Source organism: Neovison vison, chromosome 6 (genome assembly GCF_020171115.1).
Source record: "Neovison vison isolate M4711 chromosome 6, ASM_NN_V1, whole genome shotgun sequence".
Taxonomy (NCBI): domain Eukaryota; kingdom Metazoa; phylum Chordata; class Mammalia; order Carnivora; family Mustelidae; genus Neogale; species Neogale vison.
The window spans coordinates 143,380,237-143,452,325 of record NC_058096.1 but is presented as its reverse complement, the minus strand read 5'-3'; positions in this window follow the sequence as shown (position 1 = coordinate 143,452,325).

Below are 72,089 nucleotides of genomic sequence, written 5' to 3'. Positions count from 1 at the left end.
GTAGGGTTAGGCTGTGTACTTAAGACCTGTCTTGTTTCTTGAGAAAGGCTTGTACCACGATATATTTTCATCTCAGGACTGCCTTTGCTGTGTCGCACAGATTTTGAACAGTTGTGTTTTCATTATCATTTATTTCCATGAATTTTTTAAATTCTTCTTTAATTTCCCGGTTGACCCATTCATTCTTTAAAAGGATGCTGTTTAGTCTCCATGTATTTGGGTTCTTTCCAAATTTCCTCTTGTGATTGAGTTCTAGCTTCAGAGCATTGTCGTCTGAAAATATGCAGGGAATGATCCCAATCTTTTGATTCTGGTTGAGACCTGATTTAAGACCGAGGATGTGATCTATTCTGGAGAATGTTCCATGTGCACTAGAGAAGAATTCTGTTGCTTTGGGATGAAATGTTCTGAATATATCTGTGATGTCCATCTGGTCCAGTGTGTCATTTAAGGCCTTTATTTCCTTGTTGATCTTTTGCTTGGATGATCTGTCCATTCCAGTGAGGGGAGTGTTAAGTCCCCTACTATTATTGTACGATTGTTTATGTGTTTCTTTGATTTTGTTATTAATTGGTTTATATAGTTGTCTGCTCCCATGTTAGGGACATAGATATTTAAAATTGTTAGATCTTCTTGTTGGGCAGATCCTTTGAGTATCCTTTGATCCTCATCTCTTATTATAGTCTTTGGCTTAAAATCTAATTGATCTGATATAAGGATTGCACCCCTGCTTTCTTCTGATATCCATTAGCATGGTAAATTCTTTTTCACCCTCTCACTTTAAATCTGGAGGTGTCTTCGGGTCTGAAGTGAGTTTCTTGTAGACAACATATAGATGGGTTTTGTTTTTTTATCCATTCTGATACCCTGTGTCTTTTGATTGGGGGCGTTTAGCCCATTCAAATTCAGGGTAACTATTGAGAGATGTGAATTTAGTGCCATTGTATTGCCTGTAAGGTGACTGTTTCTGTGTATTGGCTCTATTCTTTTCTGATCTACTACTTTTAGGCTCTCTCTTTGCTTAGAGGATCCCTTTCAATATTTCCTGTAGAGCTGGTTTGGTGTTTGCAAATTCTTTCAGTTTTTGTTTGTCCTGGATGCTTTTATTCTCTCCTTCTATTTTCAATGATAGCCTAGCTGGATATAGTATTCTTGGCTGCATATTTTTCTCGTTTAGTGCTCTGAATATATCATGCCAGTTTTTTCTGGCCTGCCAGGTCTCTGTGCATAAGTCTGCTGCCAATCTAATATTTTTACCATTGTATGTTACAGACTTCTTTTCCTGGGCTGCTTTCAGGATTTTCTCTTTGTCACTAAGACTTGTAAATTTTTTTATTAGGTGACGGGGTGTGGACCTATTCTTGTTGATTTTGAGGGGGGTTCTCTGTGCCTCCTGGATTTTGATGCTTGTTCCCTTTGCCATATTAGGGGAATTCTTTCCAATGATTCTCTCCAATATACCTTCTGCTCCCCTTTCTCTTTCTTCTTCTTCTGGAATCCCAATTATTCTAATGTTGTTTAGTCTTATGGTGTCACTTTTCTCTCGAATTCTCCCCTCGTGGTCCAGTAGCTGTTTGTCCCCCTTTTGCTCAGCTTCTTTATTCTCTGTCATTTGGTCTTCTATATCACTAATTCTTTCTTCTGCCTCATTTATCCAAGTGGTGAGAGCCTCCATTTTTGATTGCACCTCATTAATAGCTTTTTTAATTTCCATTTGGTTAGATTTTAGTTCTTTTATTTCTCCAGAAAGGGCTTTTATATCTCCTGAGAGGGTTTCTCTAATATCTTCCATGCCTTTTTCGAGCCCGGCTAGAACCTTGAGAATTGTCATTCTGAACTCTAGATCTGAGATATTACCAATGTCTGTATTGATTAGGTCCCTAGCCTTTGGTACTGTCTCTTGTTCTTTTCTTTTGTGGTGAATTTTTCTGCCTTGTCATTTTGTCCAGATAAGAATATATGAAGAGCAAGTAAAATACTAAAAGGGTGGTAAAGACCCCAGGAAAATACGCTTTAACCAAATCAGAAGAGACCCCAAATTGTGGGGGTGCCGGGGGGGAGAAAGGGCAAAAAAGAGGTTTAGAAAAAAAAAAGAAACAATTAAAGAAAGAAAATGAATAAAGAAAAAATTAAAAAAATATATATATATTAGATAAACTAGTTTGAAAACGTTAAAAAAGAAAAAGGTAAAAGTTAAAAAAAATTTAGCAGCAGAAGAAAAAAAAATTGAAAAAAAATTAAATTAACTGCAAGATAAATGAATCACGGGGAGAAAGCCACGAGTTCAGTGCTTTGCTTTCTCCTTCTCTGGAATTCTGCTGCTCTCTTGTTTCATTTGTATAGGCTATATTTTTAATGCTTTTTAAAATTAGTTTCAGAGGTAGAATTTAGTCATTCATTTATTGAATGTTAACACCTAGTACTCATTACATCAAGGGACCTCCTTAATGCCTGTCACCCAGGTATCCCTTCCACCATCCATCTCTCCTCCAGAAATCTTCAGTTTGTTTTTTAAAATTCAGTGTCAATTATGGTTTTCCTCCCTCTTAGTTTATATCCTATTTTATTTTTACTTCCCTTCCCCTGTGTTCATTTGTTTTGTTTCTTAAATTCCACATATGAATGAAATAAAATCATATAGAATTTGTCTTTCTCTGACTGACTTATTTTGCTTAGTATAGCACCCTCTAGTTTTACCTATGTCATTGCAATAATAAAATTTCATTCTTTTTGATGGCTAATATTCCATTGTGTATATATACCATTTCTTCTTTATCCATTCATTTGTTGATGGACATCTTACACAGTTTGGCTGTTGTGGTCATTGCTGCTATAAACATTTGGGTGCACATTCCCCTTTCATCACTATGTTTGTATTCTTTGGATGAATACCTAACAGTGCAATTGCTGGGTCATAGGTTGCTCTATTTTTAACTTTTTTGAGGAACCTCCATGCTGTTTTATAGAGTGGCTGCACCAGCTTGCATTCCTACCTACAGTGTAAGAGGATTCCCTTTTCTTTGCATCCTTGTCAACATCTGTTGTTTTCTGGGCTATTAATTTTAGTCATTCTGACTGGTCTGAGATGGTATCTCATTGTGGTTTTGACTTTTGTTTCCTTGATGCCAAGTGATGTTGAACACTTTTTCATGTGTTTGTTGCCACTTATAAGTCTTACTCAGAGAAATGTTTGTTCATGTCTTCTGCCTATTTCCTAATTGGACGTTTTGGTTTGGGGTGTTGAGTTTGGTAAGTTCTTTATAGATTTTGGACAGTAGCCCTTTATCTGATATGTCATTTGCAAATATCTTCTCCCATTCTGTAGGCTGCCTTCTAGTTTTGTTAATGCTTTCTTTGCTCTTTAAAAGCTTTTTATTTTGATGTGGTCCCAATAGTTCATTTTTGCTTTTGTTTCTCTAGCTTTTGAAAAATTGTCTAGCAAGAAGTTGCTGCAGCTGAGGTCACAGTGGTTTCTGTCTGCACTCTACTCTAGGATTTTGATGGATTCCTGTCTCACATTTAGGTCTTTCATCATTTTGAGTTTATTTTTCTGTATGGTGCAAGAAAGTGGTCCAGTTTCATTCTTTTGCATGTGGTTGTCTAATTTTCCTAACACCGTTTGTTGAAAAGACAGTCTTTTTTTCCATTAGATCTTTTTCCCTGCTTTGTTGAAGATTAGTTGACCATAGAGTTGTGGGTCCATTTCTGGGTTCTCTGTTCAGTTTCATTGCTCTATGTCTGTTTTTATGCCAGTACCATACTGTCTTTATGATTATTGTTTTATAATACAGAGTGAAGTTTGGAATTGTGATACCTCCAGCTTTGGTTTTCTTTTTCAACATTCCTCTGGCTAGTTGGAATATTTTGTGGTTCCATACAAATTTTAGGATTATTTGTTCCATCTTCATGAAAAATGTTGATGGTATTTTGATAGGGATGACACTGAATGTGTAGACTGTTTGGGCAGCATAGACATTTTAACATTATTTATTCTTCCAATCCATGAGCATGGAATATTATTCCTTTTCATTGTGTCTTCTTCAGTTTTTTTTTTTTTTCATAAGTGTTCTATAGTTTTCAGAGTATAGATCCCCTACCTCTTTGGTTAGGTTTATTCCTAGGTATCTTATGGTTTTTGGTACAGTTGTAAATGGGATTGATTCTTTGGTTTCTCTTTGTTCTGCTTCGTTGTTGGTATATAGAAATGTAATTGATTTCTGTGCATTGATTTTATATACTGCAACTTTGCTGAATTCCTATATCCGTTACAGCAATTTTGGGGTGGAGAATTGTGGGTTTTCTACAGAGAATATCATGTCATCTGTGAAAAGTGACAGTATGACTTCTGCTAGGGTGGTTCAACATCTGCACATCAAACAATGTGGTAGAGCTCATTAATAAAAGGCAAGAACCATATGATCCTCTCAACAGATGCAGAAAAAGCATTTGACAAAATACAACATCCTTTCTTGATAAAGACTCTGCAACGTAGGGATGGCAGGAACATACCTCAATATCATAAAAGCCATATACAAAAAACCCACGGTGAATATCATCCTCAATGGAGAACAGAGAGATTTTCTCTGGAGGTTAGGAACACGCAGTTACATCCACTCTCACCATTATTGTTCAACATAGCACTGGAAGTCCTATCCTCAGCAATCAGACAACAGAAGGAGATAAAAGGCCTCCAAATCAGTATAGATATAGATTATTAAGATATTCTCTTTCTTCTTATATGAATTTTGGTAAGTAGTGTTTTCTAGAAATCTGATTATTTTACTTAAACTTTAAAATTATTTGCTTAAATTTTTTCATAATAGTCTGTTCAATTTTTAAAGTCTGTGACTTTCATTCCTGATAATAGTAATTTGTAAATTTTCCATTTTTATTGATTAATCTTCTTAGAGATTAATCTGTTTTATTAATCTTTTCAAAGAATCAATGTTTGACTTTGTTCATTTTCTGTTATATATATGTCCTCTATGTCCTTGATTATGCTCCAATATCATCATTCTTCTATTCTCAGCCTGATTTTCTGCCTTTTTAAAAAAATAAATTCATGAAGAAACTTCAGTAATTGATGTTTAGCCTTCCTTTTTTCCCCAAGGGATGCATTTGAAATTATAGATTTTATCCAGCACAGCATTAGATTCATTTCATATGTTTTAATATGTCATATTCTCATTATCATTCTGTTAAATATATTTTACAATTTTCATTATAATTTTCCTCTTGTGTATGTGTTAATTAGACAAGTAATGCTACATTTACAAATATTTTGAGATTTTCTAATTAATTTTGTTATTGATTTACAGATTAATTTTATAGATATACTCTGAATGTTAATTCTTTGAAATTTGTTGACTTGCTTTATGAACTAGTTTTTGCTCATTTGAATAAATATTTTATTTCACTCAAATGTTTCTCTTATGCTTAAGTATAGCATTTGTTCTGTTTTCCTGTTGCTGTATCACAAGCCATTCCAAACATTAGTGACTTAAAACTATCATTTATTTTGCACTGAAATCTGCAATTTGGGCAGAACTCAATGAGGTTTGTCTTGGTTCATGTGGTATCAGCTGAGATGGCTTAAAGTCTAGAGGCTAATTTATTAATTTATTCACTGTATCTAACAAATTAAATTTACTGGAAAATAATATATACATATTCTTTTTAAAAATTTTTTTTTCAGATATTTTATATATTTATTTGACATATAGAGGGATCATAAATAGGCAGAACAGCAGGCAGAGGGAGGAGAAGCAGGCTCCCCACTGAAGCAGAGAGCCTGATGTGGGGCTTGATTCCTGAACCCTGGGATCATGACCTGAACCAAAGGCAGCTGCTTAGCCAACTGAGCCACCTAGGCATCCCCATACATTTTCTTTATTAAACTTTTGATATTAGTGTATCTGTTTTTATAGACTTCCACTTAATTCCTGGTATTGATTTTATGTCTCCTCTCTTTCTTTCTTGATCAAAGTGGTTAGAGCTTTAGCAATGTAAGGGCCTGGTTAGCCAGAGGGAGCCATTTGGTTGTAAACTTAGATTGACTCTGCCCCTCCCAGAGGAACTTACTTGCAAAGCTCAGACACAAGGGCAGGCCAGGCTGGGTGGAGACATCCAATCGGTAGGGCATGCATATATTTACTATGGTAAATTGAAATTCAATTGGCTACCCGTATTGCCAGCCTAGCATGACGGTGCAGTTTTCCCTGAGTATTGCAATCTCATTGGCCACCTGTGTATAAGCCAGGCTTAACCACCTCTATAAAAGTTAGACTGTGAGGCTGGGAAGAGTTGTCTCTTTGTAAGAGATGGCCTGACCGGTCTGTTTGATTCCTGATGCTTGGCACAAAATAAAGCTTTGCTTGACCTTCGCTTTGCATCAGTCTCATTCCTTTGATCACGGACCCTAACAATAAATATTTTGGGATTTTTCAAAGAACCAGTATTTGGTTTCATTGTTTTTTCTCTATTTGCTTTATGTTTTCAACTTTATTGATTTTTGGCTTTTATCTTTATCATTTCTTTCCTTCTAGTTGATTTGATTTATCTGTGTTTTCTCTTTTTTTATTTCTCAAGTTGGATCATTGGGTTTAAGACATTTATTCTTTTTTAGTGTAAATATTTAATGCTATAAATGTCTCTCTAAGCTTTGCTTTAGCTGCATCCCATAGAATTTTATATATTCTCATTTTTATTCAATTAAAATATATTCAAATTTCCTTTTTTTGTTTGTTTTTAAGTTTTTATTGTAATTCCAGTTAATTAACATGCAGTGTTGTATTAGTTTCAGGTACAAGATAGTCATTCAACACTTCCATACATCACCCTGTGCTCATCACAAATGCACTCCTTAATCCCTACCACTTATTTTACCAATCTCCTTACCTACCTCCCCTCTGGTACTGTCAAATTGTTCTCTACAGTTCAGAGTTGTTACTTGGTTTGCTTCTTTCTCTCTTTTGTCTTTTTCCCTTTGCTCTTTTGTTTTGTTTCTTAAATTCCACATTTGAGTGAAATCGTATGGTATTTTTTTTTTCTCTGACTGACTTATTTTATTCTAATTTCCACTGAGACTTCAACACATGAGTTTGTTAAGCATGTGTTCCATTTCCAAATATTTGGGAATTTTTCAGGTATCTTTTAGTGATTGATTTCTAGCTCAATTCTATTTTCGTCACATATATTATATAATTTTATTTGTTTTATGGCCCAGAATATGCTTTGTCAGGGAGAATGCTCTATGAGCACTTGAAAAGAAAATGGATTTTTTTTTGTTGGGTGGAATGTACCATACATGTCAATTATGTCAATTTGGTTGGTATGCTGTTCAGGATTTTCTATAAATTTGCTATTTTAAAAATCTATTTGTTCTATAATTACTGAGAGAGTAGTACCAAAGTATTTATACACAAACAATGAATCTTGGAACACTACATCAAAAACTAATGATGTACTGTATGGTGACTAACATAACACAATAAAAAAAAGTCTCCAATATAATTGTGGATTTATTTCTTCCTTCAGTTATATTAATTTTGCTTTTTGTATTTGAAATTTTGTTAAGATCATAACTTCTAACCTGTTTATGTCTTTTTAGTGTATTGATTCCTTTACCATTATATAATGCTCATCTTCATCTCTAATCATATTGCTTGTTCTGAAATCTACTTTTTTGTGTCTTTATATTTATAATGACTCTCTTGAAACAACATGTAGTAAGATCTTTGGTTTTTCCATTTTGATAATCTTTGTCTTATAATTGGAGTATTTGGTCTATTTTTATTTAATATAACTGCTCTCTATCTATCATTTGTCTATCTATATACACATATGCTTATCCTCTTACAATTTATTTTTCATTTGTTTATCCTGTGTTATATTACTTTTGCTCCTCTTTGTTTTCTTCTTTTGACTTAACCTAGCATTTATTTTTATATTTCATTTTTCTACTGGCTTGTTAGTCAAACCTTATTTTACTATTTTATCAGATATCCTAGAAATTACAACATTCATCCTTAACTTGTTGATATTTAACATATATTGGTAATTTATCACTAAAATGACAATGTTAGTACTTAAGAATGCTATAACTTCATTTGCCTTTCGTGTTACTGTTGTCATAGATTAAAATTTACATGTGTTTTAATTTCCATAAACAGGTTAGCATTACTATTTTGTTCAGTCAATATTCATTTTTACTTATATTTTATCCTTTAATTTATTCTTTATTTTTCTATTTTCATATTTCTATCTGAGATCATTTTCAGTCTGTCTGAAAAGCATTTTAAAATTAATATGCTAAGAACAGATTTTTTTCAATTTATTTATTTTCAGAAAAACAGTATTCATTATGTTTTCATCACACCCAGTGCTCCATGCAAGCCGTGCCCTCGATAATACGCACCACCTGGTACCCCAACCTCCCACCCCCCCGCCACTTCAAGCCCCTCAGATTGTTTTTCAGAGTCCATAGTCTATCATGGTTTACCTCCCCTTCCAATTTACCCAAAAGCACATACCCTCCCCAATGTCCATAACCCTACCCCCCTTCTCCCAACCCCCCTCCCCCCAGCAACCCACAGTTTGTTTTGTGAGATTAACAGTCACTTATGGTCTTTCTTCCTCCCTATCCCATCTTGTTTCATGGATTCTTCTCCTACCCACTTAAGTCCCCATGTTGCATCACCACTTCCTCATATCAGGGAGATCATATGATAGTTGTCTTTCTCTGCTTGACTTATTTCGCTAAGCATGATATGCTCTAGTTCTATCCATGTTGTCGCAAATGGCAAGATTTCGTTTCTTTTGATGGCTGCATAGTATTCCATTGTGTATATATACCACATCTTCTTGATCCATTCATCTGTTGATGGACATCTAGGTTCTTTCCATAGTTTGGCTACTGTGGACATTGCTGCTATAAACATTCGGGTGCACGTGCCCCTTTGGATCACTACGTTTGTATCTTTAGGGTAAATTCCCAGTAGTGCAATTGCTGGGTCATAGGGCAGTTCTATTTTCAACATTTTGAGGAACCTCCATGCTGTTTTCCAGAGTGGTTGCACCAGCTTGCATTCCCACCAACAGTGTAGGAGGGTTTCCCTTTCTCCGCATCCTCGCCAGCATCTGTCATTTCGTGACTTGTTGATTTTAGCCATTCTGACTGGTGTGAGGTGATATCTCATTGTGGTTTTGATTTGTATTTCCCTGATGCCGAGTGATATGGAGCACTTTTTCATGTGTCTGTTGGCCATCTGGATGTCTTCTTTGCAGAAACGTCTGTTCATGTCCTCTGCCCATTTCTTGATTGGATTATTTGTTCTTTGGGTGTTGAGTTTGTTAAGTTCTTTATAGATTTTGGACACTAGTCCTTTATCTGATATGTCATTTGCAAATATCTTCTCCCATTCTGTCAGTTGTCTTTTGGTTTTGTTAACTGTTTCCTTTGTTGTGCAAAAGCTTTTGATCTTGATGAAATCCCAATAGTTCATTTTTGCCTTTGCTTCCCTTGCCTTTGGCGATGTTCCTAGGAAGATGTTGTTGCGGCTGAGGTCGAAGAGGTTGCTGCCTGTGTTCTCCTCAAGGATTTTGATGGATTCCTTTCTCACATTGAGTTCCTTTTTCCATTTTGAGTCTATTTTTGTGTGTGGTGTAAGGAAATGGTCCAATTTCATTTTTCTGCATGTGGCCTTCCAATTTTCCCAACACCATTTATTAAAGAGGCTGTCTTTTTTCCATTGGACATTCTTTCCTGCTTTGTCGAAGATTAGTTGACCATAGAGTTGAGGGTCTATTTCTGGGCTCTCTATTCTGTTCCATTGATCTATGTGTCTGTTTTTGTGCCAGTACCATGCTGTCTTGATGATGACAGCTTTGTAATAGAGCTTGAAGTCCAGAATTGTGATGCCACCAACTTTGGCTTTCTTTTTCAATATCCCTTTGGCTATTCGAGGTCTTTTCTGGTTCCATATAAATTTTAGGATTATTTGTTCCATTTCTTTGAAAAAGATGGATGGTACTTTGATAGGAGTTGCATTAAATGTGTAGATTGCTTTAGGTAGCATAGACATTTTCACAATATTTATTCTTCCAATCCAGGAGCATGGAACATTTTTCCATTTCTTTGTGTCTTCCTCAATTTCTTTCATGAGTACTTTAAGTTTTCTGAGTATAGATTCTGTGCATCTTTGGTTAGGTTTATTCCTAGGTATCTTATGGTTTTGGGTGCAATTGTAAATGGGATTGACTCCTTAATTTCTCTTTCTTCTGTCTTGTTGTTGGTGTAGAGAAATGCAACTGATTTCTGTGCATTGATCTTATATCCTGACACTTTACTGAATTCCTGTACAAGGTCTAGCAGTTTTGGAGTGGAGTCTTTTGGGTTTTCCACATAGAGTATCATATCATCTGCGAAGAGTGATAATTTGACTTCTTCTTTGCCGATTTGGATGCCTTTAATTTCCTTTTGTTGTCTGATTGCTGAGGCTAGGACTTCTAGTACTATGTTGAATAGCAGTGGTGATATTGGACATCCCTGCCGTGTTCCTGACCTTAGTGGAAAAGCTTTCAGTTTTTCTCCATTGAGAATGATATTTGCGGTGGGTTTTTCATAGATGGCTTTGATGATATTGAGGTATGTGCCCTCTATCCCTACACTTTGAAGAGTTTAGATCAGGAAGGGATGCTGTACTTTGTCAAATGCTTTTTCAGCATCTATTGAGAGTATCATATGGTTCTTGTTCTTTCTTTTATTGATGTGTTGTATCACATTGATTGATTTGCGGATGTTGAACCAACCTTGCAGCCCTGGGATAAATCCCACTTGGTCGTGGTGAATAATCCTTTTAATGTACTGTTGAATCCTATTGGCTAGTATTTTGGTGAGAATTTTTGCGTCTGTGTTCATCAAGGATATTGGTCTATAGCTCTCTTTTTGGATGGGATCCTTGTCTGGTTTTGGGATCAAGGTGATGCTGGCCTCATAAAATGAGTTTGGAAGTTTTCCTTCCATTTCTATTTTTTGGAACAGTTTCAGGAGAATAGGAATTAGTTCTTCTTTAAATGTTTGGTAGAATTCCCCCGGGAAGCCATCTGGCCCTGGGCTTTTGTTTGTTTGGAGATTTTTAATGACTGTTTCAATCTCCTTACTGGTTATGGGTCTGTTCAGGCTTTCTATTTCTTCCTGGTTCAATTTTGGTAGTTTATATGTTTCTAGGAATGCATCCATTTCTTCCAGATTGTCAAATTTGTTTGCATAGAGTTGCTCATAGTATGTTCTTATAATAGTTTGTATTTCTTTGGTGTTAGTTGTGATCTCTCCTCTTTCATTTATGATTTTATTTATTTGGGTCCTTTCTCTTTTCTTTTTGATAAGTCTGGCCAGGAGCTTATCAATTTTATTAATTCTTTCAAAGACCCAGCTCCTAGTTTGGTTGATTTGTTCTATTGTTTTTTTGGTTTTTATTTCATTGATTTCTGCTCTGATCTTTATGATTTCTCTTCTCCTGCTGGGCTTAGGGTTTCTTTCTTGTTCTTTCTCCAGCTCCTTTAGGTGTAGGGTTAGGTTGTGTACCTGAGACCTTTCTTATTTCTTGAGAAAAGCTTGTGCCGCTATATATTTTCCTCTCAGGACTGCCTTTGTTGTGTCTCACAGATTTTGAACCGTTGTGTTTTCATTTGTTTCCATTCAGGGTAACTATTGAGAGATATGATTTTAGTGCCATTGTATTGCCTGTAAGGTGACTGTTACTGTATATTTTCTCTGTTCCTTTCTGATCTACCACTCGTAGGCTCTCTCTTTGTTTAGAGGACCCCTTTCAGTATTTCCTGTAGAGCTGGTTTGGTGTTTGCAAATTCTTTCAGTTTTTGTTTGTCCTGGAAGCTTTTAATCTCTCCTTCTATTTTCAATGATAGCCTAGCTGGATGTTTCCATGATTTTTTTGAATTCTTCTTTAATTTCCCGGTTGACCCATTCATTCTTTAGAAGGATGCTGTTTAGTCTCCATGTATTTGGGTTCTTTCCAACCTTCCTCTTGTGGTTCAGTTCTAGCTTCAGAGCATTGTGGTCTGAAAATATGCAGGGAATGATCCCAATCTTTTGATACCGGTTGAGTCCTGATTTAGGACCGAGGATGTGATCTATTCTGGAGAATGTTTCATGTGCACTAGAGAAGAATGTGTATTCTGTTACTTTGGGATGAAATGTTCTGAATATATCTGTGATGTCCATCTGGTCCAGTGTTTTGTTTAAGGCCTTTATTTCCTTGTTGATCTTTTTTTTTTTAAAAGATTTTATTTATTTATTTGACAGAGAGAAATCACAAGTAGACAGAGAGGCAGGCAGAGAGAGAGAGAGGGAAGCAGGCTCCCTGCTGAGCAGAGAGCTCGATGCGGGACTTGATCCCAGGACTCTGAGATCATGACCTGAGCTGAAGGCAGCGGCTTAACCCACTGAGCCACCCAGGCACCCTCCTTGTTGTTCTTTTGCTTGGATGATCTGTCCATTTCAGTGAGGGGAGTGTTAAAGTCCCCTACTATTATTGCATTATTGTTGATGTGTTTCTTTGATTTTGTTATTAATTGGTTTATATAGTTGGCTGCTCCCACGTTGGGGGCATAGATATTTAAAATTGTTAGATCTTCTTTTTGGACAGACCCTTTGAGTATGATATAGTGTCCTTCCTCATCTCTTATTATAGTCTTTGGCTTAAAATCTAATTGATCTGATATAAGGATTGCCACTCCTGCTTTCTTCTGATGTCCATTAGCATGGTAAATTCTTTTCCACCCCCTCACTTTAAATCTGGAGGTGTCTTCGGGCTTAAAATGAGTTTCTTGGAGGCTACATATAGATGGGTTTTGTTTTTTTATCTATTCTGATACCCTGTGTCTTTTGATTGGGGCATTTAGCCCATTAACATTCAGGGTAACTATTGAGAGATATGATTTTAGTGCCATTGTATTGCCTGTAAGGTGACTGTTACTGTATATTGTCTCTGTTCCTTTCTGATCTACCACTCGTAGGCTCTCTCTTTGCTTAGAGGACCCCTTTCAGTATTTCCTGTAGAGCTGGTTTGGTGTTTGCAAATTCTTTCAGTTTTTGTTTGTCCTGGAAACTTTTAATCTCTCCTTCTATTTTCAATTATAGCCTAGCTGGATATAGTATTCTTGGCTGCATGTTTTTCTCGTTTAGTGCTCTGAAGATATCATGCCAGCTCTTTCTGGCCTGCCAGGTCTCTGTGGATAAGTCAGCTGCCAATCTAATATTTTTACCATTGTATGTTACAGACTTCTTTTCCCGGGCTGCTTTCAGGATTTTCTCTTTGTCACTAAGGCTTGTAAATTTTACTATTAGGTGATGGGGTGTGGGCCTATTCTTATTGATTTTGAGGGGCGTTCTCTGAACCTCCTGAATTTTGATGCTCATTCTCTTTGCCATATTGGGGAAATTCTCCCCAATAATTCTCTCCAGTACACCTTCTGCTCCCCTCTCTCTTTCTTCTTCTTCTGGAATCCCAATTATTCTAATGTTGTTTAGTCTTATGGTGTCACTTATCTCTCGAATTCTCCCCTCGTGGTCCAGTAGCTGTTTGTCCCTCTTTTGCTCAGCTTCTTTATTCTCTGTCATTTGGTCTTCTATATTGCTAATTCTTTCTTCTGCCTCATTTATCCTAGCAGTGAGAGCCTCCATTTTTGATTGAACCTCATTAATAGCTTTTTTGATTTCAACTTGGTTAGATTTTAGTTCTTTTATTTCTCCAGAAAGGGATTTTATATCTCTGGATAGGGTTTTTCTAATATCTTCCATGCCTTTTTCAAGCCCGGCTAGAACCTTGAGAATTGTAATTTTGAACTCTAGATCTGACATATTACCAATGTCTGTATTGATTAGGTCCCTAGCCTTCGATACTGCCTCTTGTTCTTTTTTTTGTTGTGAATTTTTCCGCCTTGTCATTTTGTCCAGCTAACAGTATATGAAGGAGCAAGTAAAATACTAAAAGGGTGGCAACAATCCCAGGAAAATATGCTTTAACCAAATCAGAAGAGATCCCAAATCGTGAGGGGGGATTTCTCCCCCCTCAGGATTGGGTGAGGGATCTCCTCTGATTGGGATCTCTTCTGATTGGGATCTCTTCTGATTTGGGGATAAAAAGAGGTTCAAAAATAAAGAAAGAAAAAAAAGAATTAAAAAGAAGAAAACAAATAAAGAAAAGTATAAAAACGAAAAAAAAATATATATATTAGATAAACTAGTTAAAAAACGTTAAAAAAGAAAAGGGTAAAAGTCAAAAAAAATTTAGCAGAAGAGAAAAGAAAATGAAAAAGAAAAAAATTAAATTAACTGGAAGACTAAAAAATCACAGGCAGAAAGCCATGAGTTCTGTGGTTTGTTTTCTCCTCCTCTGGATTTCTGCTGCTCTCCTTGGTGTTGAAACTGCACTCCTTGGTAGGTGAACTTGGTCTTGCCTGGATTTCTTGTTGATCTTCTGGGGGAGGGGCCTGTTGTAGTGATTGCCCGAGGCGGAATTGCACCACCCTTATCAGGGGCCGGGCTGAGTGATCCTCTCGGCTTTGCTTTCGGGAGCTTTTGTTCCCTGAGCGCTTTCCGTAGAGTTCCGGAGGACGGGAATACAAACGGTGGCCTCCTGGTCTCAGGCCTGGAGGAGCTGAGAGCCCGGTGCCCCGCTCCTTAGTGCGCCCTCAGCGAACAGCTCCTAGTAACTCCCGTCTGCCTAACCTCCGGCCGCGCTTCGAGCTCACCGAGCCTGCGACCCGTTCAGGGCAACACGGAGCTGTGAGCTTACTGTCGGCTCTGTCTCTGTAGCCGGCTTTCCCGTTCCACTACCCGCAAGCTCTGCAACACTCAGACACCCCCGATCCTTCTGTGACCTTGCGAGACCTGAGGCCACGCCGACCCCGCGTGGGCTTTGCTCCGTTTTAGGCTCTGGAGCGATGTCCCTCAGCGGAACAGACTTTTAAAAGTCCCGATTTTGTGCTCCGTTGCTCCGCCGCTTGCCGGGAGCCAGCCCCTCCCCCTGGGGTCTATCTTCCCGTTGTTTTGGATTCACTTCTCAGCCAGTCCTACCCCTCAGAAAGTGGTTGTTTTTCTGTTTCTAGAATTGCTGTTCTTCTTCTCTTCGATATGCTGTTGGATTTTTAGGTGTTTGCAATCTTTAGATAAGCTCTCTAGCTGATCTCCTGCTAGCTGAAGTAGTCTCAGCCTGCTACTTCTCCGCCATCTTGACTCCTCCATAGAACAGATTTTTTTTTTTTCCAACCACAGATTTTCTAATTTTGATGCCTGAAATATCTTCACATTTGAAGAATATTTCACTGGGCTTAGAATTCTGTGTTGATAGCTTTTTAAAAAAAATTTATTTACCACATTAAAGACTTTGTGATTATCTATACTATTAGGTATTTACACAAAGAATACAAAAATACTAATTCAAAGGGATACATGCACCCTGTTGTTTATAGCAGCATTATTTAAAATAGCCAAATTATGGAAGGAGCCCAAGTGTCCATGTATTGATGAGTGGATAAAGAAGTGGTATATATACACAAGGGAATATTATTTAGTGATCAAAAAGAAAGAAATTTTGCCATTTGCAATGACATGGAGGGAGCTAGAGAATGTAATGCTAAGCAAAATCAGTCAGCCAGAAAAAGACAAATACTATATGATTTCAGTCATTAAGGAGTGCAGTTGTTGTGATAAGCACCTGGTGATGTATGGAAGTGTGGAACCACTATATTGTACACCTAAAACTAATATTATACTGTATGTTAACCAACTTGGATTTAAATAAAAACTTAAAAAAAGATCTTGTGATTATTTCCTAGCTTCCAGTCTTTTTTGCTCTTTCAAAGATAATATCTTACCTCACTTTGTTCTGGTTGCTTTTAGACAAAGTTTTTATATTGTGGGAAATTTCAAACAACTACAGAATTTTACGGAATATTATAATGAACTCCATTTCTCCATCATTCAGGTTTGATAATTATTAACTTGCATCTAATCTTCTTTAATCTCTAGTTGCACCACATTTTTCTTCATATTTTGAGTCAATGTCAAAATATCAACTTAGGGCGCCTGGGTGGCTCAGTGGGTTAAAGCCTCTGCCTTCAGCTCAGGTCATGATCCCATGGTCCTGGGATCGAGCCCCGCATCGGGCTCTCTGCTCAGCGGGGAGCTTGCTTCCTCCTCTCTCTTTCTTTGTCTGCCTCTCTGCCTACTTGTAGTCTCTGTCAAATAAATTAAAAAAAAAAAAAAGAAAAAAATAAACTTATCAGCTACTCATTTATTTTGTATATATTTTAGTATGTACCTCTAAAGCTGAGTTTATTTAAAAACACATAACCACAATACCATTAGTATGCCTAAAAATAATCATTCCCTAGTATGATCAAACAACTATTTTAAATTATTTGGAAAATACAGATAATAGGTATATATATGTATATCTATCTATATATACATATAGACATATAGATATCTATACATATACATCTATAGATATAAATCTACACATACATTCTTTTTTTTTTTAAAGATTTTATTTATTTATTTGACAGAGAGAGATTACAAGTAGGCAGAGAGGCAGGCAGAGAGAGAGAGGAGGAAGCAGGCTCCCTGCTGAGCAGAGAGCCCAATGCGGGACTCGATCCCAGGACCCTGAGATCATGACCTGAGCCGAAGGCAGCGGCTTAACCCACTGAGCCACCCAGGCACCCTCTACACATACATTCTTAAGATGTATGTATAAATCTATACATCTATAGATATAAATCTACACATGCATTCTTAACATCTATTTAACATATGTGAACATATGTGAACATGTGTGTATGTTTAACATTATTTAGTTTGACATTCTTTTGGTTTGAATCAGGAATCAAGTAAGATTTATTGTTGGGATTGGTTGAGATAGTTTTCAAGTTATTTAATATATATTTTCCTCTCTTTCTCTCTCTCCATTCTCTACTTCCTTATTTATTTCTTTCATCTTGTGCAGTTTGTTTATTAAAGAAATGGGATCTTGTGTGTGTGTGTGTGTGTTTGTAGTTTTTTTACAGTCTGTACTTTGCTAAATAGATCCCTGTGGTTATTTTCTTTTCTTTCTTTTTTTTAAAAAAGTATTTATTTGCAAGAGAGAGAGAGAGTGCACAAGCAGAGGGAATGGCAGGCAGTAGAAGAAGCAGGCTCCCCACTGAGCAGGGAGCCTAATGCAGGACTCAATCCCAGGACCCTGGGATCATGACCTGAGCCAAAGGCAGATGCTTAACTGACTGAGGCATACAGGAATCCCTATCCCTGTGGTTTCTTTAACATTTCCCCAGTTATTTGTGTTTCCTGTAATATGGTGGCTGGATGTAGACTTGGGCTTTATGTTTTTGGACAAGAATACTCCATGGCTGTAGTTAAATTCTTTCATTAGAAGTTAAATGATGTATGGCAGTCTCTTTGTGATGTTAGCAGCCATTGGTGTTGAATGTGTAGAGAGTGTATAAATTTTTTATTCTTTTTTTAAAAGGTTTTATTTATTTATTTGAGAGAGAGAGAATGAGGGAGAGGGAGCAAGAGAGGGTAGAAGTCAGTGGGAGAATCAGACTCCCTGCTGAGCAGGAAGCCCGATGGGGGACTCAATCTGGGGACTCCAGGATCATGACCTGAGCTGGAGGCAGTTGCTTAACCAACTGAGCCACTCAGGCACCCATAGAGAGCATATAATTAATTAGAGTTTGCCAAAATGTGAAATTCTATTATTTTTTATTTTTTTTATTTGGTATTCTATCTACTATGTGGTAACCCAGTGATACAGTTTATATAGGAAATGCAGATAAATGCTGGATTCTTTCCCTTTACTTACCAGTTTTCAAAATAATTTAGTGTTTTTCTCATTTCCTTGAATGATAGTTACTTTTTAAGGTACAATTTCACACAAATGTACTTATAATTTGTACTGACCCTCAAATGATCCCATATTTTCCCATTGTCAGATTTTTAAAGTTACATCCTGAGCCATTTTCACACAACCCTTGTGTCATCATTGTGTAAAATAATTATATGGCACTAAAATCAAAGCTACACAGTATGTTATATTTGACAAAATCTAACTTATATCCCTCTCAGCTCCACCATTTCCTTTCTTCCCCTATAGATGATCATTTATATTTTTATGGTTTTCTTTTTCATTTAAAAATTAATATTCTTCATATCTCTTATTTCTTAGATAATCAGTAACACATGGCACAAACCCTTTTTCCAGTTAATATATCCTTATGATTACTTTATGAGAGATTTTTCCCATTCACTTTTACAGTTTCAGAGTACTCCATTATATGGATGTACCACAGTTTATGTAACCACTCCTTTAATACACATTTATATCTATTTTTTTGCTGTTTCAAATATTTTTGCAATGAATAACACAGGGTATATGTCTTTTCATATTTTGTCCACTATATCTTTGGGTTAGATTCATAGGACCATGTGTACTTTTCATAGATATTGTCTGATTCCCTTCCATTGACATTGTACCATTTTGAATTCTAAGTAGAAGTGTATGAGAGTGCTTGTTTTCCCATAGCCTCATCAACAGAATATGTTGTAGAGCATTTGGATCTTTGTCTGACTTAATATTTTTCTTTATCTTTAGTTTTCAGCAGTTTTACTATGATGGGTCTATTATATATGGGTTTCTATATATTTGTCTTTGTTGAGGTTTATAATATGTCTTCAGTCTATAGCTTGATATCTTTCATCTGTTTTGTAAAATTCTCAGCCATTGCTTTTTCAAATATTTTTACTGTCATGTTCTCATTCTTCTCCCTCCTTGGGATTCTAATGACATATAAATTAAATATTTTATTATGTTTCAAATATATTTTGCAGTCATTTACCTATTATTTATTTTTATCCTTTTTTCTTTACCCTGACCCACCTTGTAATTCACAATTTCTTTTGATTTTATTAATTTATTTTTTAAAGATTTTGAAATTTAGAGAGAGAGAGAGAGAAAGAGAGAGCATGCGTGCATGAGTGAAGAGAGAGGCAGAGGGAGAGACAAATATATAGAAACCCATATATAATAGACCCATCATAGTAAAACTGCTGAAAACTAAAGATAAAGAAAAATATTAAGTCAGACAAAGATCCAAATGCTCTACAACATATTCTGTTGATGAGGCTATGGGAAAACAAGCACTCTCATACACTTCTACTTAGAATTCAAAATGGTACAATGTCAAGAGAATCTTAGACTCCCTGGTGAGCTTGGAGCCATGCAGGGCTCTCTACCCAGGGCTCAGTCTCACAAGCCATGAGATCATGACCTGAGCTGAAAGCAAGAGTTGGATGCTTAACCAACTTAGCCCCCAGGCACCCCTGTTCTGCTTTTAAATATAAATACCAAGTTCTTAATTTAAATTACTGCATTTTTCAGTTGTAAGAGTTCCATTTAATTATTTTTCAGAAATTCCAGTTCTTTAATATTCTCCATTTGTCATCTATTTTCTTAAACATATTAATCACATTTACTTTAATCTCTATGTTAGATAGCTCCAATAAATGGCTCCTCTTTGGGTCTATTTATTTCTTTCAAAGATTTGTTTACTTATTTTAGAGAGAGTAAGTGAGTGAGTGAGTGTGTGTGTGTGTGCAGGGAAGGGCACAGTGGAAGGGAAAAGAAGAGGGAAAGAATCCCAAGCAGACTCTTCAGTCAGGGTCCAAGGTGGGGCTTGATCTCACAACCCCAAGAACATGACCCGAGGCAAAACCAAGAGTTGGATGCTTAACCGACTAAGCCACCCAGATGCCCCTCCATTTTAATTTCTGGGCATTCCTGGTTATTTTCCATTTAATGGTGAGTATTACATATGAAAAATTATAGAGGCTCTCGATGATGCTATCTTTATCCAAAGAATCTTCTCACTCTTGGCTGATAGGCAGATAGGATGGGTACAGATTTCATCCATTTAGGAACTTTGCTCACAAGTTCAGGATGTGCTCCTTCTAAGGAGGACAAATATTCGTTTGTCCCTATCACTGGGATATAGTCATTTTAAGATTCTAGTTGAGAGTCCAGATGAGGTGTTTATTAAGCCCCATACTTCTCAGTTCTTAATTTCTTATTTTTCTTCCTAAGCAGTTGAGACTGGCAACATTTTTATTTTCTTTTCAGCATCTCCATATTTAGCTTCTTGATTTTTGCCCCATGCAGGGTAACCATCCAACAAATGCTTGGGTAGGATACCATCATGTGTTCAACTTCTCTCCCTTCTCTTTCCCGTTAGGAACTGAATGCTCAATTATTGGCTGCCTTAGGGGCATGTTCTAATTTCCATTTCTTTACACTGATGAGTTTTTCAGAAGTTCTACTTTCATAGTTCTTTTTCCAAATTCTGATACCATGCAAATTATTTGCAAATGCTTTGAAGGTAAAAGCAGCTTTCCTGGATTACTTTTCTGACATCTTGGCTTCTCAAGTTCAAATTGCCTTGATGGCTCTCCTAGCCTTTAAATAGGTTTTGTTTTGGTATTGTATTCAAGTTTTCTAGTTATTCTTGGAGGAAGAGTTGTTTTTCCATAAGCTATTCTGTCAAATCATTATCAATTATATATCATTAATACATTATCTATTATGTATTTTTTGGCAACAGAATTTTATACCAACATGAATATCTTCTATATTTTATAATTTCTACGAGTTCTTTAAAGGAAGTTATCTTCCATACATGTTTATATATGTTGTGTGTGTATGTGTGTGTGTGTGTGTGTGTGTGTGTGTGTCCTGTGTATGTTTTTATTAGTAGAGGCCTTTCTGCAAGACAATTTCATTTTTGCTCTGGTTGGAACTCCCATTTTTATATCAGTTTTCATATTGGTTTCTGTGATTACATGTTTACTGCTCCACATTTGAATTTCACCCATGCAAGTACAAGATCTGATTTCTTTCAGGTTATTGTCTCCATTCATGACTTGAGGTGGGTGACTAATTTGTGCTGCAGTTTGGGCTGGTGGGTTGAGATGTCAGTAAAGAAAAGCTGTTTTCCTTGTGTCTGGGCTCAGTTGATAAAATTATAGTCTGAATCATGTGAACAGAATTTTGCAATAAATCACTATGTGTTAAAAAAAGACACTTGATGAAACAAAATTAGACCATTGTATGGAAATAATATTACTTATAGGAGGTATTAAAATATTAGAACATACTGTTCACAAGAGTTTTATAGACTGAAATTAGAAATACATGGCAGAGCATTTCTTGAAATCAGTGGAAGTAGAAAAATTGTTAATAAATCTAATATACATTAATATTACTTGAAGGTTAAAATATAGACATTGTTGGTAGGGAGAGAGTAGGTAATGGAAACTTAATATATTAAGTCCTTACTATGTGTGGGTATTGTATATATTTTATTTCATTTACTTCTCAAAACAATCTTATGAGGTAAATATTAGTTTCTTCATTTTACTGGCAAGGAAAGTATGACCTAAAGAAGCATCTCATTTACGGTTACAGTCCTGTAGATGTAGCTTACGTCTAAATTAAATTCACTTCAGTTTGATCAGAATATATTGAAGGGATACTGAGGTACAATGGTGGAAGAAGACAGACTAGATCCCTGACCTTTATAAATGGACAAGCTGCCCCTTTGGCTTCTCTTAAAGCACTTGCTTTTCTCTTCCATTGCATATCTCATTCTGTATGTAATAATCTTTTCAGATGTCTGTCTCCTACTCTGGGCTGAGAGTTCTTTGAGTGTAGTGAAAGAACTATATCCATCCTTGTATCCCCAGTGCTAAATGAATGAACAGATAAATCCAATGTTCAAATGGAGATTGATTTCATAATGAAAGTTGTTCCCCTTAATCCATGGGGCCATAGAAAAAGGAGAGTATGTTAGGAAACACTGCCTAATCAAATATGCCAATAATATGCTCTTCAGTGAGTGAGCAATATATCAGGAGGGGTAGGATGAATCACGTTTCACTTTGATTTTGGAAAGAGAGTTGGCATTGATAATATATACAGATAATTTCCCTCTTTTTATACCCTCTTTTTATACCACATATCATCTCTTTCTGGATAACAGGAAATAAAAATGACTGATAGTGTATAAATGGCTATCTTCAATTTCTTTTAAGATGTTTTGCCTTTAAATATGTTTCTCTTATTACTTAAAGCACAGTGATTTAACAGTGACATAAACAGCTAACTTCTCCAGTCTTTTAAAAATAGTTTTGCCCATAAGTACATCAATGTTATTATTGGACACACAAACAGTTCTCATGTATGGTTGGTATAGTTTCCCTAGGAAGGTTTTAAATAGCTTTATCAGATTAATTTAGTAAGACTCAGTTTTTGACAATTTCTTTAGAAGGATGTGGCAGAGGATACATATAGGCAAAGCTGTTATAAAATGGGGAAGTGTGGAACATCATAATGGTTTACAGAAGAATGTGGCTTATTCATGTCTTGCAAAGGAGTTTTGAGGTGAGTAGTCCAGGTGAGGACAGCTCAGCCTTACACAGTCAATTAAGGACACAGATTTCTTTTAACTTGAGCTCTCTACATTCTGGGGCTTTCTCTTGATCTATATAGTCAAGCTAAATCTTAGGCACACCAGACAGGGAGGATTGGAGGTTTAGGACAAAATATTCTTTTCTCATAAGTAATGAAACATAAGTTGAACACCTTACTTCTGTTCATATTAAATTGATGATAAGCATTATATGGCTATTTAAGGGTGACCAGGCAATGCACCATTAACTGGGCAATTATTGCTTAAACTCTATTACTGTGGAAGAGTAGGAGAATGGATTTTGTGGGACAATTGGCAGTCTCTACTGGTAATGGCAATACTGGAATTGACAGGACAGAAAATAAGTTTTGAGGGGTGGGTTTCCAAAAATCTTTGGTAACAATTGTTCATAAATGACTTAATATGGCTAAACTGCTTTCTCAAAGCTGAGATTTTACACATTTTAATACTGAGAAGAGTTTGTTTAGTTAGTCCTAAAAAATCTTTATTCCAGTTTGGGGTAGCTAACACAACATAATTCCCATCTCTTTTTTTATGAGTCAGTCAGAAATATATTGCTTGACTATTGCTCATGTGTCTGGTCAGTTAGTTGTGGATTCCAAAGCACAGATACAAAGAGTTTTGCTTTGCTGAGTGTTAAAACAATAGGGGACATAAATGACTTTCTGAGCCATTTGAGTTTATTTAATAGGAATTTATCAGGAGCACCTGGCTGGCTCAGTTGGTTAAGCGGCTGACTTTTGCTTTTGGTGACATCATGATCTCTTGGGGTCTGGGGTAGAGTTCTGCATCAGGATCCACACTCAGCAGAGAGTCTGCATGAAGATTCTCTCCCTCTGACCCTCCTCTAACTCGCTTGCTTTCTTGCATACTCTGTTTCTCTAAAATAAATAAATAAATCTTAAAAATATATAAATAGGAATTTATCAAGTGATGTTCATTAAAGATGAACGTTTTGATTCCAGCTTTTATCAAACATTCTTGCCTTGTCATTTCATTCTCTTCAACCATTGTGTTCATTTTTTTTTTCTTGACATGAGAAATTTCTTTAACATAACATTAACTTAAACATGTGTAGTAATAAATCTCTTTCAGGACTTGAAGTATTAGTTCACATACACACAAAAAGCATTTCCAATCTTCATTTAAAATGTTCTCAGAACCTTTGTGTCTAATAAGTTGTTGAAAACTACAAAAGTTAAAACTAAAATATATAAGTAAATGACCCTGTTTTAGAAAGCATTTAGGGTGATCAGTCTTCTTAAATGTGAGCTGATGTAATAGAGCCTTTTTGGGCTCCCTGGTACTTTTAATGTGGTGTTTATATTATGTCCTAAGTTGGCCAGTTTATTGTCATTGAAAATATTAATTTGGAGATGGAAAAATATGAATAGTTGACTGTTTATTTAACCTGGCAGTCAACTTGAATGGAACATTCTATAGGCCCTTCTCATTTCTTTCTGCTCTCCCCTGCCTCTCCTACCATACCAACTTCAGAGGCAACTTTGTTCTCTAATGAATACCAGTTTGTGGCATGATATGGGTTGAGATGTTTAGAATGCATGCTGATAATGTTGCTGATAAGACAGAGTCAACAGTTTTATGGTTGGTCCTGGAACATTTAGGTATAAACTGGGGAATGAATTATCTTTTTTTGTTGTTTTAAAAACTGATTTGTCTTTACTAGATCCTTGTTACTTAAAGTATGGCCTCTGGATAAACAAAAGTCCACATCATCTGGGAGCTTGTTAGAAAGGTAGAAGTTGAAACTCTACTTCAGACTTGAATTAGAATCCGTATGCTATACATATCTCTAGATGATTCTGTATACGGTTAAGCTTGGGGAAGCACTGTACTAGAAAATCTGATGAAGCGTAGGGGTCTAGTTCTTAGTAGGACATTAAAAAGACAATATCAGATCTATTGTTCCATACATATAATATCTCAGTTGACTCTAGTCTCCTTGAGACTTTAGAAACATGGAATCCATGGATCATCAGACAATTGCAGGAGCTTAACCTTAGATTAGTTTAACCTAATCTAAAAGTCTGAACTGATAAAAATGGAGATGCAAACCACAAACAATACAGATATCTCACACAGAACTTCTGTCCAGAATATACAATAAATTCTATAACTTGATAATAAGAATAATTCAATAATTCAATAAAATACAAATAATTCAATAATAAAATTAAATAATTCAATAAAAATGGGTAAAATATTTGTATAGACACCTTACAAAGAAGATATTTGAATGCAATAAGTGCCTGTAAGATGCTAAACACCATTTGTTAGCATAAAACATACAAATTAAGGTTACAGTAAGATTGCTTTGCATGCCTACTAGAATGGCTAAAATAAGGACTACTAATACTAAGTGCTGGAAAGAATGTGGAACATGCATACACTGCTACTGGGAGTGTAAGATGACACAATCTTCTTTCAAAGACAGTTTGGTAGTTTCTTATAATGTAAAACATATGACACCAGCAATTCCACTTCTAGGTATTTACTGGGGGAATTGTACACAAATGTTCATACTGGTTTTATGCATATTAGCCCCAAACTGGAGAAAACCCAAATGTCTATCAACAGGTGAATGCATAAAGGAACTGTGGTATATCCATACAATGGACTATTTCTCCACAGTAAAAAGGAATGGACTACGGATATATGCAGTGACATGGATGACTCACAAAATCTTTATGAGGAAGGAAGTTTTATCCCCAACAGTTGCATAGAGTATGAGTCCATTACAAGAAATTGTAAAAAAAAAAAAAAAAAAAGAGGGGGGGATCTTATTTACAGTGGCAGAAAGCAGATAAATGCTTACCTGGGGCTGGGGGTTCAGAAAGCTTGACTACAAATGGGCACAAGGAAACTTTTGGAGTGATGGAAATATTGGGTTTCAATCATTGTAATTATAAGCATATCTATGTTATAATTTTTCAAAACTGTACACTTAAAATAGGTACATTTTATTGTATATAAATTATTAATCAATAGTGTTGATTAAACCAAACCAAAAAAAGCCAGAGCAAACTTAAGCATTTAATTACCAAGATCTACACCAATCCTCCAGGAAAATCTAATATCAGAGAAAACTCTTACTACCATAATATTTAGCTTTTTTTCCTTTGTAGTACCTGAAGATTTCCCTTTATTTCCTATGAACTTAATAACAACAACAACAAAAATACCCAAATCAGAGATGGTTGTGTCTTATGTAGCATTTCTAGGCTTTTGTTGGCTGGAAAAAATTGAAAGTTTATTTTATTCTATTGTTTTTTGAATTTAAAATTTATATGAGAATTATGGAAGTATGTAAGTAATATAAGTCTCTTCTCTCTTTATAACTTTTCAATATAATCTATTTCTTATCATTTTTTTATGGAGTGCTGAATCCCATTTTATTATTTATTTATTAATTTATTTATTTTAAAGATTTTATTTATTTGATGGATGGAAATCACAAGTAGGCAGAGAGGAAGGCAGAGAGGGAGGGCAAGACAGAGAGCCTAATGCAGGGCTTGATCCCAGGACCCTGATATCACGACCTGAGCTGAAGGCAGAGGCTTAACCCACTGAGTCACTCAGACACCTCTGAGTCCCATTTTAATGGTGAGGGTGAAGCCAACACTTTCTCTAAGAAAGTGGATCACAGTCAACTGTCTGAAGAGCTAAATGCTCAAGTTACATATCATGTAGGATTCCTTATAGAAGTGCCCTTCGAAAACCTAGATGATTTGAAAACAATATACGTTTGTAAAAGACCTGAGGCATTTCTTTAAAATCTCTTATTGTGGACATAATTCATAAATCTATAAATGGAGTCTTGTTCCTTTTTTGGCCTCACTACCCCCTACCCCTATACCCTACTCTATAGAAGATTTTATTTTTCTTGCATTTCTCTTTGCATTTGTTTGAAGAAGCCATTAATCCTTACATCTGCATGTTTTCTCGTCCTTCTGTTTGAAATACTCATTCCTTTTTATCCTTTTGGTGAATGTAATGCTCATCTTTCAAATATCCCTCTCTCCAGGAAGTTTTGCTAGCCAACCACAGACAAAGTTAGTTGCCTTATCTTTGTATACTACAGCATATTGTATATAGCTCCATTAGGAATCTTAATCAATATTAGTAGTTATTTGAATATCTGTTTCCTTCATTATACTATAAGGACCTGGAGGGCAGGAAATACTTTCTATTTACCCCTGTTTCTCTATTGCCTAACACGGAGGCACAGATGTAGATCTTGGTAAATAAATGCATGTTCTTACTAATAAAATTAATTTCAAAACTTAAGAGTGAAACAAAGCATTGAATCTTTGAAATAAGTTGCTGTTTTTTAAAAATTATTTTTTATTAACATATAATGTATCATTTGCCCCAGGGGTACAGGTCTGTGAATCATCAGGCTTACACACTTCACAGGACTTACCATAGCACATACCCTCCCCAATGTCCGTAACCCCACCACCCTCTCCCGACCACCCCCCCCAGCAACCCTCAGTTTGTTTCATGAGATTAAGACTCTCTTATTGTTTGTCTTCCTCCCAATCTCATCTTGTTTCATTTTTTCCTTCCCTTCCCCCTACAACCCCCTACCCTTCCTCTCAAATTCCTCGTATGGGGCGCCTGGGTGGCTCAGTGGGTTAAGCCGCTGCTTTCAGCTCAGGTCATGATCTCAGGGTCCTGGGATCGAGTCCCGCATCGGGCTCTCTGCTCAGCAGGGAGCCTGCTTCCTCCTCTCTCTCTGTCTACTTGTGATCTCTGTCAAATAAATAAATAAAATCTTTTAAAAAAATTCCTCATATCAGAGAGATCATAGGATAATTGTCTTTCTCTAATTAACTTACTTTGCTCAGTATAATACCCTCTAGTTCCATCCACATCATTGCAAATGGCAAGATTTCATTTCTTTTGATGGCTGCATAGTATTCCATTGTATCTATAGACCACATCTTCTTTATCCATTCATCTGTTGATGGACATCATACAGGAATTCAGTAAAGTGTCAGGATAAAAAACCAATGCACAGAAATCAGTTGCATTTCTATACATCAACAGCGAGACTGAAGAAAGAGAAGCTAAGGAGTCAGTCCCACTTACAATTGCACCCAAAACCATAAGATATCTTTCTTTTTAAAAAATATTTAATTTATTTATTTGAGAGAGAGAGAGAGAGAGAGAGAGAGAGCAAGCTGGGTGAGCACCAGTGTTCAGGAGAGGGCAGAGGGTGAAGGAGGGCTGAGGGAGAGGGAGAAGCAGGCTCTTTGCTGAGCAGAGAGCTGGCCATGGACTGGATCCCAGGACGTTGGGTTCAGGACCTGAGCAGAAGGCAGATGCTTAACCAGCTGAGCCAGAAAGATACCCCTGTATTTTCTTCTAATAATAATTAAACATAAAAAAATGAAAAGTAATATCACCTATTCCCCTATTTCTCTGTTAGAAACTCAGAGCACAATTTTTGATTAACAATTCTACAACTTCTTGGTATTTTCTGGTTTGCTTGTATCAGTCTTTGGTTCTATTTTAATCATCTTTGATCTTATTTTGTCTCTGTTTTTATTGTAATTAATCCCAAATGTGTTTTAAAATGTAAAGACCTGGATAAAAACTGAAAACTATGAGACTGGATTCAAGGGGATGACCTTAGAGAATCTTAGGACTGGAAAGAAAAGGGGCCAGTGCCCTTGATGTTTCTAGTGGAGGGGAGAGCATTCATTATTCATTCATCAGAGGCAGAGAAAAACCTCCCTGAGCATTTTGTTAAGGCCTTAACTGAGGGCAGTTTAAGGAAAGGTATAGAGATTCTCCGATCTGTTGGGTGCATTAGTACATTATATAGTCCAATTTGGATAGTGTGATTTACATATTTTCCAGAAGGCTTTGAATCCCAAGAAATTTAACAGCAATATTTTTAAACATTACACAGTTTTAAAACTGTAAGGCAAATCTACAATCAACTTTCTAAGTGCCAAGGGGAAGAAAAACACTAGTGAATTAGAAACTGAAATGAAGTCAACCCTATAATCTTTACTTCTTTTGTTATACTTATCTGCCTATCCTCTTCTCCTTGTTTTCTCTCCTCTCATGCTCCCTTTTCTCTTAATCCAAATTCAACATGCAGCTTTTGATTTTTTAATGCTTTTCTTCGGAGTAAATCAAGAACACATGAGATTTCATTTCCTACCTCAGATATTTCCCCCCACTGTCTTTAAGCCCAGTGGAAACTTGAATTGCTTGATTCTTCATTTACCTCCTAGTTTAGGAAATGTTCGGCTCAAAGGAGTGAGAGAAAGAAGAACTTTCATCTTCATCGAGCTAAGACACTAATTCAATTATATAATGAATTCAAGTCTTTGAAAGTCTATGCCTGAGATCTAAACTGCCTCTTGAGTTCTGAAAAACCAAATTTGTGTCATTTGATTATTCTTTCCACTCCTTCTTTTTTTTTTTTAAAGATTTTATTTATGCATTTGACAGATCACAAGCAGGCAGAGAGGCAGGCAGAGAAGGGGTGGAGGAAGCAGGCTCCCCACTGAGCAGAGAGCCCAACACGAGGCTCGATCCCAGGACCCTGAGATCATGACCAGAGCCAAAGGCAGAGGCTTAACCCACTGAGTGAACCAGGTGCCCCTATTCTTTTCACTTCTATGAAATTTTTATCCATGTCCTACCTAGTCCTAAAAAAACACTTGTTTTGCTTAAATAAGACACAAAGTGTTGCATAAATCTAGACTGGGTAGAAAGAGGTGCAGAGAGGCCAAGAGGGAGGGTCTGCTAAGGTAACTAAGAAGCTGCTTAGAGTTCACTACCTCTTTATTATAGAACTACCTGGAGCTTTGATGGAAGTTATCTATATGGCAGCAGGTGCAACCCTATCCTTAGAGACTATCATGATTTCTACTGCGTGGGACAGTCTAAAGTTCTTCCCATGATTTAACTGCCTTCTTATACTTTATATCTTATGCCAGCAGGTGGTAGATTATAGCTCATGGCCCAAATTTTATGTCTGTATATGGTTCATATATTAAGAATAACTTTTACATTTTTAAATGGTTGACCAAAAAATTAAAGAAGAATATTTTGTGACACATGAAAAATTATGTGAAATCCTAATTGCAGTGTCCGTAAGTAAAATTTTATTGGGACATTCATTTACATATGGTCTACAGTTGCTTTCATGTGATATTGGCAAGGTTGAATAGTTGCAACAGAGACTATATGTCCCACAAGGTCCAAGATATTAACTCTATGGCTCTTAACAGAAAATATTTGCTGAATCTGGGACTAGACTTGTGTTTCTTTTAGTTCCTGTACTCCCTTGTCCATGTGGACTCTTTCTTGTTTCAGGACATCCTGGATGTATAAGCCCATCCCTTCATTGCTTCCATGGGGGAAAAAAGTCATTATTATCAAGGCTCTATATATTTTTGAATTACTTGTTATGCCCTTCTCGTTTTTTTTTTTTACTGAATTACTTGTTATGCCCTTCTCGTTTTTTTTTTTTTCCCCTTCCTTTACTCCTCTCCATCTGGTAAAACTAAGAATTTCTTCCAGGTCACTCCTGTATACTCTCAGGTTCCCTGTGGGTCACAGCGTCTACCTTAGGCAGGCTTGTTGAAGAACTGTTTCTAAACAAAGCTAGTGCTCTCTGTGGAAAAGAATTCTGGCGAATACAGTCTTCACACTTAATTACTATGGGAGAACAATAGTTCTCTAGAGATTTAGCTGAGGCTCAGAGCCTTCTCTAGGTGCAAATGATTTTGCTCTTTAATGCTCTTTTTTTTTTTTTAAACTCTTTAATACTCTTAGAGAAGATCTCAGTTGGATCACAAAGTTGCTTCACAGTGTACTTTATCCCTGCATTCTTTCAGACATCAGACCTCTGAATGGTCTTTTGACTTTAATCCTCTTGTCTATAACAATGAAAGAAGAGATCAGAGGCTGTTCTCTCAGATGCTTTCAGCTACTTAAACTTATAATTATAGTAGCCTGATTTTTCTTGTACAATGCTTAGCAATTTAGTTTTTAATCAAAACATCACACTCAGAACTTTAGTCTGAGTTGTGGGTCAGTGATCTGTTGTTACATGGAAAGATTGCCCAGTGAGTAGCTGAGATTATTAAAATATATGGCGATGTCAGAAATTCTGGCTGGAGTCCTGGTAGAGACTAGAGGATATTAATCAAATTCTTCTGAGGGGTGCTCTTTGTTCACCTGGTCATGGTTTTAAAAGCTTTAAAAGAGTCCTTCTTAGTACCATAGCTAAACAGATAATAAAATATGTATATGACATATATAACATTCTCTTCCTTTCAGCATATAGAAGGAGAAATACATAAAATATTTGCATATTATTATATATTTCTGGCCAAAATATAGTTGTAAATTTTGCTTCAAACGTGTTAGAATGATAGGTACAGTATAAAAGACATGAATGGGCTCAAAATACACAGGAACATTTCAATAAGCAGAAAAAAATCAAAGTTTGATTGAGGTTCACACTGTGGATTTGCTGAGCTTTGGGTGAACATGAAAATAGGGACTATATGGGGCTTCCTGTTTAATGTCCCTTGCTCTGGAAGTGAGACAGAAAGAGACTATTGTGGGTTTATGACTAACTGACTAACAGGAATCTATGAGTCTGATGAACAAGTCTCCCACTGACTTGGAGAGTGAACTGGATTTTTTGTATTTCCCCAAATCACTCAGGGGTAAACCCTTTGAATTATCAATATAAGTTCATGTGGAATGGAGAGAGAAAAAGAGAAACAGACAGACAGACACACATGAAGAACCAAGGCTTCCACTCAAAAAGAGTCTGAGACACAAAGTTCTACAACAAATGAAGAAATTTTAAGCTAAGAATGAAGGTTAAATAAATCAACAATCAGTTGAAAAAATTAGTCCAGATAAAAACAATAGACAACAAATTGCAGAGCTGTAAAGCAAGTTGACAGTCTTGACTATGTAAAGTTAAAAGAAAATTTCTATGATAAATGTCACTGCACTGACAGTAGTGTTTAGGATTTGTTTGCTGAAGAAGACTCACAAGAAAGACCCCAGATGACAGTGTTTTCAAACCCACAGTTCATTGTTGGAAAATGATATAATATAGCAACAGCATTAAAATAAGGATATGTACCATATCTAAAAGTAGCTTGGCAGCAAGCGGTCTGGAGAGGCCGGGTACCGACTCCAGGTACACTCTGGAGAGCTGTACCAGGATGCATTTAATCTCCCAGATCAGTAACCACTGATGTGTGTAGACATATCTCAGAACTAGGGAGCCTAAAATGGGTCTCAGATGGGGCTTCTTTTACCTTGCTGGTCATGGAGGCAGGTCACTTCCATGTAACCAATCTGTATGTCAGAGCATTTCTAGGCGTCCTAATGAGACTAGATATAAATCTTCAGTCCCACTGTCATTAATCAACAATGCTAACAAGCTGGCATAAACTACTCTCCAACTTACCAGAAAGTAATAGTTACAAAGAAACGCTATTAATCAGTTCACTTCATACTTTGACCTAGGCGTCAGTGCTATGTAGGTACTTCAGCAAGAACAGTGTAGGCTAATTTCCAGACCTGCAGGAATTAGTCCTCACAATACAGCCACCATGAACAAAGTCAAAAGACAAGTGACAAACTAGGAAAATGAATTGCAACCTATATTTTACATAAACAGTCAATTTCTCTAAAACATAAAGAATTTTTATTAGTGGCTGCCTAGAGCTGTGGTGTATAGAGAATTGGGGTGTGATGTCTAAGAGATGCAGAGTTTGGTGGAGGGGGGATGAAAATATTCTAAAATTGATTGTGGTGATGGTTGCACAATATTATTAATACACTGATAACCATTGAAATATACCCTTAAATTTGAATGTATGGTATGTGAATTATATCTCAAAAAAGCTGTTTTTAAAAGAAGGGAAAAATAATTTTTATTAATCAATACGATGAAGACAGCCGAATGGAAAAACAGCCAAAGGATATGAAGAGACATCTTGCAGAAACATCATTCTTAAACATATAAAAATAAGCATTTGAAAAAATGTTTACTCTTATTCATGGTAAGGAAAATGCATATGGAAACAACTGAAATGCCATTTCTCACCTATTATTTGGCAAAGGTCACATTGACTTTTTTTTAAAATTTTTTCAATTTATTTATTTTCAGAAAAACAGTATTCATTATTTTTTCACCACACCCAGTGCTCCATGCAAGCCGTGCCCTCTATAATACCCACCACCTGGTAACCCAACTTCCCACACCCCCACCACTTCAAACCCCTCAGATTGTTTTTCAGAGACCATAGTCTCTCATGATTCACCTCCCCTTCCAATTTACCCCAACTCCCTTCTCCTCTCTAACACCTCTTGTCCTCCATGATACTTGTTATGCTCCACAAATAAGTGAAACCATATGATAACTGACTCTCTCTGCTTGACTTATTTCACTCAGCATAATCTCTTTCAGTCCCATCCATGTTGCTACAAAAGTTGGGTATTCATCCTTTCTGATGGAGGCATAATACTCCATAGTGTATATGGACCACATCTTCCTTATCCATTCATCCGTTGAAGGGCATCTTGGTTCTTTCCACAGTTTGGCGACCGTGGCCATTGCTGCTATAAACATTGGGGTACAGATGGCCCTTCTTTTCAGGACATCTGTATCTTTGGGGTAAATACCCAGGAGTGCAATGGCAGGGTCATAGGGAAGTTCTATTTTTAATTTCTTGAGGAATCTCCACACTGTTCTCCAAAGAGGCTGCACCAACTTGCATTCCCACCAACAGTGTAAGAGGGTTCCCCTTTCTCCACATCCTCTCCAACACATGTTGTTTCCTGTTTTGTTAATTTTGGCCATTCTAACTGGTGTAAGGTGATATCTTAATGTGGTTTTAATTTGAATCTCCCTGAGGGCTAATGATGATGAACATTTTTTCATGTGTCTGATAGCCATTTGTATGTCTTGATTGGAGAAGTGTCTGTTCATATCTTCATATTTATTGATATGTTTGCCTGTTTCATGTGTGTTGAGTTTGAGGAGTTCATTATAGATCCTGGATATCAGCCTTTTGTCTGTACTGTCATTTGCAAATATCTTCTCCCATTCCGTGGGTTGCCTCTTTGTTTTCTTGACTGTTTCCTTTGCTGTGCAGAAGCTTTTGATTTTGATGAAGTCCCAAAAGTTTATTTTCGCTTTTGTTTCCTTTGCCTTTGGAGACATATCTTGAAAGAAGTTGCTGTGGCTGATATCGAAGAGATTACTGCCTATGTTCTCCTCTAGGATTCTGATGGATTCCTGTCTCACATTGAGGTCTTTTATCCATTTTGAGTTTATCTTTGTGTACAGTGTAAGAGAATGGTCGAGTTTCATTCTTCTACATATAGCTGTCCAGTTTTCCCAGCACCATTTATTGAAGAGACTGTCTTTTTTCCACTGTATATTTTTTCCTGTTTTGTCGAAGATTAATTGACCATAGAGTTGAGGGTCCATATCTGGGCTCTCTACTCTGTTCCACTGGTCTATGTGTCTGTTTTTATGCCAGTACCATGCTGTCTTGGTGATCACAACTTTGTAATAAAGCTTGAAATCAGGTAACGTGATGCCCCCAGCTTTATTTTTGTTTTTCAAAATTTCCTTAGCGATTTGGGGTCTCTTCTGATTCCATACAAATTTTAGGAGCTCTTTGAAAAGAGCTCTTTGAAAAATACCGGTGGAATTTTGATCAGAATGGCATTAAAAGTACAGATTGCTCTAGGCAGTATAGACATTTTAACAATGTTTATTCTTCCGCTCCAAGAGCATGGAATGGTCTTCCATCTTTTTGTGTCTTCTTTAATTTCTTTCATGAGTGTTCTGTAGTTCCTCGAGTACAGATCCTTTACCTCTTTGGTTAGGTTTATTCCCAGGTATCTTATGGTTCTTGGTGCTATAGTAAATGGAATCGATTCTCTAATTTCCCTTTCTGTATTTTCATTGTTAGTGTATAAGAAATCCACTGATTTCTGCAAATTGACGTTGTATCCTGCCACGTTGCTGAATTGCTGTATGAGTTCTAGTAGTTTGGGGGTGGAGTCTTTCCTATTCTCCTGAAGCTGTTTCAAAAAATTGAAGCAGAAGGAAAACTTCCAGACTCTTTCTATGAAGCCAGCATTACCCTGATACCCAAACCAGGCAAAGACCCTACCAAAAAGGAGAATTTTAGACCAATATCACTAATGAATATGGATGCTAAGATTCTCAACAAGATCCTAGCCAACAGGATTCAACAGCACATTAAAAAGATTATCCACCATGATCAGGTGGGATTCATCCCTGGGCTACAAGGATGGTTCAACATTTTCAAATCAATCAATGTGATACAACAAATTAATATGAGAAGAGAGAAGAACCACATGGTCCTCTCAATTGATGCAGAAAAAGCATTTGACAAAATCCAGCATCTGTTCCTGATTAAAACGCTTCAAAGTATAGGGATAGAGGGAACATTCCTGAACCTCATCAAATCTATCTATGAAAGACCCACAGCAAATATCATCCTCAATGGGAAAAAGCTTGCAGCCTTCCCGTTGAGATCAGGAATAAGACAAGGATGCCCACTTTCACCACTCTTGTTCAACATAGTATTAGAAGTCCTAGCAACAGCAATCAGACAACAGAGAGAAATAAAAGGTATCCAAATTGGTAATGAAGAAGTCAAACTCTCTCTCTTTGCTGATGACATGGTTCTTTATATGGAAAACCCAATAGACTCCACCTCCAAACTACTAGAACTCACACTGACTTTTTGTGACAACTTTTTGTTGACAACATTGACAACTCTGAGTGCATGTTGTGTTGGTAAGGCTGTCAGTAAACCACTCTCCTTATAGCTGGGTACTAAGGCCTTTCTTGATAAATTATCTAGGAATCGCATTTCATTGTCTATATTGTGAGATACTTTTGATGTAGGATTTTTATACCTATAAACCCTCCATCAGGGGTGATTTTCTTAGTGCATAAATCAGTCAATGTCCTCCCATTGTACCAGCCACTATCTTCGTGTCCCTACTCTTGCTTCTTACATTCCAGGGATCATTGCACATGCTAATCCCTTCACCATGGATGCAAGAAATAACAAACAAAAATTGGTATAATATATTAGTCTACCTAATTATCTAATAAGAAAACTCCTTAATTTTAAGAAGTTAAAAAAGATGAATATAGATAAATATATTTATATGTGTGTATATATATATATATATATTCTGGATGAAATTTATAAGATGAATAGTGTTGAATGGATGTGTGTATTTGAAATATTTTAAGTTCCCAATGCTAATTGGGATTGAAATCTGAATACCCAAAATATTTTATTTAACACCATTTAGCAGTGAGGATGCTTGAAAAAAATATATAGGATTCATTCATTTATTCCCTCCTCAAACATTTATTCAATGCTTTTTCAGTAAAGTGAGCTAGACATTGTGGGAGGATATCAATAAAAATGAGACAATGATTCTTTCCTCAAGTAGCTCATGCTGTTGTCTACAAGAGAAGTTAAATGAGTACAGAAATAACCTGGGACAGGGTTAGAAAATTTTGGCCCTGTGAAGGGCCAGATATTAAATATTTTAGGCTTTTCCAGCCAGAGGGCCTCTGTTGCAGCTATTCAGCTCTGCTGTTGTAGTGCAAGAGCAGCCACAGGACAGTAGATAAAGAAATGGGTGTTGCTGTGTTACAATAAAACTATGAACAGGTGGCAGCCTGGATTTGACCCATGGGCCATTGTTTGCTTATACTGAAAGATATAAAGTAATGATTTGATTTCAGAAATACTAATAAATGGGGGTTCAGAGGAGGGAGAGCTTGCATCTAGACAGCAGTCATCTGCAAGGACTTCATGGGGGTGATGGTACTTAATCTGGAACCTTAGTGTTGGGTAAAATATAAATTTGGGGATGTGATGGGGAGAAAGATAAGGTTGAGGCAGGAAGAATGTTCTTGGTAGAGAAAAAATACGTAAACAGAAGCACAGTGGAGTTGGTTATCCAATGGGTGTACAGTAGCAATTCGGTTTAAGAATAATACACATTAAGTGGAGTAAAAGAAACATAGGTGGGAAGGAGGGCTTGGGCCCGACCAAGAAATGCTTTACAATCAGAAAAAGGAGAATGGATTTATTATGTTATCACTTTGGGAGTGCTTGTGGAGAACCACAGAGTCACAGAGCGGTATAGTCACTCATGCCTTCGGAAAGTTTATCTGATGTTCTAGGTGTCCTGAAGCTTAAACAGTTAGGGGTTCTCTTCAAGAAAAGGAATACAACACTACACATTTGACGTCAGGTGTAAGGGTTTAGAAGGGGCTCAAATAAATTTTGGGCCCCCAAATCCAAGTTTCATAGCTTCCTGGAAAATCACTTCTGTGGGTGGTATATGTGCAGTGGTTACGACAGTAGTCTTGGCAAGAAATAACAAGAACTTGATATGGAAATGGCAGAGGTAATTGGGAAGAAGGGACAAACACCAGAGTCAGTAGAAGTTAAAGTGTAAGGCTTGGCAACTAGCAAACTAAAAATGCACAGATTGACATGATCTAGTGGGAGCAAAGAAGAAAAGACAAAGATGGATCTGAGATCTACAGTTTAGAAGGTAGTGATGACATGAATAGAAAAAGATAACACAGAGGAGATGCAGCTTTGCAGCAGAAGAAGATGCAATCAGTGTTAACAGAGTGATCTAAAATTGTCTAAAGTTATCTAGGAGGCCATGGAAAATGTGAGATTAGAGACTGGCCGACTAGATGATTTTACCTAGACAATTTCAAGATCACTCTGTTCAACATTGAATTTGGGAGTTACCCACATAAACATGAGTGTAGTGAGAGAATGAGATTATCTAGGGAGAGGATGCAGAGAGATCAGATATCTCTGGATAGAGTTGTCTCTTCATTTGGTGGAGGTTAAAATGGAAAATAGCTGCTCAGAGAACTGATACGCTATCTTGATATTCTTATTTGCTACCAAACATTTCTTTGGAGATCCCTTAACTTTAGCAGATTATTTGGAATGAAACTACTTTTTGTGCTACTTTATTATCCATTAGGAGGTACAGGTATTGCCCTGCAATATAACATTTAAACAAATTATTTATATTCGTTCTGACGTTAAGCCACCTATTTCTTAAGATGACATTCACCATGTTTTTTAGTCTCCTTTCATGAAAATACAGAAATGTGTGAAGCATATGCCCCCCCTGACAGATAACCTTTAAATCTGTCTTTCTTCCCTAGTATTTATAATTACTCTACCTCAGATGGGGTCAAATCTCTGGAAATGGAAGGAAAGAAAAACTCTTGAGAAGCCTGTAATTATAAGTAATAGTTATGCTCTTTGCTGTAATTACAGTTCCATTTTAGAGCTTCCGTTTGTCCCTTCATGATTCCTTCTGACATTAGCAGGATCTAAAAGTTTGGTACAAAGGTCTGGAAAAAATACTTTGTGAGAGCATGTGCTTAATTATCTGGTCTCGAATGACTGGTACAAGAAACCAGGATATTCAGAATGTTCATATCCATCCAATTAGTCATTTATCCTTCTTTAAGAAACCGAGTCATAACACACATCAAAATTTTCCTCCATTGTTGTTTCTCTATTGCCTTAATGATCTTTTCTTCATGAATTCCCCCAGTAATTATTTTCACTAAGTATTTTGAGAAACATATTCCCCTTCCTAGATTTCTTGGGATTATTTGAAACATGGGAGAAGTACCTTTGCCAGAGAGTTTTTTAGAACAAAAATATTAAAAACTCGTTTCCGGCCTGGTTCATTATCCAAATCACTTGGAAGACTAAACATACACAGATTTACATCAACATGTTGTGACTTTTCTGGATTAACATGCAGTGCTTTCCTACTTTTTTTTCATTATGTTTTACTGTATTTCACCTATCGTAAGGCTCAAAATTAACCTACATGCTGATGATCCCCAGTTTTATGTTTCTGGTCCAGTTTTTTTTTTTTCTTTCTTTCATTCTTTTCTTTCTTTTTTTTTTTTTTAATCTGAGCCCAACTACATGCTTACCATTTCCATTTGGATGATTCACTTATATCTCAAATTTAACATGTCCTGAACTCATCCCCCCTATCCAACTTGCTTTTCTCCTATCTTTTCCTTTACCAGGGAATAGCCAACATGCATGTAGATATGTAGGAACTGCCCCTGATTTTACTTTCTCTGACATCCTATCCTTGCTGTACATCAATTAATAGGAAATTCCTGTAGATTCTTCCTAAAATATAGAGGAAAGCTATTCATCTTCATGCCATCAGCATCATCCAAGCTCCAATGTGTTCTCTCATGTGGATTAATGCAAGCCTCCTAATTGGATTCCTGCCCCATTCATGCTTCCTCCATCCAGTGGTCAGTGGGTTTAACCTGGTTGTGTATTGGATTCAGCCCAAAACACACAAACGACTGGCACTTGGGTCTCACTCCAGAGATTCTGATTTAATTCGTCTGGGTATGAGACATTTAAATATTTGCCCCTAGTGATTATAATGTGCAATCAAAATTGGGAATCAGTGCTCCATCCCACATGCAGCATGGAGAGCCAAGTCCTTAATACCGTAATCAGTCTGCTTAAAACCCCTCTCTATGTCCTCCTATAGACCTCAAACACTCATATTAACATCTCTACTCTATTGCATCTGTTTTCCCAAGACCATTTGTTGAAGAGACTGTCTTTTTTCCATTGGATATTCTTTCTTGTTTTGTCGAAGATTAATTGACCATGAAGAAAGGCTGTATTCTTAAAACTACTAACATTCTCCCTGTAACTGAGCCAGTGGTAGTGTAAAATTCCTTTGCTCTTTGGGACAGCATTGTGAGGGCAGTATGAGGCTGTGGGGATGAGGAAGAAGAAGGCAGTACAGAGTAATAATTTCATTGTCTTTTGTGAAATGTGAAGATAATTTTTTTTTTGTATGAGTAGGATTGAGGGCAATTTTGAAGGTTGTAGCAGGCATGTAAGCAAAAGGGATTATTTTAAATTGAGCAGAGAGAAGACTCTTGCTGGGCAGTGTGAATTATTTTTAATATTTCCAAAAAGCCTAAATGAAATTCTTTGGTTATTAGACAATAGGGACTTGTTATAACATCATCACACCTTAGTTTTGGCTGGTATCTTAGAATTTAAGGTGATAATGCTGGTTTTCTGGAGGTAATTGGAAGAACTGATTAGGATTAAATGCTTTTGTTTAGAGATCATTAATCACATTAATGATTATAATGTGATAGAATAAGTTTCTCAAAATAAGGGATTGATGTGGATTTGAAATAAAGACTTTTGAATATTGAAAATTTTGGGGACTATTATTAAAAATCAAGTATATTGTTCCTTTGGAGATACATTTTGAAACAATTAACTTATTTGTTATCAGTCAGCAAATATTTAATGAGCATCTTCTTATGTTAGACACTGAGCTGGGCAATTTGGGATATAGTAATGAAGAAGTCAGGATCATTTTTCATGAAACCTTTGAAAAGAAGGAAGAATACATTGAAAAAATAGTTGCATATAATGTTAATATAAGCTATTCTAGAGGCACCTGATGCTAAATAAAATGTTGATGAATTTCATTTTTTTATTTACACATTTAAGAGAAAATTCTGAGAAGAAATCAACAAATAGTTCCCTGTGAGTAATATAGACAATGAGTGACCCTTGGTGCCCATTTGATGCATATCCCTTGGCTTGGTTGTTATCCCACACATATGTCCCTTGTAGTTTTTTCCTAGATGTATTTCTTTCAAACAGTTCCCATAAAAGAGCTTATATCAAACAGTATCATTCAAACAGCATTTGTTGTGTTCGTTTTAGATTTTGAATTCTTATCTCAGATATTGTCCATTTTAAAGCTTAGAGTTCAGGGGCGCCTGGGTGGCTCAGTTGTTTAAGCATCTGCCTTCAGCTCAGGTCATGATCCTAGGGTCCTAGGATCGAGGGAGCCTGCTTCCCCCTTTTCTTCTCTCCCCCTGCTTGTTCTCTCTCTCTCTCTTTCTGCCAAATAAATAAATAAATAAAATCTTGGTTAAAAAATAAAGGTTAGAGTTCAGGTTCATTCCTTTCTGCAATGATCTGTTGTTGACTGTTGACATTTGGTACTTTGTTTCATGAATCCTATTTTGATTTACTCTTCTCATCACCTATTTGTCCTGGTTTTCATAGAGAATCATAAATGATCTCTATTTTTGTGTGGGTACCCTTTCTTCTACTTTTTCATGTTTCTCAGCCATTTTTACATTTCTTTAAATGCTTGAATATTTGTTCTATAATTAAACTTTCAGAAACACACAACTTATTTCATTAAGTAAGCTGATGTTCAGGAAAACAGAAACATCTAAATTCTTTTATATCTAATATTTTAATTTCAGAACTGGTGACATATGTTTGAGGTTATGCATTGTAGAATATCAGAAGTTAATTGGGAGTGTTCTATTTCTTAAATAACTTGATGAGTGCATGAGCACAAATGGGTTCCTCTATTGTTCTTCTTTATGCCTTACGCATGTTTTATAATTATTCCTTTGCATCTATTGAATATCAATAGAAATAATAAAAATTAAGCTAAGATTAGAGGCTAATTTTTTTTCAGTAATAGGAACCTGGAGAAAACAATGGATGTGAGAATGTTTAAGAAATTAAAGACCAGAGTTAGATATTAAATTTTGTTTCCATTGACCACATATAAAAAAGTGAACAATTCCATAGTATTTACCATGATACTAAAGTTAAATCAAATTATTTTGTTGAGTTTATGTATGTTTTCAGAGATTTCCTATAAAGTTGAAAATTTTACTGTAAAAATTCAAAAACTGGGTTGTAAGCCAGAGTTGAATATTGTGGGAAATTTATATAGACTCTGAAAAACAATCTAAGAGCTTTGAAGGGGTGAGGGGTAGGAGGTTGGGGGAGTCAGGTGGTGGGTATTATGGAGGGCACATATGGCATGGAGCACTGGGTGTGGTGCATAAGCAATGAATTCTGTTACACTGAAAAGAAATTAATAAAAATAATTTGTGACAGGGGCGCCTGGGTGGCTCAGTCAGTTAAACATCTGCCTTTGGCTCAGGTCATGATCCCAGGGTCCTGGGAAGCCTGCTTCTCCTTCTCCCACTCCCCCCACTTGTGTTTCCTCTCCCGCAGTCTCTCTGTCAAATAAATAAATAATATTTTTAAAAAAAAGTTTGTGATAGAAGAAAATTATATTTGTTCATTTTAGTTTATAAGTTTCCAATAACAGATTGGTTTTATGCATCAACTTCATAATAATTAATTCATTGAACTTATTAAATTTGAATGAATTCAGTTATTTAAAAAAGTGAGGATTTTCCTCTACATCAAGAAAATACCAAAAGGACTCTAATTTTTAAAACTTATTTTCCAAGTAAATAAGTAATAGTAAAGTAAATAAGTAATAGTGTAATTTAAAAACGTAGAATCTTGATTTTCTAAGACACTTTCAAAATCAATTTATATACATTTAAGTATTCAGGTGAAGTTTTCCTGTGATCACTGAATGCTTGAGTATTCTTTGGCTGAATGTAAATACATAAATATTACCTCTAGCTAGACTTAGGAAATATTGGTTAGAATTTTTTTTATATAAGTTTACACACACACACACACACACACACGCACACACACAGAACAATTGTGATTTGTGTTACAGAGAAAAATTAAAATCTGCAAAAATATTATATCACATGGGACTTCATGTAGTCTGAGTACATCAAAATAAATTGTTTTGTTAGAGAACAGGATGCTAAGTCACTGAAATACAAGTTAAAATTTAATTGGGAAACAGGCTGTTGAAAATAGGCTGAGGCAGGAAGCCAGGATGGGAACACCTGGGTTGTGCAAATGAAAGAGGAGAGCGGGAAACATTCTGAGGTTAAATTGGCTTCTTCACAGTCAAGCCCATGCTGTGGTCTTTACTTGGATCATTCTTCTTCCTCCCATCACTCTACCCTCTGCCCTTGTTCTCTGTATGGATGACTTACTTAATTGTTCAGGTCTTAGGTCTAGTGTCTTCTCATCAGAAATGCTCTTACTTTCAGTATACACCTGCCTCCACCAAATGACTCCTAGGACCTGTGTCCGAGCACTTACCACAATTTTCAATCATTTACTTGTTTGCTTACATTTTGGTTGTCTGTCTCCCTTCCTCATTGCCCACTTCCAGTCTGTTTCCACTCTCTAAATTCCATGAAGACCTGTTGTCTCTCTCAGTGCCTACTAGCATGCCTGGCACATAGTAGCTACTCAGTGGAGGTGGAGATCTGGTCCCTCTTACTGCTTTCGGGTAGCAATACAGGTAAATCATCTGTGACATGAGAATCAAGCTTTCTCAGAACATTTATATAGGATGGTCTGTAGGTCCTTTTATCTCTCCTCTCACCCACACACTATGCCCCGTCCTTTCAGGCTTTTCTATCAATTAAACATATGACATGTAGTTTCTAGTAGGAAGAGCATATATCCTATTAAAACATAAATCACTGGAATTGCACTTCACAGTTTCAAGCCGAATTCTCTCTTTCCCCAGTGTTACAACTAGAAGGCAAGAAGGTTTCTATCTGTAAAGTTTTCTCAAAATATGGTGTACCCCTATTCTACCATTGTCCTTGTTTAGCCTGGAGCTTGCTTTCAATGTTACTTCAGTGTCCCTCGAGGACTTATATTTCTGTAATTAACTTTTAACTTATTAGGCTGTGTGTTTATTATTCAGAAAACATTCACTGAATGTAGATGAGTAGGGAGGTTTGTACAGGGGATCACTCTTGGGACATAAAGATTGAAGGGGACATCATCCTTGTATTTGAGTTGATTAAAAACTAGGTAGGGGGGGGTGCCTGGGTGGCTCAGTCGGTTGGGTGTCTGCCTTCAGCTCAGGTCATGATCCCAGAGTCCCAGGATGAAGCCCCATATGGGGCTTCCTGCTCAGCGGAGAGCCTGCTTCTCCCTCTGCTGCTCTCATGTTCTCCCTGCCCTCTTTCTCTCTCAAATAAATAAATCAAATATTTTTAAAAAATTATGTATATTGGCATATAAAACAATGAAAGACAATTACAAATTGTTTAAAACAGTGGAAAATTAGAAACTGCAAATGTTTAATAATGGGCAAATAGTTAACTGTGAGATATCTACATGTTAAATTATGTTAATAACATAGACATAAATATATGATAAGTATGGAAAAAAGTTGAGATTCAAAACATCAAAAATTTACATTGATTTTTCTCTGTAGCAGTGAACAGCATTTAACATGCTATATGGTTTGCTTATTTATTTATTTTATCTGTTTCTTTCCATTACAATATAAGCACCATGGAGGCAGAGTTTGTCAAATTTTTGGTGCTGTAATTTTTACTGTATAGAAAATGGTGCCTCATACATAGTAAATACTCAGCAAACAGTAAATGAATAAGTGTATGATTAGAATATGGAAGAGAATAATGGAATATTAGAAAAAACTATCAGTGATAGTTATCTTTGAGTGTGGGATTATAAGGAATGTTAACTTTCAAATTAATGTTTTCTTATATAATTAGTATGCATTAATTTTGTAACAAGAATCTATATACACACATATACATACACAAATATATGTTTAAAGAATGAATAGAAATACAGCAAAAAAAAGTGGCTTTCTTTGAGTGACAGACTTTAAAATAAATCTTTTATTGCTTTCCATATAAAATACAATAAAATTTATTTGTTCAAAAATTATTTTAAAAAGGAAAAAATCTTTCATTTGTGGTGGTAGTGATTTGAGTCAGAGTATGGAGGAGAATTGGTAAAAAATGAAAACTCCACCTTCATATTACTTATATGCAGTAATACAAAACCTCCTAAAAAATCAATTATGGGGCTTAAACTATATATTTTTTTGTTAGTGATAATGTGTATATTGGAGCTTTTGCCCTGAAGGGGTTTTAATAATGTAGACAGAAGGGAAACCAGAAGACATTTGATTTCTTCGGGATTCAAGAATTTGTGCGTTGTACTTACTTTAACGCTTTGGTACATAAATCCTTTCAAATACCAAAGTCTTAAAGAGGTTTGAAATAAATCCTTAGAAATTCAAGTTTTAACCTAGAATGCCCTCCCTAGCAAACAGTGATGAAAAAAGTGTTCCCCTGATAATAAAACTGGAAACCACATGGGAAGGAGTGTCACAACATGAAGCAAGAAACCTTTTAATCAAGCTATCAAGGGTCCGTTTTGAGATGTGTAATTAATAGAGCTCCTGGTTAAAATTTAATGAAGAATGTGCTCTTTATCAGGATCATTTCAAATCTAATGGAATTTAGCTGTGTTTTGCATATCAATTTACATTTAAAGAAAAAAGTTTGGGGGCACCTGGATGTCTGAGTCTGTTCTGCAATCGATTGCCTCTTGATTTCAGCTCAGGTCATGATTTCAGGGTTGTGAAATGGAGCCCCGCTTGGGGCTCTGCACTCAGCACAGAGTCTGTTTGTCCCTCTCCCTCTGTTCCTGACCCTACTCTCTTGAGCTCTCTCTCTCAAATAAATAAATAAATAAATAAAATCTTAAAAGACAAACCATTAGAGACTGTGGACTCTGAAAAACAAACTGAGGGCTTTGGAGGGAAGTTGGGTGGGAAGTTGGGTGAGCCTGGTGGTGGGTATTAAAGAGGGCACCTATTGCATGGAGCACTGGGTGTGGTGCATAAACAATGAATTCTGGAACACTAAAAATAAATAAAACAAAAAACAAAAATAAAAAAATCTTAAAAAAATGAATTAAGGTTGAGCATTAATTGTAGTTAACTTCACAGTTATTCTAAGTGCATTCATTGCAAAGTAGGAAAACTGAACTGTTTTGGTTAGGTGACTGGCAAACAGCATTACATTTCTTGCCTCTTCAAGAAGAATCTTTTTAGATCTCTTAGGTATGTTAGGTCCGTTATTAAATGAAACGAGACTGAGACAAAGTGAAAGTTATTTAAAGATTTATTTTATGCTAAGCATTAGAAGTCAGACTACCGGCCAGGGCTGTCTCCGAAGAGAGCGACCACCCTCAGCTTACAGGCTCAAGTACTGACTGACTATTGTTGAGAGATTAAGAAATTCTTCCTCTCTAGGGATTGAATGTCGTAAAAATAAAGGAGTTGTTTTTTATTTAAATTTTAAAGGTGAAAATATACATGGATATTTATTTTTACAGGATATTGGGATTTTCCCAGTCAACTCTTTAAAGTAATCCTTGGAAATAGAAGGGTCTATGCCTATAATTTCTCACTGGCTATCTCTAAATGAAATCCCCTTCTTTGCACATCCACACCAAGTTACATCACAATATCTGTAACTATATGTGTTTTGTGTTTTACTCTTCAGATCGACACTAACAACTCAGTTTCTATATGCCTCCTAAAGTTCTCTTAGCTTATGGATTACTAAAGTAACCTGACCAAAACATTTTGGTACACCTTGTAAGGACCTATTTAGCCAGAGCAACTCCATCTTGGTTAAAAAGCCATTTTATATTTATTTCCTTAGTTCAGTTTATATTTCCCTAAATAGTTTGTATTCTAATAGGTTTGGGTCATTTGGGAAGGGGCAGGAGAGGTGGGAAACAGGGACAACAAGTGCAGTGGAACACTGACCAACAACATTGGAACCATCTGGAAGCTTGTTGGGAAAGCGGAATCAGGCCCCACCCACACTACTAGATCAGAATCTGCATTGGCAAGATTCCCAGGTGGTGCATATTAAAGTTGAATGGTGAAGTTAACACCTGCCTTGCAAGGCAATTATGAAAATTAAAGGAAAGAGTATATGTTCAACATCCAGTTCAGGTTGGGAATATAGCAGGCATAGAGTAAATGCTAATTTCTTTTTTTACTTTTTCTACTCTGTAGTCTGGAATCAGAGAAATAAAATTTCTTCAAGTCTGGAAGTCATAGCAAATAGAGAATTAAATAATAAAATCAGAGCAATGCATATACTCTTCTTATTAGCATCCACTTCAGATCTACATTTACCTTGCATGTTTTGAAATGGAAGGATATATTACATAAAATGACCCGTATCATAAAATTACCAGAGTTCACATTTTGAATTATGAAAGTCAGGCTTCTTTAGAGGGAAACCACAACTTTATTAATTGGACTAAAACCTGTACAAACTTTTTTGGGTCATAATTGGAGCTAAACTTTACTCTATTTTATGAAATACAACAGAATTTAAGTTTTTTTCAATTATGAAAATCATGCTATATTAACTTGATTTGATGAGTAACACAAATGCAGTAGCTTAAAAGCACAAATGTATTATCTCACAGTTTCTGTGAGTCAGGAGTCCAGGCATAGCTTAGTTAGCTCATTGCAAGGATGCAGTGAAGACATCAGACAGGCCTGGATTCTTACCCGAGGATACAGGTGGGAGGATATCTTCTTCTAAGCTTACATGGTTTTTGGCAGAATTCATTTCCCTATAGTTGTAGGGTAGAGTGATCCAGTTCTTGCTAGTATTGGCTGGAGGTTACCGTCAGTGCCTTGAGACTGTCTTTAGATCCTTGTCCCATGAGCCTCACAACATGTCCACCTGCTTCATCAGAGCAAGCAAGGGAGAGAATCTTCTCACAAGATGGAAGTCATGAGCCTATGTAACATAATCACAATTGGAAAAAAAATAAATTGCAAAAAAATAGGAAAACAAAACAAAACAAAAACAAAAAGAAAGCTAATTGTTTTTTTAAACTTCTTACCCTCTTCGATGTTAAGCATTATGTACAAAAAGCCTCTACATTCACAAAACTGATAGAATGTAAGAAGAAAATGCCTCGAAACTCATTTGGATATTAATTTGTCACCTGGAACTTTGTTTAATTGGTCTCGTGTTAGCAGGAACTTTATCAGAAATTTCTACTTTAAAAAAAAAAGAAATTTCTACTTTGCTGATTTAATTTCATATTGTTCAGAGTTCTGAGACCAAAAATTTTACCTATTTAGGAAATACCAATTTTTCTTTTAACAACTAATTTGGAATATGTTTAAAGGTGGAATAATTTGGGATGTTTTTAAAGATGGTACCCCATGCCAATTAATTTTGCAGAGAAGAATGATGGAAGGGCCTTGCCATTATAGTTTAAGAGGTTTGGAAAAGGGGCGCCTCGGTGGCTCAGTGGGTTAAAGCCTCTGCTTTCGGCTCAGGTCATGATCCCAGGGTACTGGGATCGAGCCCCGCATCGGGCTCTCTGCTCAGCAGGGAGCCTGCTTCCTCCTCTCTCTCTCTGCCTGCCTCTCTGCCTACTTATGATCTCTGTCTGTCAAATAAGTGAATAAAATCATTAAAAGAAAAAAAAAAGAGGTTTGGAAAAGTTCTGGGTTAAATTTGTACAATCCCAGGCAAGAAAGTCTTCTGCATCTATAGCATTTGACGGTATTTTCCCAAATCACACTCATTGAGATAATAATTCCACATCCAAAATTAGTACATAATTTTGAGTACATAAACCTGCACATTTACAAAATGACATACATACAAAGATATTTATTGCATCTCTGCCTTTAATAGCAAAGTGTCAAATAGGGCTAATTAAATACATTGTTAAACCCTTTCAATGGAATACTAGTTTATTTATTTATTTATTTATTTATTTATTTAACAGACAGAGATTAGAAGTAGGCAGAGAGGCAGGCAGAGAGAGAGGAAGGGAAGCAGGCTCCCTGATGAGCAGAGAGTCCGATGCAGGGCTCGATCCCAGGACCCCGGGATCATGACCTGAGCTGAAGGCAGAGGCTTCAACCCATTGAGCCACCCAGGTGCCCCGGAATACTAGTTTGTAAAAGATTAAGAAAACTCTTTATATGGTGATATTGAATGATCTCTAGGATCATTTTTAGATGAAAAAAGCAAGGCTCAGAACTCTGTATATAGTGCACTGTCATTTGTTTAACAAGCAAACAAACAAAAAAGGCAAGCACATTGCATACTTAGACATAGACTAACTCGGGAAGAACAGTGGGGCATATGGACACGTGTGGGAGGGAGACTTCACCCTCCATTCTCTGTTGTACTGTTTGAATTTTGAGTCATATTAATATATTTCCCATTCAAAGAATTGCATATGTGTGTTACCTTTGCCTTCTCTCTTCCAGGTCATTCCTTGATACACCAAAGCTGACTTCACTAACATATCTTTAAAAACTTAAAAACTTTAATACTAAAAAACTTCCTTTGTTAAGGTCACCGATGACATCCATGTTGCTATGTGCAGCAGTTAATTTTCGGACTTCATTTTATCAAAACTTCTGGGTAGCATTAGACCTAGTTTACTATTTTTCTTTCCTTTTTTTTAAAGAAAGATTTTATTTATTTATTTGACAGATAGAGATCACAAGCAGGCAGAGAGAGAGAGAGAGAGAAAGAGAGAGAGAGGAGGAAGCAGGCTCCCTGCTGAGCAGAGAGCGAGGCTCGATCCCAGGATTCCGGGATCATGACCTGAGCCCAAGGCAGAGGCTTTACCCCACTGAGCCACCCAGGTGCCCCACTATTTTTCCTTCTTGAAATATTTTCCACTCTTGGGTTTTGGGACAGTATTCTCCCTTGGTTCCCTCTTGGTTTCCCTCTTGGTTCCATCTCACTCTCTGTTGTAAAGAGTATAGTCCCTGATAGTGGCCTCGTGTCCTCCACTCTCCTGTCTTTTCTCTCCCTAGGAAACCCATCTATTTTCCTTGTTTAAACATCATCTGTATACAGACAAGTCTTGCTTTCATGACACAAATTGGGGTTTCTCCCAAAATTTCTTCGTCTTTTTGTTACTTGACCCAGAACCCGAGTAGTCATCACTTCCCTTCAGCTACTCACCCCCGTCACATCTTATCTATTAATAAGTTCTGTTGTTTCTACTTCCAAAAGTAGAATATATATATCTCAAACATATCTCCAAATATCACTCAGTTTCCCCATTTCCATTGTCACCATCTGAGTCCAGTCAACTCTTCTTGGAGCTGTTGCAGAGTTCTCTGAACCCTTCCCACTGTTCTTTCTACCTTTATTCTTGCTACCCCACACTCCAAACATTGAGTTCCCACATAGCAGCCGGAGTACTTTTTCTTTCAAAGACTTGGATCTGATAACATACCTCTGTGGAATGGTTCCTGCTGTGCTCAGCAGCAAACCATAGCACGGCCTGCAGTGTGATGTATGAACCAGGCCTTCCGGCTCTCAAGTTCATTTCATGTGCTTTTCTCTTTGGCTGATCACACTGGACTTCTCTGAGTTCCTGGAATATGGCACTCTTCTTCCCGCTTCAGGACCTTAGTACATGCTGTTCCTTCCTCTTGAGGAGTTCTTCCCTTGCCTTGCTCATGCATGATTCTTTATCTAACATATCTTAGTTTACACCCTTCTTCCTCAGAGAGGTCTTATCTGGCCAGCTCATATAGAAATGCCCTTCCCCATGTATTTGCTATCATTGTATTTGTCACATTACATCTAACCACTCTGTTTTGGGGTTCTTTTGAGGTTCTAGGGTATTTTCCAGTAGGTTAAGGGTGATGACAATTTGACTATAGAAATGGTGATGGGACAGACAATACTGTCTGCCTTGCTTTCTGAAATATATCTCAGCATGGGATAAGAGAGTATACATCATTTTCAAACTATATGTGTAATAAAAGAGACAAGAACAAATTCAGGAAAGGACTAATGATTATTATCTTGACTCAAGGGAATTGGCAGATGGGGGAATAATATCCTTTGAGAGAAACAGGCATCCATTTACCATCTTGCAATCCCAAAGGATACCTAATTATCTCAAGCAGCAGCATTCATTACAGTCTAAATATGGCACATTGCATTGAATTCTGAGCACAGTTAGGACTGCAAGAGGTCTTTAGAGTGTGTACAGTGTATCTTTTTCTAATAAGCAAATCAACAACTGGAGAAGTTAATTGATCTGCTCAAGGTCATCCCACTGCTGAATTGACTTGCTGCCTTCTGCTCCAGGGAGATGTCCACAACATTCTATTCATGCTCAAACTGAATTCCCAAAGGCAAAACCCTGAGAACTATAGGGGCCCACTGAAGCCTTAAAATTTTTTTCCTAGCTATCTCAGAAGTTATAGGAACATACCAGTTTCTTCTTTTTATTTCCTTACATGCAAGTTTTAACTCTCCTTTCTAAATGAGACAGCTTTTAACAACATATGTAAGGCAATCATTTTTAAATAGGAAATAGAGACTAGTAAAAATGATAGAGATAAAAATCATCCGCAAATTTGTCATCATCCCCTGGATAGTCATATTTTAATATATTTCATCTTCTTAAGGATGGCTCAGAAGAAGAGAACAGTCTTCTTTAATAATGAGTCTACCACTCTGCCACCAAGAAGTGTCAAAGAGAAAAGTAGGGCTTAAGTTTCTTGTCTTCAAGCAAAGTAGATAAAATAGATGTATATTGGGTAAACAAAGTAGATATATATTTGGGGCTTGGATCTTTCCCGTTTGTTTGAAGACATCTTCAGTGAGAGCTTTACATGTCTAAAGTTGGTGAAAATCTTTTTTTTTTTTTTAACTCTAGGTCTGAATATATGAAGCTTGTTCTCAGTTATTTACCCCATTTGATTTTAGCTTCTTAAGATGGAGATGTGGGTGGGCTGCTATGGATTTTTTCCTTTTGTTTTTGCTGCTGCTGTTATTTTTTCCCCAAGCAAAAACACATTTTCTTTGCCTAGAATCCAGCTGAGAAGCTTGTCGGGAAGGAGCCCAGCTGAGAAGTGATGCGGCAGTGTGTGTGGGTGCTGTCCCAGGTGGTTCCTGATGAATTAGGCTTCCACGGAAGAAAAGAAGGACCCCCCAGAATTTCAATTCTGTTTCGGCAGGTTCAAGATGCCAATATATTTTGTTATTTTGTCCCTGGGGAGTAAATTAAAGTGATATTGCTGATACTGCTTCTCCAATACACCTTGGAACCAATAAAGAAAAAATAATGGCCTGTGCTGTCTTCCTGTGGGTAAGTCACTGGAAGTACTGGGACTTCCCCACTGCAGGTCATTATCTTAAAATCTTCAAATATTGAGTTTAAAGTAAATGCTCCTCTCTCCTTGTGGTCGGACAGAAGGCCTTTGAGTGTAAATATTACATTAGATCTGATTATGATCTGTCTATTCTTGGGCAAGTTATTTATCTGCCTGATCCCTAATTTTCCCTCGATGTGTGATCATGAAAATTAAGTGAGACAATTAGGCAAATGGTTTTGCACAGGGTTTCAGACTTAACAAATCTCTCCTGGCAGACAAGAGGAAGGAGTGAAATTTTGAGGGTAACTTATGAATAAAGACTAGAGAGTTAATATGCTGTTGAGAGAAGCCTAGCTCAGGTTTTAGCTGCAAACCATGGTGACTTTGTATAGCTTCTACTGTTAAAATTTTTAATTTCTTTTTTTAAAGATTTATTTATTTATCCCAGAGAGAGAGAGAGAGAGAGAGAGAGAGAAAGCACTACTTGAGCAGGGGGGAGGGGTGGAGGGAGAGGGAAACAAGTTGGCTCCCCACTGAGCAGGGACCCTGACTTGGGGCTCAATCTCAAGACCCTGAGATCTGACCTGAGCCAAAATCAGAAGTCACACACTTAACGGAGTGAGCCACTCAGGCACTCCTAAAATTTTAAATTACGAGCATAATTAATGGTTAAATATGTTGTTTGTGATGATAGCAAATGTGAACAATAGCTCTGATACTTGAAAAACTGAAAATCCTTCCTTAAATCTTGGTAGACTTTGAACATCAGCCAGCACCATCCTATGTAGCCAAATACTTGTTCATTCCCAGGACTTTGGAGCCTTTAGCATTTTTCCCCCTCTCCTGGACCCCCTGATGTGTCTCTTTGCTCAATCAGGAATGAAGTTGAACTTTTCTGCCACCCACTGCTTCTCAATGTATATGGAGGGCTTTCTTTGAGTTGTGCCCAAAATAACATCTGATCTGAAAGCAACGCTAGGAAATTCAATCATCGATGAAAAGAAGAGTAAAAAATAAAAGCAAAGTCATGCCCCTTGAAAGTTCAGCTTCAGCTCTGGAAAATATAAAAAGGGATTTGGGCGAGTCTATTTCTGGAAATCTGACTGCTCCAGCACAATGCGCTGAACAGTGAGGGGGATTCTTTTGTGGTTGATGTACGCATGGAGAGCCTCGCTCCACAGTGTCGGCCTTTTAACCTGCTGGAGGGCAAAGCCAGTCCCAGCTGCCTGTCCTACACTGGCTAATACATCACTTGAGTTTTCCCTACTATACTATAGCACTTACTCTGGTTTTCTGGATCTGCTGGGTCTTGGCAGAAAGGCATTTCAAATCCAGGACAATTATCCAAACTGATTCTGGAGTTGATTTCTTGTTATCTGGTTTATTTCTCCTTCTCACTAACTAGCCTAACGAGTATACTTTTCCCTAGGCGCCATTTCCTGGCATTAGGGCATCCATATGCATGTTTTCCACACTCCAATGAGACTTTCTCATAGGTCTGCTGGAGAGAAATAGGACAAGTCATGACAAAATGGCCTGCCAGTGCCTACTAATGTGAACAAATACAGTAATGTCGATGGCTGCTGTTGCTGCTTCTGGAATTACCGCTCCCTCCCTCCCAACTCATGCCTTCTTCAACTTAGTGTTGACAGCTGGGCATGAAGCATCATTGAAAGCCTCTTGAAAAAAACAAATAAAAACAAAGCAGCTATCTCTTCTTATATTCCTCAGGGCTTCTGGACTTGTATATATTCTATTCTTTTCTGGTTTTCCTATTTGGCCATGATTTAGTTCCTAAAGGGATGTGGGTCCCATCATGTTCATCACAGGCAGACTCTCGTTCCCGATAGGTCCTTCTGTGTTTTATCTATAGCTATGCCTAAGGGTATATTGAGAAAATAAGCCCTGGCAATTATCAGCTTAACACAACAGAAAACAACAACCAAAAAATCCTTTCACTTGAAATTCTCTGGCTGTTTCCAGGTGAAAGATTTCATTTTTGCTTTGGGCCATAAGGATAATTGCCTCATTTTCTCACTCTGCGTTGCTAGTGGTCTAGTTTTGAGTCCTTTATCTGGTTTGGTCTCCTGTTCCAGTTATTCATACTTCAAATGTTTTGCTCCTCCCCTTTTTCTTTATTACCTGTAACCAAGGAAACTGATACATACTAAAGGCTTTTAGTTGTTTTCTTCATTGCTGGTTGTTCTTGGTTTGTTTCTTAAGTGGGGTGGAAGACCACTTTGCCCCAAGTGTGTGAGGTGGAGGACCACCTTGCTCTAGGTGTGTGGGGTCCATTGGTCATGTGGGGTGGGTGTCTTTATGATAATCACCTGTGACCAACAAAGAATAACCAGGCCTTGAAAAGGAAGTAAGCCATTGAAGGTGTTATCAGTAGATATGGTAAATGGATTTAAATTCCTTCGTTAGCTTTCTATAAAAGACCAACACTTAAGACCCTCTTGGCAACCCTGTGGTGACCCCTCTCACTCCTGAGAGTTTTTTGGTATCTTCACTTAATAAACTTCCATTGCTTTACACACAGCTTTACACACACACACATACACACACACACACACACCCATATACACAGTTCCATTCTTCTCTGGATTTTATAGGAAATACCACTCCTTTGAAGGGAGAAACTTTTGGCTCAGATTAACCCAAGGAGTAGATGTGAGAATAGAATAAAAATGGCAATTCATGAGGTTGCCCTGGACTTAATGTTGCAGGGAGAGACTTATTCATTTATTATTACTATTATTATTGTTTTGTGTGAGAAAGAGAGCAAGAGAGAGAGAGAGAGAGGTGGGGAGGGGCAGAGGGAGAGGAAGAGAGAACCTTACACAGGCTCCATGCTCACTTAGTGTGGAGCCCCATTCAGGGCTCAGTCTCACAACCCTGACTGAGATCATGACTGGAGTGGAAATCAAGAGCTGGATGCTTAACCGACTGAGCCACCCAGGTGCCTGGGGAAAGACTTATTTCGACAGTCTGTTTTATACTTCAGAGTAGATAGTCAGGGTGAAGTAGTGGCAGGCAAATAATCTTAGTTTGTCAGTTGAGCTAGGATGGCATCACACAAAGTAATAGAAGTCATGGCTTTTCTCTAAGTCCTTTGAGTATATGCCATACAATATGGTAACCACTAGCCACAAGTAGTTATTTAAATTAAAATTAATTATTTTAAATAAATTAAAAATTTAGTTTCTTGATCACACTGATCACATGTCAATACTGCCATGGTCACATGTGGCTAGGGTCTAATATAGTAGACAACACGTATATATAACACATATATAACACTGAAGCAGAAAGTTCTACTGACAACACTGCTCTCGTTATTAACCTTGCTTAAGTTGTTTCCCATCTAGGAATATCACCTTCCCATATCACTATCTCCACAAAACCTACAGTTCCACTGAAACTTGGCTTGCTCTCCCCTCTATCATGCATTTAAAGACTACCCCACCTTCATTTTCCAGTTTTTAAATTTCTCAGGCAGCATTTGTAGAATTTAGAACATAATAATATGCAGTCAATAGTCTTATTATTTTTCTAGGCCTAGTTTTTTTAACTAGATTAAAAGCTTCTTAAAGATAAGAATTATGCCAGGCACCTTGGTGGCTCAGTCCCTTAAATGTCCAACTCTTGATTTTGGCTCAGGTCATGACCTCAGGGTTGTGAGATTGAGTCCCGCACTGGGCTCCATGCTGGGCATGGAGTCTGCTTGAGATTCTCTCTTTCCCTCTCCCTCTATACTCCACCCAACTCACACCTTATGTGTTTTGTTTTTATAGTCCCTCAATGCCTTATACAACCTGAGACCATATTATTATCATTATTACTAATTTTTCTAAAGTATAGTCTGAGACTAAGCTCAGGGATTTATATGTGTCTCCTAGAATGCAGTGTCTTATAAAATAGTGTTCATAATATATTTATTGTTCTATACTCAGTGCCTCAGAAGGTACTCAATAAACCTAAAGAAGAGAGAATGATTTCATTTGATTTTCACAAGAGAGTGAAACTGGTATTGTCCTTATTTTTACAAATTCAGAAATTGGGGTTCAGGAAAGTTTAATGATTTGATGAAATGCAATGTTAATAAACAGTAGTTATTTTGCACATTGGTGCTTTTGAATGTGATCTTTCTCTCCACTTGGTGTCTCATCTTTCTCTCCAGCAGGGTAACCTGGATTTCTTAATAGTAGCTCAAGGTACCTTCAGGGAAAAAGAGGTTACCAAAACTCTGCTTCTTTATCATTGAGTCAGTCAAAGCAATGGAAAATCTAGCACAAATTGCCAGACAATGGTATTACCATATAGGCTTAGTTTATGCATACAGAAGATGAGAGACTGTTGGAGAATATCCTCGGAGACTAGCTATCACATGAGTCACCATCTCTATAGGGTCCCAGTTTCCTGGTATTATGATTATTTCTATAATAATTTCCCACCTCAAAATATCCTTCTGTGAGATTTAAAAGCCATTAAAAACAAAGCTGTAAGCTACCAGGACATTCCTATTAACAAAAGTGACCTGGGTTTGATTTCTAGAAATAAGTAGACTTCTGAAAATCTAGGATGACCTCTTATTCTAGAAGGAGGCAAATATAGTTGTCAGCAGGATTCATAAGGAACTGGTGTTCTTATCTTGTGTGGGGATGCTTATGTCTCCCAACGAGAGGCCTTTTGATTAGTGCTACTATCTTGGGATTCTCATGGCTAGAATTCTTGCCTCCAAGGTAAAGTTCCTCAAACTGTGAAGCTGAGACACTTGCATCTTCCTTCCAAAGTGAAAACAAGCAATTTCAGGAAAAGATGGAAAAGACATTTCCCCTCAAAGGATTCTTCTGGCATCCTTCTGCAACCCACTCAGCAACTTGAGAGTTTCACAATCAAATAATGTCTTTTTAGCACATAATCATCTTTTATGGGGAACTGGGCTTTTATAGTTGTATGAATTACTCATGTTGGAAGTAAGGAATAACACTTTAAAGAAAACCTTCTGAATTTACTGGGGTGATATTCTAAGCAATTACTTTGAAAAAAAAAAAAAAACAAAGAGGCTCATGAATGTTTTTCTCCCTGTTGCAGTCAAAGAAGAAAGTTAGAGAAATGTTGCTTTAGGGACCCAAAAAGAGGAATCGACATAAGAACATAAAAGACAATACGAGGTTTGACTTCATTTTATGTTCTGTCATCTAAACTGTATATTGGGGAGCAATTAATTATTTGACACAATGTGCGTTTTTAACAGAGGCTCCCCCATCCCCCTTGTGTGTTTTTTTCTCAGCTATCTTGTTAAAAAGAAAATTACAAAAGTAGCTGAGCAAGCCATACTTTGAGAAAACACAAAGTGAAGCTAAAATAACTGAGCCAGGCTTAGTCTGAAGTTTGGCTGTGTCAGTTATTCACAGATACAGTGGCATGGCTGTCTTTTCTGTAGGCTCCCTTGATCCTGCACTCTAAAGTTCTTGGAAGGGAGCTATGGCCTTGATTGGAAAAAATGGAGACTCAAAAAAGAACTAACCCAAACTGGGCAAACTCTGATTCTGAATATGTACATCCTGAGAGCAAATGAATAGTTTCTCACCTGGATCTAGGAAGCTGGGGTTTAGATACCAGCATTCTCCATAGCCTTGCTCTGACATGATTCACCCTGTAGCAGAATTTAGAAATAAGGCTCTAGACCCCAGTTGCTGGAGATCTCAGAAAGATTTGGTTAAATCCTGCTGCATTTACAATTGCTGGATAACGATCCATTCTGAACTGTGTGGTTTAAGATAACAACGATTTATTAAGCCCCAAATTCTGTGGGTTGACAATTCAGTAGGGTCATAGTAGGGATAGATTGCTTTGCTTTGTGATGTCTGGGACTTCAGCTGGGAAAAATCACATGGCTGATAGCTAGAGAATCCATTTGTAGAGATGGCTCTTCATTCACATGTCTGGATGTTGGTGCTGGTTGTTGACTCAAACCATGGCTGGGTGTGTTAAGTGGAGCACCTGTATGCAGTCTTTTCAAGGGAGTTGACTTCCTCACATTATGGAGGCCTTTGAGCAGTTGGACTTACAGGATGTCCCAGAGCTTTAATGGTAGATGTCTCAGTGAGCAAGGTAGAAGCCACATCATCTTTTATGATATAGCCTCAGAAGTCATTGAATGTCACTGTTACAATATTCTGTTCATCAAGGCCATCAAGGGATCGCCCAAATTCAAGGAGAAGGAAAGTAAGTGCCACCTCTTGCTGAGTTACTGGTAAGGTCACATGGTAGAAGAGCATGAAGAATAGGAGACATTATTGTGGTCTTTTTAGAAAATAGAATCTTCCATGTTCCTATTTAACTTAGAACAAGGCTTGGGACTAAGTGTTGTGACTTGCCTCAAGGGTCAACTCTACCTAGCAACTATTCAGATTTGTACTCCGTGCAAGGTAATGGACCAAAGAGCTCACACCTCATGGACTTAGAAATTGTAAATCTCTTCTGTTCTTCTTAAAGTGGCACAAGAACACAGCCATTGAGTGTTGAGGTTTGTAGCATATCTCTGGCTGGCTGATAAAGTATATAAATTCAGTGCACAATGTTTTTAATTTTCATGTATATAACAAGTAACTACTAGAATATATAATTCTTAAATGTTGAAACACACTTGTGTGTATGTGGGTATATGTTTATGTAGAGGTATCTAGAAATATATCTAACAGAAAACATACAATACTTTTATGAAAAAAATAATTGCTGAAATGTATTATAGAAGATTTCTTAATGAAGAGATAAATTTTTATGAAAGTTTCAATGTAGTTGACATGACAACTTTCCTCAAATCAACCTATAAATTCAATGTTTTCCAATGATAATCCCAGTAAGGATTTTTGGTTTTATGGTTGGTTTCTGTTTCATCTTATTGTAATTTTTTCTTGATCTGGTAACCTAATTCTCCTTTGCTTAAGTTAGCTATTGGGTTTCTGTCACTTGCCACCAAAAAACCCTAACTCATAGAATGGATTTATCTACCATCCATTCTCCCTTTCTTCAATTCTAACATGCTGATGGTGATGATATTTTGATGGAGGCATGAAATTGTGTGGGTAGTAAGCATGTTTTTTTACCATTCCACTTGACAAAAATTAAAAATCAGGATTTTAATGGCTCCAAGTCAGTTTCATCGAAGTCTCTAAGGTTGCTAGCAATATAATTAAAGTCCTCCAAAATGACTTTTTTTTAGTTCATAATTATTCAGCATTCACTTATTCTTATCCCCCAGTTAATTGTTGAGTGTCAGTTGTGAGAGAGGTATTAAGCTAGGTGTTAGAGATAAAATAGGGGAAACAACAACAGATAAAACATAATTTCTGCTCCCAAGGAGTTGATATAAGGAGACAGTATATAAATAAATAAAGCACAAAATAATACTAAATTGTGGTAACTGCTATGATATAGATGCTCCTTATCTTACTGGATGCAAGCATATGAACAAGATGGAAATTTTCAGTGTAAGCCTCTATACTTAACATTTTTAAAAGGGTGTAGAATTATTTAGCAAACATTTGACTTCTAACAGAATTCACAATAGATTATTAAATATTGATTTTTAAAAATATTTTATTTATTTATTTGTCAGGGAGAGAGAGAACATAGGCAGGAGAAGGAGTAGGCAGAGGAAGAAGCAGGCTCCCTGCTAAGCCAGGAGCCCAACATGGAACTAGATCCCTGGACTCTGGGATCATGACCTGAGCCAAAGGCAGATGCCTAACCAACTGAGCCACCCAGGGGTCCCTACATATTGATTTTTATCCTTAGATATCATGACAAAACATTGTTTTTATCATATTCCATATCTCCTGCTTATTAATATACTTAATTTATTGCATTAAATGACAAGTAGGATGGTACCTGAACCTAATGTTCTTAGAAGATAACTTAATCCTTGGGAATGGACTAATTAGATTTATAGGGAGTGAATCCATTAAACATGAATTTAATGATTTTAATGGAAAAGTATTTTTTAGAAAATAGTCAAGGGTGGTAGGGTTATGGACATTGGGGAGGGTATGTGCTTTTGGGTAAATTGGAAGGGGAGGCGAACCATGAGAGACTATGGACTCTGAAAAACAATCTGAGGGGTTTGAAGTGGCAGGGGGTGGGAGGATGGGGTACCAGGTGGTGGGTATTATAGAGGGCACGGCTTGCATGGAGCACTGGGTGTGGTGAAAAAAATAATGAATACTGTTTTTCTGAAAATAAATAAATTGGGAAAAAAAAGTTAACTAATGGATTTGTAGATAAGCATCATTATTAATTTGAATGAAAGTTTAGGATATTCTAACGCTCATTTTTTACAACTAACTTTTCCATCTATCACTCAGCTCTGTCTATGACTCCCACCTTTTTCCCTGTCATTTTCTGTTATGATTTCCAGATGGTGTGAACTTCTGATTACTTCCTGAGTATAAAGAGTACTTTACTTTTTTTGGTTTTGTCTTTGGTTCTTCCTTCCTAACATTTTCTTTCTTTCTAGAATGTCTTTTCCTTCTATTGTCATTTAAGAAGGGATTCTCATAGTTTTTTATTAGTTTTCCACAAACACAAGTTATCTAGGATAGAATTTAGTTTCTTCAACCAGGCTATGTGTCCTTATATAATTAAATCATCCCCAATGAGCTACTGGCTGGGGCTATAGCAACAGAAACTTTGTAGGGATACATCAGTCTGTAATTCTAAACCACATATTTTCAGACTTCTAGAGAGCACTTGAACTCATTGAGGCAGCTGAATAGTAGTCCCTCAGTTTTATTCCCCTGTTCTTCCAGTGTTTCTGATGATTTGGATCTTCACCATTGTGTCTTGTATTTAACCAACTGGTATTTATTGAATGAAACCCAATTTGAGGCCCTATAATAAGACTGGGTTCCCTAGGAAGCTGACTCTGAGACAGATAGTAGTATGCAAAGAGGCAGATTTGGGTGGGTTCTTAGGATCAAACCTGTGGAAGGAAATGGAAAGAGCTAGATGGGGTAGATGCAGAGATTGAACTGTAATGTAGTTTCAATGGAAGCTTCAGCCAACCATTTGGGGAATTCTGAAGAATGACCCTTCAGAGCTGATCTGTGCTGGGGCAAGAAGGTGGGGCCTTAAACATCTGCATCAATGTTGATTCCCTCTAGTAGTAGGTGCAACTTTAGGCAAGGTGGCTCTTTCAACTTTCTGTAATCCCCAAAGTGGCAGGCAGCAGAGGGCTCTTTGCCAGCAGCTCTCCCAGAAACCAAAGTACAAAGTTCTTTATTTTTGAAAGGAGACCTGGGAAGCACATCACAGTGTATCCATCACAAATGGCAGCCAGAGTTAAGTATCTACTAAGGGCAACAGTTGAATAAATACCCAATTCCGATATTGTGTGATAAAGACAAGAGTAAGTGTCTCCAGGAGGAGAATTTAATGTAGTTCAAGGGACATTTGAAGAAGCAGTAGCATCTAAGTTCTGAGAGAACACTGGGAATTAGAGAGACAAAGATGAGGTGGTAGTAAGGAGAGAGATTGAAAAGTCAGGAAGTGAGAAAATAAGTAATGCTTTGGGTACTACTTCCAAACTCAATTCTTGGAGCCAGTAACCTGGCTATACTAAAAGGAGTAAGGTAAAAACTGAGATTAGCTAGGTGAAAGAGTTGTGCGCGCGCGCGCGCGCGCGCGCGCGTGTGTGTGTGTGTGTGTGTGTGTGTGTGTGAAGAGCTTGTATTATAGAGAGAAGAGCTTACGAGAAGATTGGAAAGTAGAAAGGAAGGGAGAGCTGGAGAGGGAAGGAAGAAGATGGGACAGGATGGGGATGGGATGGAAGGGGAGACATGGGAAGAGAGGAGAAAGAATTGATTAACTGAAGGCAGTTTGCTTGGGTGGAGAGGGGAATTGTGACTCTGAAGGTCCTTGTGTGCCAAATTAACAGGTTTAGACTTTATCTTGAGTGCAATGGGAAAACCCTAATGGATTATAAGTAGAAGAATAACATCATCATTTTTTGCTGTCACCTGCCCTTTATCTCAGACACCTTACATTATTATCCTCTGGAGGCTTATACACGACACCACTTAAGGACTACTGAGTCTGAAATAGTTTCATTTTAACAACTTATCAAATAATTACCATGTTATATTAGTCAGATTGTGACATAGAATAAGGGATTTATTACTGGGATAGACTTTATATAATTGTGGGAGCTGGTGGGATAGGCTTTGCAGTCTGTTGCCTCCCCATTTGGTATAATATTTGGCTGGAAGTCTCTATGGTTTAGTTAGATCTATAATCAGGAAGGAATACTGGATGCAAATGAGAGCAAGGAGAGATGGGAACCCATGAAGAGGAACTGGAACCCATGACTGTCTCTCACTAACCCTGATCTTGACAATGTGAGTGACAAAAAGCTCGTGCCCTTCACTGGTGCACATGCATGGGGCCCAGGACCTGCAGAAGCTAAAGGAGGAGAATCAGTGGGAGCTGGAAGATCTGCAGGTCTGGGTGATTCCCCACGGCAACCAAGCAGATCAGAGGTCAGTGAAAGTGTGTGTGAGCAGCCACAGTGCCTGGTGCTCTGCACCGACCTTCAGAGTGCAGTGGCTACAGCTTTACCTCTGCCTTCCCAGCCTTGTGTGAATTTCTTTTGTGGCCAGTGCTAACCTAGAATTAATTAGACAGAGAAGGGAAGCTTTATTCTATCTCTAGTTGCTGAGACGTTGACATTGCACAAAACTACCACACCTCATGTTCTGAGCACATTTAGGACTACTAAGTATTCTACCAAACACAACACACACACACACACACACACACTCATATTTATTATCCTCATTTTATAGATAGAAAAACAAATAGATTGAATAAATTGCTTTAGTAAGAAGCAAAACTGGCATTTGTATCTGGCCTAATTCCCATCCTATTCTTTCATGTACTATGCAAAATAGCGTCCTCTGCCAAGTACTATAAGAAGGTAGACAGATGTTATTTTTAAAAAGAAAACAGCATTTTTGTCAACATAGCATATTTTGACACATCTAGCTCTAAAATGAGGGTTAATACACACTGATGCTTGCCAGTGACCCTCACTGCCTGATACTGAAATTTCTGTGGTGCTCTGATAGTCATCTGACAGCTCGTCCATCATGGGTGCCATAGAAGCATTGAAGCTTTAAGTGGCTTCCTGATTTTCTGAGGCTTATAGAACATTCTAAACTATGGACACAGTTTCGGCACATTCATATTGTCACTGGCCATATCCTAAAGCCCTTTAATGACTGCTTCTTAAAATGGAGGCCTTGCTTGGTTTCTTTTGCCAGCTGTTAACACCTTATTACCACTGATGGAGGTCATTTTTATGAGGTGGGGGGATAGAATCTGAGGAAAGAGGACAGGCATGGTAGCTGTTTTTTAGTACCCCATACCAGGGCTTTATAGACTTCAGTATGTTTCTGCCACTTCCAGTTGCCAGTTTCTGTATCTCTGCCTGTTTTCTCAAGCCAGGGAAGACCTCTCCCTTAGTGCATGGCATGTCTGACGAAGCAGGAAATTAACTTCCTTAGTACCAACCCTCAGCCAGTGACTGCTGAGAGGTGGTATACAAATACTCCAGCTCCCTTGACTCAGCTGGGAAAAATCTGAGGCATGTGATTTTACACGATTTTCCAGAATTTTCTTGTGAGATCAAACTCCAGTTACCCACAGTGTTAACACAATTTTCCAGAATTTTCTTGTGAGATCAAACTCCAGTTACCCACAGTGTTAACTTACCTGATACACAACCTGTTAGTAATCCCCCCCCCCGCCCCGCCTTCCTTAACCTCTTTTCCCACCCCTCTGCAGGAGTTCTTGCATTTTCTAAACAAATTACTTGTATTTGAATCTTTGCCTCACAATTTTTTCTGCAGGAATCCTAACTAATATAAATGGGAAGGTCATGGAAGAGAAGTGAAGCAAGTGAAACATAAGGAAATAAATAGAGGGAATGAACTAGTGGGAGAAGTTGGATAGAAAAAGGGACCTGGGATGGATGGGGAATAAATAAAGTAGAGAAATTACTAGGAACAAGGAGAAGGTTGTTAACCTAACCTAAAAATAAAATTGCTTGGTGAGCTTACACAGACCTCATCTGTCTACTGCACATAAATCATGTCTGTGATTCAATAATATCACCTCTGTGTTGGCTCAGGGCCAGAAGATACACTCACTGGGTGGAATCTTTGAATTCCATTTGAATGCAAAACTTAAGGAATACAAGAGACCTTTTATAAGAAAAGTCTAACCTCACAAATGTATCCCTACATCTTTCTGTGGGGTCTGACTTTTCCTCCCCTTCTCTCCATTTGCATAGTCAGAGGAAAGCAGGGGTTTTTCTCTCTTTGTGGTCCATATTTTCCATTTTGGATTTTGAAAAGGCAAACTCAAAGCCACATTTGTTAACCTCAGCCCTTGTAATATGACTTGGCATTTCCTAAAGTGTAAGAAACATTCAGGCTAAATGCACTGATAGACAATTTCCTATTCAATTTCTTTATCAAGTGGTTCCAGAAATAATTGCTGAAAACTTGAAGTATAATTTAGTTAGTGAATAAACCTTTAGTTTCATACAATAACTTCTCCTGCCAGAGCACTCCCCTGGGGATGTATCTGAGTTTCCTTTAGCTTCTACTTCTCAGACATAGGGACCCCTAATAATCTCACTTGGCACTATTCTGATTTGTTTGTTCTTTCATTTCCTTACTGGGTTGGAGTTGCCTCCCTCTGGAAGGAATTGTGTTATTATAGTCACAATGCATGACTGTATTAAAAAAAAAAGAGAGACCACTTATCTGAAATATTTCAGAAGACATTTCTATGTCACCAATGCCCATAAGCTTTTGTATCTTCCTGGGAAACAATCGTGCTGTCTCTCCAATAATGACTTTTTAGTTGACCCTTTTAGATACCGTTTCTCTGAGTATTTTTGGGAAACTAAGACCTGAACAGCTTGAAACATTCCTATTGTTTTGAGAAAAATAATAGGTAGAAGAATGGCAGGCTTTAGGAACAGTGCTTTATTACTGCTAGGAAACAAAGAACCACCTATCCTCAGATTCCTTTCATTTACAATCATGGATTAATAGAAGAAACACAAACCTAACTTTTGTAAAATAAATTAAGATTGATCATCAGTTCACTTCCTGGAATATAGCCAGCCTTCTTTTAGCTAATGAGATCATTTAAATAGGTAGGTATAACCTAGATACATTAAAAAAAAATTGCACTACACTTTTATGGAACCCAAAGGTGAAAGTAGCTATCAGTACTCTGTGGGGCCAAGGGAAAGAGTGGGTAGTAATTCCCCCTGGGAAAATCTTCATTGAAGTAGTGACATTTGAATTTAGAATTGAAAGATGAGAAGTCTTTCTAGGAATGCTTGGAGTAGGGAATTTCAAACAGGCAAGGCTAGCAAGTGTGAAAAAAGCATGGAGTCTTTGGTGGAATTGTTAGTTTCTCTTTGAGCTGAACTCCTGCATCTGAAGTTTCAGGGGAGTGCAATGAGACAGAAAGCTGGGGACATGGGAAGAACTACCCTAAGAGGAGCTTTACAGATTACATTGAGGGATATGGACATATTCTGTGGGTAAAATCCATTGTAAAATTTTAAGCAAGGGGTGTTAGAATCAGATTATAAACACACACACACACACGTGTGTGTGTGTGTGTGTGTGTGTGTATACATATCTCTTCAATGGCAATTTGAAAAATGTTTTAGAGGCAGGGGACCAGAAGGCTCATTTAAAATACTTTGTTCAAAGGAAAGTGAAGGCATTAACTAAGGCCAAATCAGTAGGGATGAAAAGATAGAGTCCAGTGGTTGGGGAACTAAAGGTTCTAGTTACTATGTACATGTTGGAGAAGAGAGGACAAAAATTAGTCCAGATTTCTTGCCTGAGTGATTATAGATGGGAGAGGGTGGAAGAGGAGAAGGGAGGGTGGCAGCGAGGTCTAGAGAGTTGGGGTCTCATGTTAAGAGAATATATTCCTGCTCTGCGTGACTCTGAAAACAGAATCCCACTGACACATAGATTTTCTTGGGTAGGGGACGACACATGGTTGTGTGGCTCCCAAACACTGGCCCCCAACACTGTACTGGCCCCCAACACTGTACAATAAAAGAAGCTAGATTTTAATGATAAAGGAGCATTCTGACCTAAGGACATTTGATTAGAAACTTATTCCTTTATTCTTTTGTCCATTTATTTAGAAAACATCTAGAAAGAGACCCTTATGTACCAGGCAGTATGCTGGAGATAAAATGATGAGTGTGATTGAGATTAAGAAAAACAAATAAAAAGACAGTTTCGTATGGTGAAACAAGGTCTATGTTGAAAATCTTTTAGGCTGGATTTCCCTCTAAGAGAAGGATGTGAGTGTTGAGAGTATTTCATATGGGAGATAATTGTAGAAGCCACTACTAGAGAAGTAGGGGAGTTAGGGAAGGGAAGGAAGCCAGTAGAGGATACATTAATATGCAGGTTGTCATTGTGGGAGTCTTGTGAATTCATAGAACTCAGGTAATTTACACAGAACAGAAGATACTGTAGATATCTGGGCTGAAAAAACTTGAGAAAGGAGGGGGTACAAGAACAAGCTGATTATACTCATTAATCTTTTAATATGTAGAGACTTAATCTCCTTCTGTTTTTGCAGATGCTAATACCACAAATGATTAATGATTTCCTGAACATTTATTTATTCTTGTTAATTCATCATATTTGTGGGGAAGGGTTTAAAGAAATGATTGTGCATCACAGACTTGATTTTCAATGTAAAATTGATTGGTTAAGCATTTGCTCAATGACCATTTTATAAAAATGTCATATTTTCCCCCCTTTTCAGACACAGAATTTTGTTGATGGAAAATTACACATATTTTGAATATTTTTTCACTCAATTTGTTTGATAGATTCATATTAAGTGAAAGATTTTATAAACTAAATATACACAATTTGAATTTGCATATTAAATTATTATTAAAGGATTAAATGATTTAGCTCTTGTTTGTCCCGTTTCTTCACATGTAAACTAGGGATAATGATAATTCCTCCTTCATAAGAATGTTGTTAATATTAAATGAGGTACTATAAGTAAGAATATCTAATGAAGTGCCTGTTACATTAATAAATGGCAAAAATTATCATTTATTATAACTTTTCACAGTTTATCTTATGTATCATTGAATTGTTTTAGAATTAAAGTATCTAAACTCCAAAGAAACTATAATCCAGGTCCTAGACATTTGTGGTCCTAGACCACTTTCTACTTTGAGGTAGTACTGTGTAATGTTTAAAAACACATACTCTGCATCTATGGGTATATCTGGAGGACATTATGCAAGTGTAATAAATCAAACAGAGAAAGACAAATATCTTATGATCTCACTTATATGTGAGATCTAAAAAAACGAAACTCCCAAATCAGAAAGTAGAAAGGTGGTTTCCAAGAGCTGAAAAGTGGAAGAAATGGGGAGATGTTGGGTATAAAGGGGCATACATTTCCAGCTATAAGATTATTATGTTCTAGGGATCTAATATACAAGGTGGTGACTATAATTAATAACACTATATTATATACTTGAAAGTTGCTAAGAAAGTAGATCTTAGGGGTGCCTGGGTGGCTCAGTTGGTTAAGCGACTGCCTTTGGCTCAGGTTATGATCCTGGAGTCACGGGGTTGAGTTCTGCATCAGGTTCCTGGCTTGGCAAGGAGTCTGCTTCTCCCTCTGACCCTCCCCCTTCTCATGCTCCCTCCCTCCCTCCCACTCTCTCAAATAAATAAATAAATCTTAAAAAAAAAAAGTAGTTCTTAAATGTTCTTATCATGGTAATTTTGTGACATGATGAAAGTATCAACTAATCCTAATGTGGTAATCATTTCACAATATGTAAGTGTATCAAATCATCACACTGTTTACCTGAAGCTAACACGATGTTATGTCAATTATATCTCAATAAAATGGGAAAAATAAGGACTCTGAAGTCGGATTTCTATTACTAGGTGTATGAGTTTGACAAATTATTCAGGATCTCTCTGCCTTAGTTCTTTAGTGTGAAATAGGAATAATAATGGCATTTCTATGTAGGGTTGTAAGAATTAAATGAGTTAGTACGTTCTTAGAACTTAGGACAGAGCCTGACATACATTGAACACTAATAAGCATTTATTATTATTACTATTATTTTACTAAACACATTAGGCAGCCTTAAAGACTTGCCAAAATCTTTAAATAAAAAATTTAAAAAATAAAATAATAAAAGACAAATTTTGCAATATTTTCATTATCTTACATTGCATAGATTCCTGGTGTGCTTTACAATAGTGGAACAGGGTATAGTGGAGTTAATCCTGAGGATAGATCTTAATAAACTGACTTTTCTGATGGAATTTAAAAAATGTATATTCCAGCTTTGACATCCTGCTCTCTGTCTGTCAAATAAATAAATAAAATCTAAAAAAAAAGAAAAAAGGAGGGAGGGCGCCTGGGTGGCTCGGTGGGTTAAAACCTCTGCCTTCGGCTCAGGTCATGATCCCAGGGTCCTGGGATCGAGCCCCACATCGGGCTCTCTCCTCAGTGGGGAGCCTGCTTCCCGTTGCATCCTGCAAGAAAAGGTAAACTTATTTCTACTGTTGTATAAAAGAGATCTGTTTAGATTCAGTGTGTAAACACTTTGGATGCAATTTGTCATATTTATGAGCTTCCTTTTGAGGTATGTTTCCAGCTATGCTATACAGTCACATTTTGACAATGTTTCAATCTTTATTTGTTTAATGGGTCCCACTGCAGAGTTAGTTGTTTTTGGAGATCTGAGTAGTAGAATTGGCGGTAGGGTTCTGGGTTCCACCTAGATGGTTGACAAATGGAAAGAGTGATTTTCTGTGGATGAAATTCCTCTGGAGACAGATGAAAATCCAAAGGGAAAGCTCCTGTTAGTGTCAAATCATTACAATGAGAAGAAATTGGGTTAAGTCCGTCAATGTATACTGTGATGAAAATGATCACTTTTCACCTAGCCTCTCTCCATATTTCTATTCCAGGGCTCAGGGTTATAGGCTATAATAAAGTCCTTTCCTGTTTAAACTATCCTTGTCTACCCTCATGGCTTTCCTGGAGAAATAAGAGGATGCTAAGAGTGATGTAAACTGGTGTGCTGTGGAGGGGGGCAGATTTACTTACAAAGTATTTTAGGCATTGTTTGCTTTTTGGTATTTTCTTAAAGTGATGCCTTGAATGTCTGGAGGTAACCGTCCTTCTCATCTTTCACCCAGAGGTTTTGTATGGAATGGCTAAATTTGGTTTTATTTTGTTTTCACATAAGCATTAGACTTGCTATTCTAGTGCCTGGCTTGATAAATAGCCCTGAGTACATGCACAAAAGCAAACATGCACAAAGCCAGACCAAGCCAGGCCAAGCCAGGCGAAGCAGGCAAGGCAAGGCAAGGCTAAATAAAATAAAGCACAACATGCAAAGAAATCAATCAAATAAAAAATGTCTGGGCTAATTGGCAAAGTCATAACATATCTCAAGCAGTATTTGTAAGAGTGAACTACATTCTAATAAAGTTGAAGTCTTCCTTTCTGTTTTTCCTTGCTTCCAAAAGCCAATCCATATCAAATAATTAAAACTAAAGAAAATACTGACCAAACAAACGAATAAACAGAACTCAATTTCAAATTCCACACCTTTCTCTTACTTCACAATCCAGTCCTCTAGGGTAACTCAGCCATGTAGGAGGAATAGTCATTAGGTTCAATTAAGAGAGCAGGTTTGGGGACTCACTATCTACGTATAATTTAATGTGGGATGCCAAGGACACCCTGATGCTGGTTGACACCTGAGAGGTGGAACAAAGAACATATGGCATCATGTTGGTATTTTTTTGGATAGTTCTTAATTTAGGTGCATGACCAAAGTCTAAAAGATTTTGCTATCTGTGGCATCATAATAATTAGCTATTGCCTCCACTTTGATTCCGATCTATCCATGTGATTTCAGTTCAGTAAACATTTTCCCGAGTCCCTGCTGTGTCTGTGGCATAATTCTTATCCTTAAAGAGGTTGTGGCTGGGAATGGGTATTACTAGCACTTATTAAGTAACAGCTTTATTGAGAAATAATTCACATACCATACAATTTATCCATTTAAAGTGACAGTTCAGTGATTTTCAGTATATTCCTGGGTAGGGCAATAATCACCATAGTCAATTTTAGAATAGTTTGTCCCCTCAAAAAGAATCTCTATATTTGCTAGCGGTCAGTTCCCATTTCTCCTTAACCTCCTAGTGCTATGAAACCACCAGTATACTTTCTGTCTCTAAGGATTTGCCTATTCTAAACATGCCATATAAATGGAATCATGCAATATGTATTCCTTTATACCTAGCTTCTCTCATTTAGCTTACTGTTTCAAGATTTCTCCATGTAGCATGCAACAGTACTTCATCAATTTTGTCGCTGAATATTATTCCATTATATGGATGTTCCATATTCTTATTATCCATTCATGAGCTGATGTGCTTTTGGTCTATTTCCACCATTTGGCTGTTACAAATAATACTGGCATGAATATTCTTGTGCAAGATTTTGCTAGACATATGTTTTCATTTCTCTTGGGGATATACCTGGGAGTAGAATTGCTGGATCATGTGGTAACTACAGTTAATCTTTCCGGAATCTGCCAGACTTTTTTTATAGTGGTTGCACCATTTTATATTCCCACTAGCAGCGTGTTATCACTTTTGTTGTCTTATCTCCTTATGCAAATTAGCGTCAGCTTTACCCTGTCTTGTAACTCCAACATCTCATCACTTATTGAGCCCTGACAATATAGGTTTGTGTGTGTGTGAGTGTGAAAAATGCCTTCTCATTCTCATTGTCACTTGCCATTTTACAACTTCATAATAACAATTGCCTTAGTTGGTCTTCCTGCATCTGATCTCACGTACGTTCTTTGCATCCTCTGTTATTGCTCCAGAGTGATTTTTCTAGAATGAAAAAATTTTCATATTTCTTAATTCCTTAAAATCACTTAATGTACATCCTGCCCAGTTCCTATCCAAATCATCTCTTCTGGTTGCAGCCTAGCTTGCTAAGCTCACTTCCTGCAGCTTTATTACTGGTAGGCTGTGCTCCAGCTACCATAAATCCCTTGCTGTTTCATGGAAACACATGATGGTTCAGGCCTCCAGGACTTTGCCCAATTTTGTTTTGCCTGGCATACATTTCTCTCACTTTCTCATTCTGTCCAACTCCTATTTGTCCTTCAAGACCTCACCTGAGGGCCTTTTTTCTCTTTTGAAGACTTTCTTTGCCAATACCTCCATGGAGAAGTTTCCCCTGAATTTTGTTGTTATATGTATCACATTGTATCACAATTATTTGTTTCATAATGTCTAACTCTCTATTTATTTCTTGTTAAATTTTTTATTTAAATTCAATTAACATATAATGTATTATTGGTTTCAGGGATAGAGGTCAGTGATCCATCAGTCTTATATAATATCAAGTGCTTATTACATCACGTGCCCTCCTTAATGCCCACGCAGTTACCCCATCCCCCAACTCCTCTCCCTGCAAGCAGCCATCAGTTTGTTTCCTATGCTTAAGAGTCTCTTATGGTTTTTCTCCCTCCCTGATTTCAACTGGTTTTATTTTTTTCCCCTCTCCCCCTAAGATCCTCCATCTTGTTTCTTAAATTCCACATATCATCAAGTCATCAAGAATTATGATAATTGTCTTTCTCTGATTAACTTATATCTGTTAGCATAAAACCCTCTAGTTCCATTCATGTGATTGTAAATGGCAAGATTTCATTTTTTGATGGCTGAGTAGTATTCCATTGTGTATATATATCACATCTTCTTTATCTGTTCATCTGTCAATGGACATTTAGGCTCTTTTCATAGTTTGGCTATTATGGACATTGGTGCTATAAACAGGTGCATGTGCCCCTTTGGATCACTCCATCTGTATCTTTGGGGTAAATGCCCAGTGGTGCAATTGCTGGGTCTGATGGTAGTTCTATTTTCAACCCTTTGAGGAACCTCCATTCTGTTCTCCAAAGTGGCTGCACCACTGTCAGTTGTTTTTTGGTTTTATTGACTGTTTCCTTTGCTATGCAAAAGCTTTTTATCTCGAAGTCCTAGTAGTTCATTTTTGCCTTTGTTTCCCTTACCTTTGGAGATGAGTCTAGCAGGAAGTTGCTGTGGGCTCTAAAGTCACAGAGGTTGCTGCCTGTGTTCTCCTCTAGGATTTTGATGCATTCCTGTCTCACATTCAGGTCTGTCATGCATTTTGAACCTTTTTTTGTTTGTGGTATAAGGAATTGGTCCAGTTTCATTCTTCTGCATGTGGCTGTCATAATTTTCCCAACACCATTTGTTGAAGAGACTTTTTAAAAAAAAGATTTTATTTATTTG